The sequence below is a fragment of the Oreochromis niloticus genome, linkage group LG12, assembly GCF_001858045.2.
Source record: "Oreochromis niloticus isolate F11D_XX linkage group LG12, O_niloticus_UMD_NMBU, whole genome shotgun sequence".
NCBI classification, from domain to species: Eukaryota; Metazoa; Chordata; class Actinopteri; order Cichliformes; family Cichlidae; genus Oreochromis; species Oreochromis niloticus.
Genome location: NC_031977.2, coordinates 6,813,488 through 6,874,435, shown reverse-complemented (window position 1 = coordinate 6,874,435; position 60,948 = coordinate 6,813,488). Strand labels below are relative to the sequence as shown.

The 60,948-nt window shown below is 43.3% G+C and overlaps 1 protein-coding gene across 1 annotated transcript; it reads right to left on the bottom strand.

The window, feature by feature from the left end:
• Nucleotides 1–11,818: 11,818 nt before the first annotated feature.
• On the bottom strand, nucleotides 11,819–15,375 carry znf703 (zinc finger protein 703). The gene is made up of 2 exons (XM_003448622.4): nucleotides 14,704–15,375; nucleotides 11,819–14,163 (listed from the first exon to the last, which is right to left on the bottom strand). Exons 1-2 carry the CDS (start codon nucleotides 14,959–14,961, stop codon nucleotides 12,661–12,663), a joined length of 1,761 nt encoding a protein of 586 aa, XP_003448670.1. The 5' UTR covers nucleotides 14,962–15,375; the 3' UTR covers nucleotides 11,819–12,660.
• Nucleotides 15,376–60,948: the final 45,573 nt, after the last annotated feature.

The following is a 60,948-nucleotide window of genomic DNA, read 5'->3' as shown; positions in this document are numbered from 1 at the left end:
TTTGGCCATTTGATATGACCTTGTTTGGCCAAAATGATTCGGACATCTCAGTTAATTCAATTCAGTTGAATTAACTGAATTCAACTGAATTCAGTTGAATTCACAACGCCAAATCACAACAACTGTCGCTTCAAGGTACTGGCTAGCTAGCAAGTTAGTGCTACAGTTGGCTAGCTAGGAAGTTGCACCTCCAATTCAATGTAATTAACAAAGATTCTTAATTTGAATAGTGAAAAATAGTATAATAAGAATATGTAGGCCTATTTGTGAGAAAAACTAAATAGAAGAACAGTCTTAATACAATATTAAACATTAAATTTGCTAAAACTCTACAAGCAAGTTATACTATTATTTATCACCTGCACCAAAGGAAAAAAAATAGCCATAGAGGCCCAGATCGTTTTTATTCCAGGCTTCAAACTGTTGATTTTCAATCTGCAATTAATTACTCCGACAACATTTTGTAGCCAGCCATTTAAAGAAGTACAGTTTTTTGTATTTCGCACTGGCTTAAGGGTGTTGCATGTTCTTTACCCTGCTTGGTGCTTTTTGAAATAAGAGGCTGTGTTCTTGATTTGCACATTTTGGTTGCATGCTATTTTGTCATAGTTCAAGGTCACTTAAGATCTGTTACATACAACAGACAGATAATATCTAGACATGTTCATAAATGCCCTAAAAGTGGCAAGCTGCTTACTCATAGTTCCTGGAAATCCTGTTTCTATTTTCTCAAACTCCTAGCAAACGTTGCTGGCTCTACCTTCACATTCATGCCACAGATATAGTATATGACAGTAGTATTGATCTTCTTGTGTATTTCTCAGCTAGAAAGCAAATAACTGTATTAAAAACATGTCATGCCACTGTCCTCTTAATTCTGACTGACTCAGACTCTGTTAGGTAATATTATCAACAACACAGAGCAGAGAAACATCAGATAAAATCAGTTACAGCAGAGCAATGGGAGAAATATTTCTTATTCTGTTCAAGTCTCATCTGTGGGTAGGGATGTTGGCAAGTGACAGATTAAAGTCTAAGTACTTCTGGACAGCTGTTTGATTCGTTCTGGATGTAACATCGATCCTGCTGTTGATGTTCAATCATGAAGCCCTAATGTAGATTAAAAAAAAAACAACAACCTCAGCTCGCCTTCTCTGTTTTGTGTTGATTTGTCAGTGCACAGGGCGAAATCTGATGAGGTGAATTCGCTCACTGCTCCCCTGTGTTCTCTGATCCCTCCTCGCTCCTCTGGCCATATGGACCAAAAACACCCTTTTCTCCCTCTACAGCCACCACACATATGCATATGTGCGTGCACACAAATACCCGCACAAACTCACATACACTGCGACTTAAGCACATACACCCTCTAACCTCACTATGGTCTCACACAGCAGGCCTGCCATAAATCAATGGGCAGGATCGTGTCTGCCAGTTAGACTAAACAAGAGCATTTGTGAGGATCTGCTCTCGCCCATTAATCATCTTGACAGCTTGAAAAACACATTTCCCCTTTAATGACTGTATTTGGATAATCAGCTCCGTTTCCCTTACCGCCCTCTCTCCGGCTCTCCCTCTCCTCCCATACCCCATCCCTGTTTTCTTTCTTATTTTTTTGCCCCAAGCGCACTCATAGGCATGTGGATAGCTTGCTATTAGAAGAGGGGAAGGTAGAGGAGGGATTGTAGAGGTGAGGGAGGGGTCTCTTACATCAAAAAAGGGTCCTCTGAAAAAAGTAAAAATAATCACGCTGCCCTGTGGAAAACAGTTTGGTTTTTTTCACCCTTGCTCAACAAACCACAAGGCCTCTGCTTATATAAACTTGTGTATGTGAGCGCACACTCTCACACTGTTACAGTCCTGCTAAATCAAACACAGAGAAGTCATGGATGGCGTACAGCTGCTAACACAAACCATCGTGTGTAAAGATTTGTCACAAGTAAAAAAATAAATACAGTGACACGTGATGTGGAAGTGTGACGCACAGCGTGTGACTGGAGACGATCTGAGCACTGACAGGTTGAAACGAACAGGTCCATCTTTATACACAACACAAAGGCAAGTGGCTATTAAAAAAAACTGAATTTACTTTTAATTTTCTAAAAATAGGGTTTGAAATGGCATAATTTGCTGTGTATTGTGTAATTTTGCGTCAGTCATGTCCCAGTGAGACAAAATCATGAATGCACCTTTTACCTCCAAAGCACCAGGCACCCATCGATGTTGTTTTCTAGCTTATACCTGGTAGGCCACTCATTAGCCAACCAACCAGACAAGTCACTAACTTGTGAGTGACTTGCGATTGAGAAGTCGTTAGAAAATGAGCGTACCCTGGATAAACCTGGTTTCCGACCCCATGTCACAAGACCAAAAGGTTGGTACAAAAACCGGACTCAAGTGCAGGAACCCAGAACCCAGACTGCAGAAATTATTGCAGTGTTTATTGGTTAAACACAAAACTTCAAATGTGATAAGGGCAGAGGCAATAAAACACAGAACTTGACTTGCGAGGACTAGTTAACGTGGCTAGGTGGACGTGGATTGAGAGGGGGGGAATTGGGCCGGAGGTGTAGACTGGAATGTGACAGTTAAGCAGTCACACTGAGGAGAGAGGACTATAGAATTAGGCAGGTAGTGGAGAGGCGCACTGAAGATGGTGAGTATATTGTATGGTTTTCTTACTTGCAGGTGGAGAAAGTAAGCGGTGAGAGGAGGAGTGACGTGAATCCGGAGTGAGCAGGATGGTGTAGGGATGGCTGAGTTCCCGGAGGTTCCTGATGGTATGCGGTGGCAGGAGGGCAGACAAGGCACTGAGTGATTTCCACTGATGATGTCGGTAAGGTATCCTGAATCCGAAAGAGGAGCTTAAGCTTGAGATTTGAGTCGTAGTGAGTCCAGGAACTGCGGCACAAGAAAACAAGGCAAGCGGAGTATTCACAAAGAGCGCTTGAAGCATGTGCGCCGCTACCAACATGAGTTGATGACGAACTGGTGGTGAATGAATGTCAGCGTGAGGCTTAAATCACTGGCCCGATTGGCTGCGATCAGCTCCAGGTGTGTGGAACTGCAGAGGAGGAGATGGCCCTGCCCAGGGGCGGATAACGCGTAGACTCAGGAGCCTGATGGAAAATTCCAGCCGCACACCCGGACCATGACGCCCCAATAACGATCAACATTTCACAAAACAAACTTCATGTTTTATTCAATTTGACGCGACGCTAGTGACAGAGGCCATAAAGTCGTCAGGAAAGTGTTTACTGAGGTGAAAGAGCAAAGGAGCTGAGGGCTGATTTCCCCACAGAATACTTCACAACTGAACGTATTTTTGCAACTGCATGAGTCACTGCCTGCCGGCCTTTAAAAATAATACAGGGTTAAAACCCTTCTGCTTTGGTTTCACTTTTCAGACCCAGAAGCTGTATCCACTTTTTAATACTGTCTGCTGTCACAATTTGGTTCAAAGGTGAGTGGAGAAGAGTTGTCTTTTCAGGCTATTACAGTGACCTGAATTCAACCTCATTTTGACCATTCACCACTTGATGTTTAACCACTGAGCAGTTTTATTAGAGGTCTAAAAACATGCCTTAAATGTACACATAAGTCTCAAAGTTGAAATCGGGCTAACTTTTAGCCTGATTTCAGCTAAACTGCTAAATGTGACAGTTTAGTGTACATCTAAATCACAGCTAGCTGCAGCTTCAAAAGTCCTACTACCTAACAGCAACTTTTTTAATCCATGAAAAAAGGTGTTTATTCCATACCTGGCTGTAAGTGATGGCTCTTATAGAGTTTATTGCTCCCACATGCTTAAACAGCATGATGGTGCTGTGGTTAGCGTTGCTCCTCAGAATAAGATGGTTTCAACGAATCTGAGGAAGTGTTCGACAGAAATATTTCTGTTTAAAAAAATCTCCACTAAATTTAGTTGTCTATTTTTAGACTTCTTTTCGATGACTTCAGGACAAAGGTTTTCAGTTTTCACTATTTTAACCAAATCTCAGTGTTCAAATGTCTGGGCACATCCTCTCCAACATCTTTGTTCCAGTTTTTGCTGGGTGGGTATCTGGTTTCTGTCCATCTGCAGGACAACGTCGCTTATTAATGTAAAGAAATCAGGGCACCCGTTTCACACTGGGCCAGGCCTGTCCAGGGTCTCAGAGCTTCAAGTGCAGCAGCTTAGGGAGACATGGGAAGTGAAGCAGAAAGTGAATGTGACTGCCATATCCACACATACGTAACTTTGTCATGAATTAATATTCATTCAAGTTTTTCCACTTAGTTTATGTAACCTGCCTGCTGCTCCTGTCCTTGGTTTGATTAAAGCCTCACTCACACAGGCCCGGAGACTGGTCGGCGACCCCCTTGCAGTGTGCGGTTGCTAGGTGAAATGTTTATCTCCTGAACTGTTGGCAAGTGATTGCCAGGTGAAATGGGTCTCAAACAAAGGACAGTACCAAAAACTGGTTTGCAATTACTTTGGTCTTGAGAAGATTGCTGATGTTTCTTGTAGTTTGTCTGGAAGAATCCAACTTATCTGCAAAAACGTGCCATTTATTCTGAGCAGTTATGTCTTACTGCTGAAGTCAACATGTTTTAAATGGTGCAACTTCCAGTTTCTATCGTGCTCTTTACAGATTCACTACCACTTGGTGAGCAGTGTTTGCAGACAAGTTTACAACCTCCATGCAAACTGTTGGGAACCTGCTAGCAATCAAAAAAGGGTTTTGGTGTTGTCCCATATATCACTTTGCAATGAATTTCACTCCAGTGACAGCATGCAAACCTCCAGCAAACACTTGCTAACCAGATGTAGAAAAAATATTTTACTTTAGCAACTGGTGATTACCATGGGGTCACAGATTGCTAAAGCCCCCTGCATGAATGGGGCTCAATTTAGCAGTGACTGCCAGCAACCTTTACAGCCACTCACAACTTGTTGGAGAATATACATTTTCCCTTCAAGTCAAACAGGCCTAAAGGTCAGTCACTGGCAACGTGGTAAAAATGGTTGCAAAGAGGTAAACGGTGCTGTTCTTTATTCTACAATTACCTGTAGTTTGTATGGAAATCGCTGACTTGACGGCAAATACTACTCCTTCTGGTTCACCTTCAAAGTAAAAGTTGAGCCTTTTGAAGCGTGTCAGTTAGGCACAACTTCTTCTTTGACACCGAGCGATTTGAGTTACTCTATTTCAAATTCCATTACTGCTTTGGGGGTTGTTTAGCAAGTATTTTCTGGCAAGTCAGGGGAATCTAATAGCGACCAAAATGATCACGAGGAGGTTTTGGTGCGGCCTCTTCTTGTAGTGTAGTGGTTCACACGTTTGCCTAACAAACACTCTGAGGTAGGGCATGTTGTAAAAACCTGTGCCAAATCAAACATCTGCTGTGGTGACCAATTATGAATAAAGGAGCCGCTAAAACAAGTTTAGTTTGTTGAGCTAGATCTTGATTTGTTGGGTAGTATTCTGTTTAGCTGGTCTGATTTATGCACCAGCTTATTTCGTAATTATGTCTTCTTGGTTTTTGAGTAGATTACAAGCTGTTTTTTGAATAATATACTATGTCTGTGCCTCTGTGTCTTTTGACTGCTTTGTCCCTTACAGAAAATGAAACTTGAATGGCGTCCTCTCTCTTAGCAAAAGGGAAGATAGCGTTCTCACAATGATAGATATCAACTCTGGCACAGAGGACATGAGCAGTACCCAAACAAAAGGATTTCATTAGCAGTTGTCATTTCCATTTTAAATAACCATTATTTATGCATCCAATATGCCTAATGATTCATAGCTTTAATGCATTGTTACACAGGCTGAGAATAGCTCACATGTATTAAATTATATGTATCATATACAGATGTGTAATGTATACAGCAAACGCGTGTGTGTGTGTGTGTGTGTGTGTGTGTGTGTGTGTGTGTGTGCAGCTGCATACTACAGTGTGTTGACAGGTGGAATAATGCATATTTCTGCTGTGGTGTCTGAACAACACACAGCTGAGTGATGCACACAGACACAGTGTTTGGAGCTGGCAGCTGAAGTCCAACTCAACTGACAGTCAGCTAACAAACATCTCGTGTGTGTTAAGTGACCGAAGAGAGACCTTGGCACACCCAGCCATTGCAAACACATTTAGACATACACTCACACAGACAATTTGTGATGAATTAATTCCAGTTCACCTAACCTCTTATTAAAGATTCTAATCCTGCAAAGAAAGAAAGAAAAAAGTAAGCAGCAGAAAGGGCCATGAAATATGAAATGGAGACATAAAACAGAAATTAGACCCACAATGCTGACACCGAGCGCATTATAACCACAGGCCGTCCCAAAGTGGAAGGAATACCCAAGTTGTCAGTCCGAGCATGAATCCTGATCGTCAGCAGCTGCTCGCTCTCTGCCAAGGCACGCTCGTTTCCGAACGGCCGTGACATCTTTGCAGCGATCTCCCAGCGTGGCGGCAAATGGAATCCAGCTGGACGCACGGTTCAAGCACTATTAGCAGAGCACCGTACTGTAATTGAAACGTTCATTTCTCCACTGGTGGTTAGGGAGGGTATGTCTATTAACGGTGCTCGCTCTCACCACGAGAACTTTGTAGACCGCAGCAGCTCCGGGCAGCCTTCCACGTCGAGGCCAAGTGAGGCTCTCCAAGGTCAGGGCTGGATGGAAATCAAACCCAGAGCACTATTTCTCTATCTGCAGCTATACAGCTGAGCTGACAGCCGCTCTTTGTCACTAATCAATAAATAACTCAACCCCAAAATGAATTGTACAAACGATCAAGTTTGTACAATTCGTTCAGGTTCAGCACTTTTTTAGTTATGTATTACATTTCATTTGTGTTAGACTGTTAATACTTTGCATCCAATAACTCACAAGTTTTATATAAACTTTTAGCTGTGTAAATGTGAAAATTACTTTTAAAAATGGAAGAATTTTTGGGTAGGTACCACTGAACTGAGAACCGCTGTTAGAAACAAGCATTTAGACATATAAACATATAAGAAAGATGATCTAAGTGACTCTGAATGTGGCTACTCCGAGTATTTAAAAACTGCTGATTTACTGGGATTTTCCCATAGATCCATCTACAGGCTTCTTATGTCCAGAAAGAGAAAATATACACTGAGTGGCTCTTATCTGTTCAAAAATGCTTTGCTGCTGTCAGAGAATGGCCAGACTCCTTTGAGCTGATAGGAAGGCAACAGTAACTCAAATAAACACTGGTTACAACCAACGTATGCTGAAAAGCATCTCTGAAGACACGACATATCGAAGCTTGAAGCTGATGGGCCAAGGACGCAGAAAACCATGCCAGGTATGAACAGTTCAGGTTGTTGTTGGTGGTGCAGTATTATGGGGGATGCTTTCTTTGCACACTTTCAGCCCCTTCACCCCAACCGAGCATCATTTAAACTCCACAGTCCTCCACTGTACTCAATCCAGTATTGTGCATTTGAGATGTGGGGGAAGAGGAGTTTCACATCATGGATGAATGAAACCGACAAATCAGATGCTGTCATGTCGGTGTGAAGCAAAATCTCTGAGCTGCATTTCTAACACCGTCTTGAATCTATTCAATGAACAATTAAGGTCCTTCTAGAAACATGTCCCACGTTGAGCTGACATCTTGAAATGCTTCCAGGCATTTATTAAGGCAGTTATTTGGAAATACTATCGCATTTAAATTTAATCTTGGTGGTGACCAGGACATCACAACTGCATGAATAGAATCCAACTCAAAGCTGACAAAACGTGTTTATAAAGTTGCCTGACTTTGTCCTAAATAGGGGTTTTAAAACGCTTGTATCCCTGGATATTAGACTTCTGCTGTTACTTCTTTTGTTGCTTAATTCTTCAACAGGTTTCACAGATTTCTCTTCTGGATAAAGCCTCTTCTGAAAAATTTGAGTCTTAGTCTTTTAGTCCTACAATTGGAGTCCCAAGTCTACAATTGGGAAATTTGCCATTTATTTGAATGGGAATTACATTTTTATGAGACAGGACTCTGTATTGTAGCCCAGTGTTTTTGTGCTATTGTGCACAAAAACACATGACATTTCCAAGAGAGATGGCCACAACGCACCCAACTAAATCTATGTATTGTCCACAGTCATTTTATTTGTCAAAAGGTTTATTTCCTCTGATTAAGTGCACATGATTGCACTTGGAGGTGTGGGAGGAACTTGTTCCAACCACCTTTCGCCCTGCAAACCAACCTGGAAGTCTTTAATATGGCTTTTATTTTTTCCACGTAGAGCATTTCAGCATGGCTGGCTGCAGACGTGAATGAGAGTGGAATCGAAACAGGCATGTAGAGGAGTCAGTCACAGGGCTTATGTGGAGAAATAAAACAGAGATTGTGTGACAGGCCCTGATGAGGGATGTGTTCACGCCATCTGGGTTGCTTTAACACTGCGGTCACTGTTGGATGCCGAAGGCTCTGTATTGTGTCCTGATGTTAAACACAGAGGTGGTAGTCATGGAGTTGAGGTTAATGTTTTGTTCTGAAGACACAGTGAGAACGAGAGAGAGAGACTGAAAAACCCTTCTCTCTCTCTCCCTCTCTCTCTGTCCTGGCTGTCAGCAGAGACGGTGAGCCGGGGTAGAGCTGGCGTCTAATTGAAGAGCAGCTCCACACCCTGTCGTCATTAATCACCGAGCCTGTCAGCCGCTGCTCAGGACCTCACAGTGGCACTCTGCACTGACGCACAGAGAGGAAAATATTAGTGCCCTCCATCACCAGCACCACCTCCGCTGATACTACCTACTACTACTACTCTGATTACTTTCATTCCACCACATTACTGTGCTGAACACAGCTGTCCTTATGACTAGGAGCACTTTCAGGCCTACACTGAATGAAAACATCAGTATTTGTTTTCCATTTTTTTATATCGTATGAGTTTAAAGAACAACGTGTAACAAGGTTCACTCCTGTCTCTGATCATATGTTAAGATAATAAAAGAGTGCGACATCAGTGTTGTCAGTCGGCTTTACAGCAAGAAATCATTTTCTGAGAAATCATTATAAAATCAAAGCATTGATTTTTCAAGTGAAAAACAGAGATTTTGGAAGGTACAGAATAACTTTATAATTGTTTTATTTTATAAGTTACTGAATTATTTGGGGAAGTGTTGTAGTTCTTCCTTTGGGGTAACAGTTAAGATATACCCAGACCACATATACTGTATATAAAAGATGGACATGGGCCCCCTGATCACTCTTTTTTCAGACCACATTTTGAAACTTGCCATTGTAATGAAATTTTTTATTTATTAATTTAGAACCATAGGTGACCGCCTTTCATTCATTTGGATTAAGGGTTGGAGTGCTAAGATTGCAGCTCATACTGGCTAGCTTGTTTAGCAAATGGCATCCATAAACTGTACATACTTGCTAATTAGTGCTAAGTAGCAAACTAATAAAACACTATAATTTCACTTCTTGAAAAGTCCGTACCACACAGCAAGTGCTAATATGTTATATGGATAGACCCAATTAAAATACTCCTACAGGCACAAATGTGACAAACATGGACAAGAGCTCCAGTTCCAACTGGAATATTTTTTTTTCTTAACCAGGCTGCAGTCTGCTTTTTAATTCTGTAAAGACAGACGTTTCTACATGGGAGTCTATGGAGGACTGAGTCACCCTCTTTAGAAAACAAGAAAAGTATTATTTTCATTCAAGCGCAACAAAGATGAAGCAGAGCAGAAATTCAGCAGAATAAATTTATATTTGTCATATTTACTTTAAAAACAGATTAAATTACTGGGAAAATTGCTATATTTTTACTGTGGAGTACCACAGTAAAAATACACTCAACCCACCAGAGTCAGATAGTGTTTCAGAAGAAATAAATTAACTCAGTTCTTTTTAACAAATTGAAATCTTAAAAACGTCCCCAAAGTCACTTCATTTCAGTATTTTTAGTTTGACAAAATTTAAATGTTGATTTTTTGTTATTTTTACAGTCATTTACATATGTGCATGTGCTGACAGTCATTCATACATGATCATTTTGAGCTTACGTGTACATGTCTGCACATATCTCGGAGTATAAAAGCATGCACCGTTTTCTTTTAGAATAGAGAAATTTGGTTATGCTGAAAAAGATCGTCAACTGTACCCTTATTAAAAAAAATCACCATTTTTGGTGAAAGGGACATTTGTGCAAGCATGTATCACTCTGTGAACAAAAGATCAGAGCTGGATACACACACACACACACACACACACACACACACACACACAGTCTTGCGGAGGCGACATAAATGGAGTGTGTGGGTGTTGACTCAGCTGTGAGAGTCTGTGTGGGGGGAGAGAAGATAGATGTAGGAGATTGATGAGCGCCGGGATAGGGAGAATAGTGAGGCATTTGATGAACGAGTGTAAACTGGCAACAGTGGAATTAATTCCACCACCCTCCCGACAAGATTGAAAGTTCTCCCCTCTGCGTGACCTCCAAGTGTGAATCATCTTCAGATTCAGGCCAGTGTAACCAGGTCGCTGTGCATAGTTTGTAAAACAGCATCCCAGCAGCTGCATAGATGTGTATCAAAAGCGAGAAAACAGTGACGATCGCTTCATTTTTCACCTGTGTTTCACCTGCACAACTTTAGGGGGCAACATAATCCACTACATCTCTAGCACCACAACTCTGCAAGTTCCAAAAGAAATACACTGCATCCTTGACCTATTTTGTCTAGACTACTTCATAAATGACATAAGAAAAGCAAGAGCCTGAAAGTAAGTCTGTCCTCTCTCAGACAAGTGCTTGGCTCCGGTTTCTAAAGGAGAAAAATAAGCGTATTGTCCCAAAGAGCTATCCAGAGTGGTGATCAGGGCGCCGTGACCTTGCTGGTGTGGCAGGGGCTGGATGTGGTTTGGGAGGGTCATCCATTTTGTTAATGGTCCTGTCAAGTGACACCTGTGCTTGCCTCTCCCCTGTCTGGAGTGCTAATGAAGCGCGAGAGTGGAGGAGTCTGGGAGTCGGGGTCAATAGCCACCTTGGAGACCGCAGCCTCGGCGCTTTGCGCCACCTACGCCCTGTCAGCCAAATAGAGTGGAGCCACAGATACATTATCAGGGCTGAAGCACTAATGGCAGTGGTGTGGCTTTAAGATAGACCGAGTCCTTCCCTTTAAATTAGCATCCAGCAGCTCTGAGTGGAGAATGCTGACTTCAGTAAACCACGGGGCAGCAGCCAAACAGCACAGAAAATGGCTCTTCGCATCAGGACAGTGGCCTCCATGTTTGCGGTTCCTGCAAGAGAGCCGGCTCTCCTCAGGGGAGGTGTCAGCGCGTTGATGAATATTTCTCTATTAACCGCCTCCCATTGTCAGCTCTAGCCTTTGTGTTTCAGGCCAATCCGTCAGAGCGCGAGGAGCTCCCAGGTCGACGTCTCCCTCAGGTCATTATTGAAGTCCCAGTGACCCGGCACAGCCGTCCTCTTTGCTGAGGTGGCCGCTTCCAGGCCTCACAAACAAGAATCAGCAATTAAGCACAGCACCCGCAACAACAAAAGCAATGCGGGCGATGGGAAGAGTAGGTGGGATGAAAGTCTTCAGAGACTCGCTAACAGGGCTAATGTGACCCGGCGTGGCCTCTTTAGGACGGCCCTGTCAACTGATATGAGCCATGAAATATTACACACAGCCACATATAGCGCGGCTGTGAGAGCCAGTATGATAGATGGGCTTAGATAAGTGCAGTGCTGCAGTCTGGCGAGATTTACTGTGTCCTCTGATGCTCGAGACAAAAAGATACTTCATGGTGCTATATATAGAATAGAAAAGAGGAAAAAAACAAGTTGAAATGCAATCATGTATCATTTATTTAACAAAATAAGACTTTCTCCTATTGGTCGGATAGCACAGCCATCATTGATTTTTTTTTTTTTTTGTATATTGTTTGTTTGTTTTTTTTAATCTCTGCACCATTTGCTTGGGAGACCGTAGCTTGCTGACCCCATGTAAGCTTGAAAAAATATTACATCTTTGCATATGTACAAATAAAAATAATGGCATTGTTCAAGATAATTCTCAAAGACATGCAATTCTCCAGAGTCTGAATAACGCAGTGAAGGATGAGGAAAAAACAAAACAAAACAGCAGTAAGGAAAGAAATTAAAAACGAGGTTCTCAGAATAAAACCTCACAATCCATCTTCATTATGGTGCAACTTTTTTTTTAGTGTATGATAGGCATAATGGTACTATACTTAAATCATTCCTTTTCAGTTAGAATACTTAAGAACAATTCATTTGGACAGCAAAACTTTTTCCCCCCCAGAGTTGAATACCAAGCGCTTGAGTGAAAAATAAATACAGACTTTTTAAGATCTAGGAGAGAGATATTGAGAAAAACAAAATAATCAAGACAAGTTTATCATTTTCAAGCTCTGCTTCCCACCCGTCTTGGATCACTAAAGTCTGTTCTTTCTCTGCTGCTGCAGTTGATCCATCAGTCTTTTGCCTTTGGAGCACCAGTCGCAATCCTGAGGCTAACAGGTGGTGTTCCTGGCAGGCAGGCCAGCAGGCATGATGCCCTGTACTGGTGATGACCCCAATCTTCGAGTATCCATCTTCAGGGCTGCTCTGGAGAATCCCGAGCTGGTGCCTGCAGTCTGTGGGCGTCAACGCAGTTTTAGATGTCACTGGTATCCAAGGGCTGAGGCCGAGCCCAGTCTCTGACTGTAGAGGGCATAGGGGGAGTAGTAGGCTGAGGAGGAGGGCAGGGATGGCATGGGAAGTCCTGGGGCTCCAGGCAAGTGGGATTTGCTGTAGGGGTGGTAGCGTGCCAGACCCAAGCCAGGGGAGCCTCGGAGGGAGAAGGAACTGGGCAGAGTACCCGGGCTGCTGGGTGGGGGCAAGTGGAGATGGCAGGAAGCTGTCGATGAAACTGATGACGGATAGGCTGACAACAACTTAGTGTCCACCATACCAGGCAGGGCTGTGTGGGTACGCAAGTGGGCCAGCAGCTCCTCTGATGTTGCAAAACGCTTGTCACAGGGACCCCCAACAGACACCCAGTTACAGGCATGAGGCAGCGGTTCGTTAGGGAGCATGAAACCATACGTGTAGAGGGGGTGGGAAAGAGAGGGGGTCGTGCTGGAGGACAAGGAGCTAGAGTGCAGAGAGTGAAGGTGATGTGAGGGGTAAACCAGGGGAAAACCAGACTTGAGGCTCGAAGGGTCATGGACGCAAGTGGAGCAGTTACTGCCACCTAGGTGGGGTGCATTGGGGTAACTCAGACAGTAAGGGTCCCGGCATAAACTCTGCATCAGAGATGGGGGTGAGGCTCCAGTGAGCGGGCTGGAGCTGGGGTGCTTCCCTGACAGTCCTAAACCCAAACTAGATTTGGTAGGGTCCAAGCCAGGGACAAACTGGGACGGGTAACCGGCATAAGCCCCCACAATGGAGCCATGGTAGCCCATAGAAGCCGGGGGTAAGGGGAAGACAGAGTGTCCTGGTTTAAATGGGGAGACTGGGGCAATGTGCCCTGAGCCCAGACTGGACTGTGAGGAGGCCTGCGGGTCAGCCTTGCTCTCTGGCCGTGGGCTGCTTGCAGAGCTGGCGTTGCTGGAGTTGGCGCTGGCCCGTACGTGGCTGGAGTTGGCTAACTGTGCACCATCCATGCCTGACTTAGCTGCATCTGAGTCTTTTTTACCAGCGCTGTTGCTATTACTGTCCGAGCTGGCTGGCTCTGAGCTCCCAGGTTTGCTGTCCATGTGTGGAGCCTGCGAGTGTGGTGGGGGCTGTGTGGAAGGGGAATGACTTTGTCTGTGGGGCTGGCTCTGACTGTGCAGGGGAGGAGAACTAGAGCCGGGTGACCGTGAATGGGGAGGAAAAGATGGACATGAAGCACCACCGGAGCTTCCATTTGGCACCCTGAAAGACGCTTTATCTGAAGGCCCCTTCGTCACCAGAACATCCTTACGGCAGTCACCTGATGACTTGGAGTAAGGCTTGAAGCTGGATTTGTCCTCCAGGGACTGGTGCTGTTCTCCGGGCTTGGATGACCGGCTGGAAGGCTCCTTGTCTCCCAGACTACCGGAGGAGAGGGAGGCCAACTTGGAGGAAGAGGGGGGGTCTGGTTTACCAATTTGAGAGCAGGTCTGTGCCAGCAGGGCCAAAGGACTCTTCTTGGCATCCAGCTGAGGAAAAATAAAAACAAAAGCAATAGATGAAAGATCTTTTTTTTTTTTTTTTAAATTTAAGCAAATCAAACATTACACCATAAAACCCATACAGAAAAAAACCCCTTAAATTCCGAGGTATTATATTCAAATTTTTCAGTAGTAAAATGAATAAAGGACGTCAGAGGGTGAAAAGTTGAAGCAAAGTTTAGGAAAAAACGAAGAAAAGAAAATGAAAAACATCGTAAACATTCCATAAATACAAACGGAACGATTAACAAAGTGGTGTTAAAGTGGCGATTTTTAAAAAAGTCTATAAGTTGCAGTCATTTTGTATTTATAAACTCTGGTGTCTTGTATTTTGCCCCCAAAAACTGCCGTGCGTAAAATGGCGCAGACGGCATTTTCGTCGGATAACATTCCTGCCCTCCTACACCCGTGGATTTAAGAAGAAATCATTCAAATTAAGAAGAATAAGAAAAAGAAAAAAAGACAAAAACGACATCTGGCGCCGCAGACATATCTTAAATTTCTTTCTTTTTTTTCTTATCCACTTACTTCAATACTGGCAGGCGCGGATGTGAGAGGCTGGAGGTACTCCGGGTGCAGCAAGTGGCCGCTGTGCGCCGTCAACATCTTTACGATCCGGATAGGAAGCCTTTTAGCCTGGCGCGAAGGATCCGAGGGAGAAAGACAAGGAGTGGGTGTGGGAACGGACGGTCTCTCCGCTCCTGTCCGGTGTGGATCGTCGGCGGCGCTGCGTTCCGGGGACTGGCTGCGTAAAAGCGGTTCAGGTCCACCGGGGAGATCTCTCATCTGGATCGGGGCGCAAAGAGGGACGGAGTCATGTAACGGGTGGACGTGGGGTTCACTTTCATTTAGAAGCACATTTCATGGTGATGAACATTAAAAAAAAAAAGAGTGCAGTAATCCACAGGGCAGTGCGCTGTGCGCGTCCTTCGTGTCGGACCAAAGCTGGCTCTACAGAGGAACAAATCGCCCAAATGTCATCCTTTATGGGGCTCTTTAATATTACCCGTCAGTTATTCCTAAATATTCCTTATCCAGTGTTGGAGATGATGGAAACAAAAACACCACAAGTAGTCACTGCTCTTCAAAATAACGGGTAAGTTGAAGGAATATCCCCGCAACGGACAGAGTGTGCGACAGTCCTCCCGTGTGCGTGTTTCTCTCCCACTGCAGCAGCCTCACAATACCTCACTTCTTCCACATACTAAAGACGGGAAGGGAGGGATTTCAAAGCAAGGAGCCGCCGTCCAATCACAAGTGCCCGCATTTACAAGCAGGGGCGGGGCGAGGATAGGGTGGAGTGGGGTGAGGGGGACGAGGGGTGTTTGTCTCCCGGCCTCACCCTCTTACCCAGCGCTGTAATGTAGGTGGAAATCTGTGTCAGTGACCTCCATAAGCCCAGTGCAAACTACACATAAAGTAGCAGTAAAATATTTGCACCACAGATCTGAGAGCAGTTTAAGCAGCAGGAACTTTATCCACAGTGCTTCCACACGCAAACGTCTCCCGACTGCTGGGAACTAACTGCGCATGTAGTTTTCTGTTGAATGTACCCAACGCCATTCATGGAAATAAGGTGCATGTAATTCCAAATAATAATAACCTACTGTCCATGGGCATTTCTGGCATGTTAATAGCTTTATTGCATTATCACAGCCCCGCCGCCATCTCTGCTGGACATAACTCAATTTTTCCAGCTTAGAGCAAATTCACATGATTCAAGTTTTATGTATTTTGCTGTGACAGTGCATGATATCTTTCCATCTCGTTTTGTGGATTCACGGTCCCCGCCCTCTCAAAACACTGGCATGTTAAGAGTTGAATGACAGTTGCTATTGTAATTATGAGAAATGCATGCTACTTTGAGAACTCTTCTCCAACTCAGACATGATTATAAAATAAAACAGCAAAAGAGTCCCTCCTTGGCTGCCAAATTAGTAAGCCAGTAATTGAATTTCATTTTCCATAAAGAACAACGAGCTGTGCTTTATGGGGATTTCCATCCCGGTTTAAACGCCACCTCCTACCAATCAGCTGGCTTGGCTCTAACTCCCCCATCCATAATCCAACATATTACAACACTGTAACAGTCAGCATGTTTAAAGTAGTTTCATGGGTCACTGATTACTGGCTAAAGAGAAATCAGAACAGCCCTTTCTTCAGAGGTTAAATAGGTAAAACTGTTTGACATTTCACAGCACAAGCCGGCCTTATCAAGAGGCACTGCCATCAGCCCAGCGCCTTGATTATAATGGCCGCTGCCATTTATCTGCAGCTGAGTGGAAAGTCAGTGTGAGGAGGATGAAGTCACTTCAGCCTCATTCAACAGCATCACTGTTTGACCTGTCATCATTAGGCTTAGTCATCACTCATCACCCACACGCTGCCACTCACGCTTCAATGACCTGAAGAGATCCAAGAATATGTGAACGTGCACGCCGCCAGGCTAAGTGCGGTGGTACAGTCTCCTGTCTGTTTGTTTAAACCTGTCTGTCGCCACCTCGGGTCGAGACACATAAACAGGTGACGCACTACAACCGCTCTCTCGCTGCGAGATGCAAAGGTAACGCTGAGAGCTTAAGATTTTTTCTTTCTTTCTTTTTTTTTTACAACACAGACTGCCGGTTAAGTCGTGTGTCTTACTGTTTACCACACAGTCATCCACTTGTTAAAAGGGTGAGTGGGTAAAGTCGTAGGTGGGGTTGGATAAGGAAGGGGCGTCCAAAAGGAGACCGAGGAGGAGGGCACTGGGAAAAGCCAGACAAAGGCAGCAAGAGAATGAAACAAGGGAGGGCTCAAACAACAGGGAGCAACTCCTTTCATGTGTCCCCTTGATGTAGGCTGGTAACAGCTGTTTTGGCGTGTCGATGACTGATGGCTGTTTCCTGTTGTGGATATTTTAAGGCGACAGCTTTTCTGTTAAAGAGTTTTCTCAGCATGCCCAGGTCCTGCTGGCCCTTGGGGCATTTCCATGCCTTTTCCATGGTTGTATCAAAGCAGTGGGTTTGGCTGGAACAGCAGCCAAACAAACCACCCCCTGCTCCCCAGGATGGGGGCCGATAGGGGCTGAGGAGGAGCGGACCCCACATGCCCCTGTGATCCTGTGATTTATAAAGCCGCTGAGGCCTGTAATGGACGCTATAGCTCTGTGGTGGGGTCTAATTCATTCCTGTGTTGAAAAGCTGCCTTTGCTTGACTCCAGAGTAAATATATAATGCTGACATTAGGCAGCTGAATTCTTCAAACCTGGCTCAAGCAAATCCTCATCTGCTCGTTTGTCTTTGCTCCATGTTTGGAAGTGCTGAGGAGTTTTGTGGCGCACGCGGGGATTAGCCTCGTGTAGACGCTGTGTGATTGTTTAATGAGGAGATGACATTGATGTGCACACATTTGAGTCTTTTTTGTTTCCCCAACACTTCTACATGTTGTCACTGGTGTCAGCCAGACTTTGACAAGATCTGGCTGGGTCCCTCAGCAAACATTTTCTACCCTTACAAAGATCTTGACATTAAATTTCCAGTGTTTGAACATTTATTTCAAAGTCAAAATTGTGAAGGTTTTAGAGTCCAAGATGTTACCTTATTATGTCCATCAAGCACATTCAAGTATTTTCTGTGCTTTCTCGCAACAAAGAGTTTTTGTATATTAGTCTGTTTTATTTTTTTTATTTATTTTATTAGACTGGAACAAAACAAACCTAGGTGGGAAAAAAAAGATAATCTAGAAAATATGACCAATAACATGCAAAATTTACATCTTAGCCATATAACCAATATGGACTATATATATATATAGTCTATATGGAAAAGGCAACTTCTGCATCTGCAAAGTGAAGCCAGTTCAGATTTGCTTTAAACCTGCGTTCTTGCTAATGGGCAGCAGGGTAGTAAAAAAAAAGTCTGACTGCATGGACACAACTGTTGTGTATTTATGACTCGCTAAACATGCCATGTCCAGAGGACTGACCAGGCTCGATCCGTGAAATCAGTCGATTCGATTCCTATCAGTTCTTGTCGATTGTCTTTGGGTTCTCATTGGCTCCGTTTTGAGAATCACCACCATCACAAAGCAGCAACAAAAAACGCAATTTGTTGTACTACTCGTTACATTATTTTCATGTTACTCCTTAAAAAGCTGAAACACACTGTCTCATAATCACTATTTTACAATATAAACATCCCCACACACCAACACAAATCCCTAACGAGGACACACATCTTTCTCTTACATCTTTCTCTTAACAGTGATCGCTGCAGTGGATCTTCTTTAGAAGCATAAACAGGTAGAAAGGGAGGCTGCAGCCTGACTGCTCATCTGCTTGTTACCTGTTGAAGTTCAGGGTCTGACTGCATTCACTCAGCTTTCACCTTGGGTTCTTGGCTAGCTTAGCTGTAGCATGCATAAATGTGCATATCCGCGCTCTAGACTGCATCTCTGTTTTCCTCCTCTAAAATCAGCTGATTGTAGCGCGATTGCACGAACCGATAACCGGGATCGACAGGCAGGCGGACTCACAGTTTCAAGGAATCGGACTACTGGGAGCCAGTTTTCTACGAGAACCAGTTCTTGGTTCCCATTCCTAATTGCTAGTGGTACATGAATGACTCTACCTTGATAAGAAGCAAAACAAACAAACACGCTTTTGCAATTTTCCCACTGGAACGTTTTAACTCGGAAATGTCGTCACTCCCCAGTTCTGAGATCTGACTTGTGAGTCATGTGGAACGTGGTATTACCACACACATTGCTAACGTGCTTAGATTGTAATTAAAGTTCACAGTCACATACGAAGAGGATCACCATTTATAGATACATATAAACAAATTGACCATGTTTAAAAAATGGTGTCCCATAATAAACGTCTAATTACTGAGCATGGAGCTGGCAACGTGCGGCTGCTGATAACAACAGATTAACAGTCAGATACACCACCAATTTAATGGTTAAACGGAAAAATATGGACACGTGCATTTGCTCTTTTCATAGCATAATATGATCCATATTTCCTGGTTTGTAAGACTAGAACACCGTAGGATGTGGAAACAACGTCCCCTCTGGCTGCCCGCCTCACAACCGTTGCAGTTTTTGGCGTCGGACCGCGACCGTTTTTGGCCTCGGCCATAACGTCGGCGTCTGAAAGATATGTGCCGAGACTGTACAAAGAGGAGAGAGAAATGATAAAAGCGCCAAAGAGGCAGAGGAGGGAAAACGAGTGTAAATAACTCCTATTTAATTATCTGTGACTGACTTATGGGGTGTGTGGAATGGGAATAGAGGCCTGAGGCTGGAGCTCTGCTCAACCCCAAGTGTTTTCTCCAGCAGTAATAAAACCAAGGGGGAAAAAAAAAGTGGATTAAGACAGTTTCATGGGGTGTAGCAGACATGGCATTTAGACCGAAACACTTAAAAAGAGCCTCGCAGGCAACATTCCAGCCAGGACAGAATGTTGAAACAAGGATTTCCTTGAGCTGAAAGGTCCACAAACAATATCTACACAGTGTACTTAATGTGTTCACACTTCCTCGTTTATCTTTCTGTGGGTGCCTCTCCCTCTGTCTTTGACATACACACACTAATCCTTTCACAGTTGAATGTGCGTGCGCTCGAACGTGCAAATGTAACCCTGTGCGCGCAAACATAAACAGACAGTCCACACACACTGTACACGATAACATCTTAACAGTGTGTGTTTTTGTAGTGCCCGTACAGTGCCATCTATCTGACTGCCTACATAGAGAAGCAGTGTGTGTGTCAGAGAAAAAGCTGTGGTTGACAACCTTATCTTTCCGGTTTAGGAGGGAGATTGTCTCTCTTGTCAGCTCATCACGTCTCGCGAGCTAACGCTCTTATCCACTCTGCCTACCTGTCGTCTATCTGTCTGCATTATAATCACGCTGGGATAATAGGCTTCCCCCCTGCGTGTGCAGATTGGCGCTTTTATTTCCGAGTCCCGTTCCGTGCGGGGTTCCACCTCGTCGTGCTTGCTCCACCTGAAACACATTCACAGGAAGGCCGCGCGGGGCCGCGCGACGCCCACGACCTCAAGTCGTCACTGCACGCTCGGAAAACAAAAGCAGCTATTGTCCTCCACACGCAGAAGTTATCAAGAGCACGAGGAGGAGGAGGGAAGGAAGGGCCTGCACTGCCAGACAGGGTCTGCCTCAAATCAGATCATCCTGCATTGTTGTGTGAAATTTCAGATGACATCAAAAGATGTTTTTCTTTTCTGCTGGTCTGATGAAGGAGGGTGATGGGGGGGTCATTTTGATGGAAGCACAATCAAGGTATTCACAAGCTGGAGCCGTGACAGGTCTGGTAAAAGGAACAACAACAGGCCGGGCAAAGAAAATCTCCCTAACACATTCCTCACGCTTGTTAAAGTCACTGGTGCTTCCTCTGCTCATGGTCAGAGTCACCGCCTCTGCGTCTTCATCATCCAGTCTTTGCTGAGAGGGAGCACGCACTCTGGATTCTGTCTTTCTTGAAGAAAAGCTCTGGCGTTTCATGACAGAATCGAAACCAGAGCAGAGTTTCACATAAAGAATCTCAAGCTGAGTTCCCCCCCCCCCCCCCCCCAAAAAAATGCTGCTCAATCTAGCAGCTCGGTTATTTGAGAAAGTGACTCATTGGCATTTGTGACCTGATGAACAACAAAAGTTACAGCGGTACATATCAGTCATCGCAACCTCCTCCGGGGCCAAGTCATGTCAGCTGCCAACAGCTTTGATGTGACAAGTGATGGTATCGCTCAATTAAAAGCCTATCAGTGTGAACAGTAAGTAAATCAACACCTTTCAAGCTTGGCACATCAAACAAGTCATTAAAGCAGCCCGCCCATGCCATTAATCTTTCTGCGAGATCTCGCCAAACCAGGGTCACTGCGGGAGCAGGAAAACTTGCAGCGTAAAGAGTGTTAAGTGCAGTCATTATGACAAAGTCAATTCTCAAGACTGTTTTTAGGCTCACTAAACCAAAAACTATCCTGCTTCAACCCAATCTGACAGCAAAATGTGTCAGAGATAGGTTAGCCTACAGTGCTCAAACAAGTGTTCGTTGCCAGTGTTTCCTAAAACTGCAGTAATGGTGCCTTAAAAGCTGACTGAAAACTAAGATATCATAAAACGTTACCCCAGATCTAGTGGCAATAACATTACCTGAAAATTGATGCTAAGCAAGTCTAGAAATAAAAAATAAATTAACACAAATATACAATAGAAGTGAGTCCTGAATTCTAATATGGACACCACCACCTCCTAAATTATGACATTTTGTGAAATATAAAAGTACAAAGGCGAGAAAAACAAACAACCAAACCAGCAAAGGCATGTTCTAATTATAGAGCGTCTACTGAAAACAATATTTTGCACTGTGGAGCAATATAGCCTTCTGCACATTTTGCTGCGAGACCTGGTTGCCTGCTTTATTGAGTTTAACTACATGTGGTCGGGCACAAGTTGGGATTTACTTTTATTAATTCTCCATAAAGCATAAAACTGTAGTTTGAGAACAGGCAGTAATGGAAAACACATTCCAGACATAGACCTGGTGTGGTCAAAAATATTTTTCTCGGTTGGGTCCTTGTGGTGACAAAGCACTGCGCTTGTCCCCGGCAGTATTTCACCGGCTAGGATGAATACATGAAAGTGAAGCACTGCCATATATCAACCTCCACCGCCCCCTCCTCCTTCCCCAAAGTGCTCTATGTGAGCTGTGCAAAGTCACACGCAGCCGTTTGTTATGCGACTGTGCATTCTCATTTTCGAGCTCTGCGTTGAGGGCTACGGGCCAAGCTGACACTTATGAAATATTTCCCTTGCTGACCTTAGCTACTGCCTCAGCTGGGGAGATTAATCCTCTGTCGGCAGACACTGGGAACACACTGCAACTGCAGCACACACACACACACACACTGACGGCATCTCGGTGACTAGGAAACACAGCAGTTGCAACAGCAGAGGCACACAACTCTGTTCTTGGTAGTAATAATTACAGCTTCTGTTGATTTATTTCAGCTACACCTGATAGCGTGCCAGTTGCAAGGGAGGTGTAAAGAGAGTTAGCTGGAATGCAATACAGGTTCTGAACCACAGTTATACAGCAAATATTGCACACGCCTCTAAATAAGCAAGATGCAGGCAGTGCAAGGATATAGAATCAACAAAGAGTTTTTACTCTAGAAGCACTCCTATGCGATTTAATTTTCAGGGTATTTCCAATATGGTGGCCACAAAGCAAAACTCAGAGTGAAGGCAAGTAAGGGAAAACTGCTGGCTTCTAGTCAAGAGGCCAAAATGGTGAAGAGCAGGAATGACAGGGTTTTTAAGGAGAAGGAAAATTAGGATAAATATAGAAGGGAAGCAAAGAAAGGCTTGATTAGAGACTGTACATAAAAGCTGGCTGTAGCTGCCATATGATTCAGTTCAATTCAGTTTTATTTTATTTATATAGCACCAAACCACAACAACACTTAACTCAAGGTACTTTATATTGTGAGGTTAAGTTACTAAAAGAATACAAGAAAACTTCAATATTCATACATGCCCCCCAATACACACACACATCGTGAGCTAGCACTTGGTGACAGTGGGAAAGAAAAACTCCCTTTTAACAGGAAGAAACCTCCAGCAGAACCAGGCTCAGGGAGGGGCGGGCATCTGCCATGACCAATTGGAGGTGAGGGAAGAAGCTGTGGAAAAGCAATAGAGATTAATAATTTATAATGAGTTCTTTCCAAGTGAGCATCGGAAAGTTGGTCTTTCTAAGTTGAAGAGGCGTTCCACAAAAAATTTAGACTTACTTAGGAATGCACCACAAGAGAGGGTTCAGAGTCACCTCTACTAAATGATGCTAAGAGGTCTTTATGAGTAGATGGGGCCATCACTGCCATCAACATCACTTAAGCGAAGTGATGTTGTGGTTGCCATCTTGGTGTGTTAAAACCAGATTATGTTAAATTGTGTTAAAACCGTATGTGTGTGACGCCTTAACGCCCACTCACATCCTGGGTCATCTGACCTCAGGAAATCACATGAAAGGGTGGGGCCAGGTTTCACAATGAGCTCACCTGAGACCTTGGCTGATTGTGACCCACACCCATTTTCACACCTCGGCTCATGTGATTAGGTAGAGGATCATCAGGGGGTCCTTTTGTCCCTCCTTGGGGGTTACTCCCACGGGGTTTAAATCTGGGACTCTCCACCATGTGACCCTAGAACTGAAGAAGCTTCTCGGATGAGAAGTCTTCAAGCAGCGTAAAGAAGTCCAGACGCTTTTCTTTCCAAGCTCCTTAGACTGCCAACAGGGTAGTTTTTTCAACATATGCTAATACCCACAGATTGGCAAATAGCTAATATTGGTCCACACTGATCAAACTCTAGTAATGAAAACGTAAAATACAAGCAATTATTTATGATGTTTAAATTATGATGACCTTTCTTTGCTTCCATATTTCAACACTCTCACCCTGAGGCATAACAGCATTGTGGACTCCATCCACAGAACCTTTTTCTTCCCCCTGACCCTTTTTCTTCCCCCTGAAGGTTGATCAAGTCTCTGTCCAGCCCTGTCTTCTCCTAATGTGTAGCAGCAGATGACTTGGCTGAGTTTGGTCTTTTGTAAAAGGTTGTTTAGTTGACAGGAGAGAGAGCAAGCTGCTCTTGCAGTTCCTGCCAGAAGGTTGCACTACCGGTGTATCGTAAATTACTCAAGACAGTGAACAAGAACAGTGGGGGTGGAGAGCAGAGGGGGCAAATGGCAGAGGAAGGAAAGGGGGTGAAAGAGTAAGTGCAATTTTCTTTTTGGACCACGGTGATGAATGAGTCTCTGAACAAGGCAGAAAATACATCATATCACCTTTAATTGGTACACATTTCTGCAGCCGTAACTCAGTGTTTAAAAATAGACAGTGGAGAGTGAAATACAACATCATATATTCCGCCCAGTGACACTTTTACAAGCCCTCCCTGCAGTATAAAGGCATTGATTGCTATTTCAAAGCTCCACGTTAGAGTCAGTGAGTGCTGAGTATCTCCAGCTGCCAGTGACTTTAACGCATGAAGACTAAAATGTTTTGTGGTTTTCACATAGGCTTTTTTAATATGGAAAAACTGCCACAAGTCTTTACAAAACATTTCAATCACGAAAGATAAGTGTTTCAGAAGGATTAGGTGTTTTTCTATCCTCTATGGGTGGTCATAATGTAGGAAAACAGTGACAAGTTGGGGGGAAAGGAAAAAAGGAAAATTCACAGCTCTCAAAGTGGCTGCTAAAATGATGTATTTAAAATCTATTTAGCAGTCGGATGACATTTTATTGGAGTTGTTAGTTAGCTTGATAGTAAAGATGTTTTTCCTGTCATGACTCCAGTGGGTGGTGGTGGGCTGACAGTGCTGGAAGGCTCATGTTTTATTAAAAAAAAGGTAACATAGGCTGTTACAGAGAAGTTACAAGATTGTGTATAAGAAAGCTTGTAAGAGATGGATGTAGCCACTGTGACGTGTCCTAAAATTAGCATTCTGTCTGCTAGCATGTTGAGTTTTTTTGGAGCCAGTGACCGTATTTGGACAAGAAGGTGCTACTTCGTTTAACCCTAGCAAGTTTGACTAGCTAGCTTCATCAATAAACTCTGTAAATGTGACATACAGACACAGCTGCTCGCTAACTAAAGCTGCATAAGACTCATAAAACTACAACTTCTCTGAACAGAACTGTCTCATAAACATCTTCATCACACAGAAGGTCATATTAGTAGTAAGATAAATCCATTACATTGTTTCAAAAGGCGTCAACACCACAAATACAAACAGGAAACCGACTTTAGTTTTTGGATGATAGATGGTATAAAACACGGATGTTACATGTAGGTCAGAGAAATTAAGCCAATGCAGAGATGCTTTAAACTTGCTTTCTATCTGAAGGACACCAGATGGTAACGGGTGTGGTTGCCAAAGGACTTCCGGTCCTGCAGAAGTCTCTCAAAAACAACTTTCTGACTTGGCCATTGTAAACACATTCTCCTAAGTTTATTGGCGCCGTCACTTTTTTGAATCATTTTGTATAAAAATTAAGTCCGTTTTGTAAATCTCAGTCATATGGTTTTTCAAAATGACGATTATCTGTAGTATAAAATGACAACCTTATTGGCTAATGTCATTAACCAATAAGCTTAAAGTTTTGTAATCAGATCTGTAATCTCATCTCCAGGATTCAAACCAGGACTTCATAAATCAATGGGTAGAGTCAGAGGAGAATGGTACATCTGTCAGTCACAGCAGTCACACCCATATCTTTAGGCCATAATGGTATCAGATGGGTGAGTCATTAGAAATTCCACTCACTGTAATTGTTGTCTTGCAATTCTTGTAACCAAAACTGTTCTTGTACCGAGCATGTTTTTGAATGCTGTAAGGTGCAGCATTTTAAAAGTGATGATTTCCTTAATTCTCAAGCCAGACTCTGGTGTCCCTTAGAGGAAGTGCAGTTTTTGGGACTTCTGCACTGGCATCATCTATTTAGACCATCACATAAAACATGACTGTAGCTTCTGTTTTGGAAAAATGAGGCCAGCATGAAAACAACTTAAAACTGCAGTCAATCTGAAGACCACTAGATGGTTTCCTATAGAGATCTAATGCTTTCTGACAAATGACCAAGGCCATAAACCTCAGTAGACAGTTTGTTGATGAATTTATGGCCTTGGTCATTTGTTTTGGGTCGTATCTTATAGAAACTTAAGTTTGCTTTGTAAAGATTAGTCATATTATATTTGAATGAAGTGTTTTCAATGGTGTGCTCGTAATTGACAAGCCATTAGCCAATGAGCAATGGGTTCACAGCCAATCTGATGGCAGAAATGCTCATCTAAAGCCTTTAAAAGAGGACGTCAGCAACTGATGGATGACGTCATCGTCCCTAAGTCCACATTTTGTGCTGTCTGTCGTTTAGCCCTGGAGGTTGCTGCTTGATGCAAGTAATGTCACTAGCTTTCATTTGTATAAATTCATTATTATAAATTGTTAGTCTGCAATCATGCTCAAAAAGACAATGCCAGCATGCTTAAAAATTTAGCTGTTAGCATGCTAACAATTTATAATTAAGTCCAATAATTTTGATTTGTTGTTCAAATTCATCCTAAAGGGAGCATGAATGGACCAAAGGTAAGGACAGTCCATTCAGCATATGTTGAGACATATGCAAAAGGGCAAATTAGAGAAACAACCAAGTCAGTCATCCTCTGGAGACCATGCACGTCAATAAAATTCAGTTTAACAAGTTTAGACCTTTCACTCTAGGTTATCTTTCACTCTGATATGTTGTGTAGACAAGTTCAATAATATACAGACCAGCGTGGTGTGGATTGTTATCTGCTGCGTCAATGCTATTGGAAGCAAGAGCAAAAGAAATAAAGAAAGAGAGCCACTTATCTACTTCAGGAGTGCAAGAGAACAGGGTAGAGACATGGTTAGAGGGAGAGACTGCTGACTGGACTTATGGCTTTGGCAAATTTCAAGTTCTTCTCAGTGAGCAGTTCCCAGCTGTAAATTTACTGTGTTTGTTCGAGCTGCTATTAAAACCAAATCCATGGCCAAATCCAAGGTCATTTATTTCAGCAGGCCAGCAGGGAGGAATTTCCCCCCCTGACAAACCGCCTATCCATCAATAATGGAGAAAATGGCAGGCAGGAGAAAATTAAAGTGCGTACATGTATATTTTATCACCCTGTCCTTGCCTGTGATTTATGGTTATGCTTCCATGAAAGTAATGTAGTGTAATTTTACATGATAACATACAAACTGAGTGAAACAGGAGGCAGAGGCAAACACTACGGGAAGCTTAAAGGTTTTGATGAAAGTTACAGTCACGTGAATCCGACCTATCTTACATTCCAAGGTGATTTTGTTACCTCACACCACCATGTTGTGCATGTATATATTTTTGTATACAGTATATAAACGGTATAGATGTTTGCATATGAGCAGAACATTTCATGAAAAGTAATATGACTTTGAGTGACTCATTTTCATCAGTAATCATGACCTTATAAGGTACTTTATGAGAGTCTGTACTCATTTTCAGTTGACCTCATCCTATAACACAGATGTGAAAGTGTGAGCGCGTGCTCATGCACACACCTGGAGAGCCGGCAGCGGCAATTTCATCACTGCTTATTACACAAAACATAATGAGAAACACAGACCTCTCCCCTCCACTCTCTCTCTTACACACACACACACACACACACACACACACACACACACACACAAAGATTTCTCTGGAAATAATTTAAGGTACTTTTTAAAAACATTCTTTTATCCACCAGAGATAATGCTTTATAAACACATTATGTTTCTTATTTTGTTGCTGTGAGTTGGTGTGTTGTATCAGTTTATCTGTAGTGAGTACCAAGAATCTGCCCTTGAACAGGAGCAGCCAAGGTTAAAGCCTTGGAGTCAGCAAACACACTTTCTCAGTGTCCCTGAGCAAAGACACAGAAGCCCTCACGGCTCTGGGAAATGTCGTTATGGCAGATGACCTCTAACCACCTTCTTGGCTCAGAGGTGAAACAAAGAGAAAGGTTGACTGACGAGGTTTAAAGTTTTCTTTTAATACTTTAGTTTTTAAAAATATATTTTAAAAAATGATACTTTATATAAAAAATAATTTTATAATCATGCAAAAACAAATTCAATAACTTGAACCACCTTTAGCACTAATAACTTTAAATAATTGTTCCCTGCATGACTTCATCAGTCTCCTACAACGTTGTGGAGGCCCAGTCGTCTTTACAGTGTTGCTTAAATTCAATAAAGTTTGTGGGCATTTTTTAAGGCCCTGCTGCAGATTGAGGTCGACATTTTGACTGGGCCATTGAGACGCCTTGATTCTTTGCTAGTATGCCTGTGACCTCTATCCTCTTGTATGACCCCAGTTATGGTTAAGCTTTAGATGTTGGATTTATCACCTCATGTTTGACTCTAGAATACTTTGGTATAGGGGTTCATGATCGACACAATGATGCAAGGTGCCTGTATCCTGTAGTTGCAAAACAAGCCCAAATGATCACCCCTCCACCACCGTGCTTGACAGTTGCTATGAGCTGTTTGTGCTGGTATACTGTACATGGTTTTAACACGGCACTACGCGTTATGGCCAAACATCACCACTTTGGTCTTGTCTGTCCAAAGGACATTGTGGTTTGGTTTATATGCAACTTTGCAAAATTAAGTCATGCTCTTGTGCTCTGGCAACCCTTCCAAACAAGCTGTACTTGTTCAGTCTTTTTCTAATTGTACGTTTAGGAATTTTAACAGTGAACATGCTAACTGAGGTATGCAGAATCTAAGATCTAGCTCTTCGGTTTGCTGCAGTTTCTCAGAGCGTTACATAGTGTGACCTTGGAATGAATTTCCTGGGATGTTGACTTCTCTGAATATTGTGTCATAGTGTTAACACACACCTGAATCCTGTGAAAACTTTCCTCATTACATGAAAATATTTTACATGATTAGATCTAATTTTGACTTCCTCAGCATTTGTTTGACATACTGTGAATTTTTTCCCTATAATAAGATGCATGGGCAGAGCCAAGGTGCCGTTCTTACTCCTTGGCCGCCTCACACTGAGCCGACCTTTTTAATGGTAATTATCTGATGAGCTTTATCAATAATAGCACAGGATTAAGTTTAAATAATGGCGAGCTGAATTTTTAAAGAAGCTTATTCTATGTGCATCCTCATGGTGTACATTCACATGGCAGTCATACCTGAATCAGTAAATGCTGAGATTGAATGATAAAAAAGACAGTTTGGCCACAGAGAAGATAAACAGGTAGGTAACAGTGTCTGCCTAGCCACCCCTGTAAAATTTTCTTGCACCGCCACTGATAAGATATATTCCTGTATCAATGCAACCTCAGACAGTCTTCTCAGATTCACAAGCGCAACAATGATCTTGTTTCTGCGAAGTGGGAGGAGCCACAGTGTTGACAAATACTTTTAAATCTTTTTCCCCATTTGGAATTGAACTTTTATAACCACAGTATTGCAGAACACCAACTCACAGGACAAACCGCCTCTTGTGCAAGACTGGAAAATTTTCAGGACCCAAACCGGAACTGCCAGGTTCTGTTCCAGAAGGAAGAAAAGCTCGTTCAAAACGCACCTGACTTTGGTAACTATGCTAATAACCAGGACACAGCTTTGTAGCACTGACAACAAGAAAGTGGAGGAAACAAAACCCAACATCAGACAATATCTTTTCTCAGAAAGGCTATATGAGAGACTTCTCTAGAGTTACTCAAGCTAGAGGAACAGGCTAGCCCGGACATATCTGTGTTGCATAGGAAGAGCAACAGAAGGGGTTGGACCTCAGTAAGCCATTGTTCTTTTAGACCAATTTAACCCTATTACTTGATCCTACTGCTACAATTAACTCACCGCCACGATTTCACTACCATCATAGGACTAGATAACATAAAAGAAAGGCATAGACCACATTTAATCTACATTTAACCCTATGTGGGCTACGTTTAGATTTTATCCCAGATGACACAAGTTTGGGCCGAATATGGGCAGTTTTTGGCAGTTATAGCTCAGTCGTGGATGTGGCAAACACTGTATGGGCCAAATGGGGCAGAGATGTGGTGAGGTGGGTATAAAAATGACTGGATGTGGCTCAAAAGTCCCAAGGTAAATTGGCACAGGTAACAGAAAGTGTTCTTTGGGTCAGAATTCAAGCAAAAATTTCAGAACACATCTGGCCCAGATATTTACCTATGGCTGAGTTGAGGTACCTCACACAAAGTCTTTGCTGTCAATCAAGGTCAAACGTGATAAACAGCACACTGAAACTGTTGACTACATTTGGGCCAAACGGTTAATGCTATCTGAAGTACATATATAGAATCAGCCCGTGTAGGCAGCTGGATATGCAGACAGATGAAAGACTGTGATGGTGGTGCTGTCACAAGTGGAAAGTATAAATTTTAAAAGCATCATCACCATTGTATCAACTCATGTTAGACAATAGCACAAGTGATATGTATTTATTTAAAATTGCATTATTATTTGCCATAAATGGAGCTTCAGAAGAGCTACAGACTCCATTTATAGGCCTTGTTTTGACATAAAGTGACATGATCCCATAACATCCCATCTTTGGAATTATGTCTTCGTCCTGTAGCCTCAGCCTTTCTATCCCCCACCTCTGTCTCCGAGTCCAACACCCATCAGTCTATTAAAACCTATTCTGGACTCTCGCCACAGGCGAACCATTTAAGCTGAGGCTAAGGAGAATTATTGTTGTGTAAAATCCCGAAGCCTTTTTAGAAGATCAAAGTTCCTCAACATAAATCATGCTTCCCTGTAAATCCAACAGCGCACTCACTCTTTTTCTCTCTGCAGCACACACCCTCACGAACACACACGAGGTGCACGCACATACTGTACTTACACAATGCCAGACAGATCAAACAAGGGTGTACACAAATATCCCTCTAGCTGTGCTTGGGGAAAAAACAGACCTTAAGCTTATTATTTAATATGTCTATGATGTCGAGAATTTAGTGTATCAGAAAAGCACAAAAAATGCCACGAGGTGATCTCTTTTCATCATTTGTGCTTTACATATTATGCAACCTTTCGCTTTGCTCCTTGTAATACCAATCCCATCAACTTTGCTTCCAACCTTTTGTGCTTTTTCATTTCTCTGCCCGCGCCTCCACTTTTCCTCTCTTTCTCTTCCTTTATTGTTTTGTGGTTTCTTGACATGCCCTCCATCTCCGAGGACATCATCTGTATCTGTGTAAGAAGGATGGAAGTGGATTGGCTGAAAGGAAGTGATTTTGAAAAGAGATTTAGTGCCTGTTTGACCCTAAGGGGAAAGGATGGAAGCATTACACCCTGTGCAGGTGTATGAATGACTTCTCAGGCTCACCCTCCTTTATACTGACTGCTGGATAAAAGACTGGCAGGATTTACCTCTTCATCAGATGAGGATTTTAACATTGCAGGGTAAATGTTCTAAACAATGAGGAGCCATCGAGGCTCTCCACCGTCTTTATTCTCGGCCTTTCTTTCTGCTGGATCAGAGTCATCCCTCAGGCCAACCCATTATTGGAGGCAGAGCTTTCCGGAGTAAATCATCTGGTTAATTCCTCGCTTTACTTTCTCACCGCACGTATTTGTTATCATCGTCACTTTGAAGGCGTTGCTCTCTTCGATGAAGCAGCCAGGCTGACTTGTCGTGCCACTTGCAGTAAATCTGACAACAATAAATTACAGTTGCTTATGATCAGTTATTATGTAGGTATGCTACAAAACATCTTCCCCATTTTTAATAGAAATAATTGACTTGTAACAGGTAAATTATAGGGGCAGTTCACATGCTGTCACAGCTGTCATTGCCTGTTTGCGGTTGTTTGGCAGTTTTCACAGTAGCTTCTTTTGTGCTTTTGTCATGAATCACTTGAGCACCATCTTTTAGCAAGTCACTAAATCTTTTATTTAGACATATATTAATCTTACTTTTGTTAACATGAAAGAAAACTGCCAGTGGGCTGGAAAAAAAGACTGAAAGGCGGTTTAATCAGCTGAGGCCAAACTGAAACGAGACGTTGTTATTGCTCGTGCATGTAAAGTTTGTGTTTGAGTCGTCAAAAGGAGAAAATTCTGACATAATTTAAATGTCTAGCAACCCTCATTTCTTTATATTTTGCTTCCAAGGAGCCAAACTTTGTTGTAATTTTCAAATGGCCTTGAGCAGGAGTTCCCTTTACGAAGCGCTTTCACTATTTTTCTTTGGACATTTGCTGCTTTTTCACTAATTTTCATCCAGTTGTTGCGCCTGACAGTTTTCAGAGGAATGTATGTTTTGTTTGTTAACCCATTTAACACAGACCTGTGAATCATTCATGCATAAAAAAGACACCAAACTCAAGGGATGAAGCAGTGTTGTGTTTACAAATTACAAACTTAGACGAGAATCATTGTTAAAATGTATCTTTAGTTACTTTGTTACTAACAGCCTGTCACAAAAATAGTTTCATTGAATTTATGAAAATTCCAAAGATAACACAGTTTGATGGTAATAAAATTGGATTTTTACAACAACAAGGTAGATTCTGCGTAAAATATCTCAACATGTTGAGTTTGTCCTTGAAAAATCTGAGGAAGGTGGACAAAAGAAGAAGTAGCAGGCCTACAAACAGTGTCTGTAAGTCCTGTCCTTAACAAATAGGGGGGGGGGGGGGGGGATCCAAAAAAGACCTGACATAGGACTTGACAGATACTGGCACTTCAGTCAGTCTATCTGGGGCTGGATTTCAGTCGGTGCTGTTGAGGAGCTTGTCAAAATTGATGGAATAATGGACTCAGAGAAGTACCATCTGATTTGAATCAACCATGCAATACCATCTGGAAAGTGTCTGACTGGCTTCATTTTTCAGCATGACAATGATCACAAACACACTGCCAATGCAGTAAAAGCATACCTGGATAGAAAAACACACAGAGGAACAAAATCAGTCATGGACTGGCCTCCCCAGAGCCCAGGCCTCAACATTACTGAAGCAGCATGGGATCATCTTGACAGAGAAAAGAACAAAACACAGAAACATCCAAAGAAGAGCTTCAAATGTCTTGGAAGAACTGCTCCTGAAAATACAAGAACTCTTGCCTAAGAGAGTTCAGGCTGTGCTGATGAATAAAGGTGGTCATACCAAATGTTGACTTTCAAGCACATTAGAACTCCTATTTATCATTTTCCTAACAATTGTTAAGACTTTTCCATCAGACTGTGTATTTGCAGGGGTCAAGACAATGAAGCAGGAATAAATGTAGAAGACTAGAAGACCAAACATCAGATAAACACATGCAAGTGTTTCTCCTTCTTTCTATATAAAAAAAACACATAAGAAATATTATTCAGATTTATCTGGATCTGTGAAGGCGAGCATCTTCCATCCTTCTGTGTGATCTGCCACGGCTGTGTTGGCTGGCAGATTGTATCAGCAAACACGGCAGCTGTACGTACACTACATGCTGCGAGACAAAATAAGAAGAAGAGGGTTTAGTGATAAAACTGTGAAGGATTATCTGTCATTTGGCAGGCCCGTGGTGATTTGCTATCAAAACGGATTTCGCGGGGTTAAAAAAAAATGCAATGACAGGAATGGAAAGATGATGGAAAAAGGATGGAGAGAAAAAGAAGGAGTGGAGGGCGTGGGTGCTGAAGATAGAAGAAAGGGGTGGGGGGATGGGGGGGACTTGTCATGCAGGGAGGATTTTGTTTTCTGTTTAATTTCTTGCCCCATTCCCTCCCTTGCAGACACCCCTTCCATCCAATGAGCTGAGTGTCAGTCACAGTTTGAACTTGCCAAGCAAACACAGCAGAATGATTGGAGCTGTCAGTCAAAGCAATGTGCCGTTTGTCACTGGAGCAACTGGGAGGAAGACAGAGGTAGGAGCAAAGAAGAGGAAGTCGTAACCATGGGGAATACTTTTGATATTCAACTTTCGCATCTAAAATTGCCAACAATAACTTTGAAGGTGGCAAAATAGATGCGCGGCTGCACAAGCCTTCCCGATACCGAAGCATCACACGTATGATCTAAAGAGCTGCAGCTCGGCTTTAGCCTGTGTTTCTCTGCCTCTGAGAAATATGGGCAGAAGAAAAAATGCCCTTGATGTTGACTTTCTGTAAGCAGTAAGCATGCACAGTTTGTTTTCTGTCAATGTTTTGATGCATGCAAGCGAATCGGGAACCTTTTGGAACAACTGAACCCCCACTATAAACAACCAAAAGAGTGTGTTGACAGTGGTACAATTTCATTTCGGATGGCAAGGTTGAAATAGAAATGTGGACACTGATATACTTTAAAAATAAAAAAAATACAAGAAAACCAAATGAAACAGATTTATACACCACTTTATATTTAATCATGAGTTATTATTAATCTGCGGGTCTCTTCCACAGCATCTTTTGTCTTGTCTCGCTCCCCTCACCCCCAACCGTTGCGCAGATAGCTGCTCCTCCATGAGTCTGGTTGTGTAGGAGGTTTCTTCCTATTAAAAGGGAGTTTTTCCTTCCCACTGTCGCCAAGTGCTTGGCCATGTGGGGGTCGTCTGATTTTTGGGATTTGTCTGTATTCTTGGAAGGGCTTTACCTTACAACACAAAGCACCTTGAGGCAACTGTTGTTGTGATTTGGTGCTGTATAAATAAAATTGAACTGAACTGAAATTTTCCTAGTAGCATGTGACCAGCTCTCTCCAACCCTTTCCCAGCACACCCACTCCAGCCAGACGCTCCTATTGTAAACTTGTCACCCTCCTGACAAGCTAATATCCTTTTTTTCCTTTGAGGAGAGTGGCTGTCCCTCTATGTTTCAGAAGGAGGTGTGAGATGAGGCACCTTTGTTCGTCAAGCATCTCTTAAGCCAAGCTCAGCACCAAAGGTTACTGAGTGCTGAGCTTGATTTTATGGAACTCAGCATGCTGCCTATTCAACAAGACTGTCAGAGAGGGCCAAGACTGTGAGTCAGGAGTCCTCCCCTCATAAACCATGGGAAGGAGGGGGCTAATGTCGATTAGCAATGTATCCACACTGAAGTGGCTCAATGTGCAGATGACATTTATGCATAGAAACTGCCCCATATATCCACTATTCTAATCAACACCAAAACTAAAGTAGACATAATCACAACTTGAAAACGAGAGAATTGTGACCAAACAGTTTCAGGCATGACACTGTACAAAATTAAAGCCCATGGGTTAGATGCACTAAACGGGACAATGTGAAGTTTTTTTCTAGGTGAATGCTAAGCTAGTGCTGTTCATTAAAAGACGCGAGAAAGGTCTCACCTGTCACACGTTATTTTGATTGTGGATCGTGTCTAAACAGGGTAAAGTATGAGTGCAATACCCGTATATCGGTCATAAGTGTGGTTAGTTTTACGGATGATTTACAAAACTTGCATTAAATGTTGGCGCGATTAGCAGTAAATTGTGTGTCAGTTTGCATGCTTGATTTAAATATGCTCCTCCCTATATTTTGTACCTTGAGAAAGGATTTCTAAAAATACATATGCAACAGGATCAGTTACCTCCTACAAACAAACATGTTACTGCACTCTCTTTGCAAATACCAACAGCACTAATTTTCTTTGCCAAAACCCAGTTTGTCCAGGCGCAACGCCTTAACCACTGATGCACGCTCTGTTCTGTGAACTGGCGATGTTGCTCGCCTTATCTTTTGGCCTGTCATGAGGGATGTTCCAGGTGGCAAATATTTTAGTTGACTCGGAGAGGGAGAAAAATGTCTAATCTAATTAAATATTAGAAATCATAGCCAACGATAACATTGGAAATACTAATAAATTGCAACTGAAACGAGTGCCACATTGTGCGGTGCATTATGAATCATGCACATTGTTTTAAAATTTATGATAACTAGTTCAATAACAGTTTAAATCTAAAATAACAAAACAATAAATCCATCCATGTTCTTCCGCTTATCTGAAGTCAGGTCAAAGGGGGCAGCAGCTGAAGCAGGAAAGCCAAAACCTACCTCTCGTCACCTCCTCCATCTTATCCAGAGAAACATAAAGGCATTCCCAGGTCAGCCAAGAGACGTAATCTCTCCAGCATGTCCTGGGTCTCCTCCGGGACCTTCTCCCGATAGGACATGGCTGGCCGAAGCGCCTTACCCACAAGGCGACCGCCTCAGCTGGCTCCTTTCGATTTGGAGGAGTTCTACTCTGAGCTCCTCCCAATTGGCTAGACTCATCACCCTATCGCTACGAGAGAACCCATCCATCTGTTGGAGGAAGTTCATGTCCACCGCTTCTGTCCGTGATCTTATTGAAATAGTTTCAACAAAAAGATCAGGCCTAGATTCAGAGATTTATGGAGTTTCTCAACAATGATGCTCCACCCAGTGACATGTGGAGCATCACTGTGAGCTTGGTAATTGTCACCTTGCCATGACATTTAGAACACCATAATTTACCAGAGCTGGGCATTAAATGTTAACAGTTAGATTAACCGACTAGTACATCTGATACCGACTAATGAGAGTTAGTCGTGTAGACAGGTTGTTGGGCACATCCCTACTTGCCACGTTTGCACATGGAAGGGTGAGGAGGTTTCAGCACAGAGTCAAATATAAATTACTGCAGATGGAATAACAATCCTATTTTGACTTAAGTGCTCCTGACAGAAAGTCTTTTTTGGGGGGTAATCCAATCCTAAACAATGCACACTAGCTTTTAAATATATATGCATGCTTCTTGCTATGACAGGAATTTCCCAGTTCATATACCAAAGTCATCTGCAGTGAAAATGGTGTGCGTACTTTTCTCTCTTACAGGATGACCAATGTGCTAATTCGCTGGTTTCAGTGACATGAGTGTGAAGCTTGCACTTTGTGACATGTGCTGTAACGTGTCTGACAGTCACCCAGTACTAACTTAAATAACTCATGATCAGAGCACATCCAGTTCATGCAAAGAAGGGCCAGACCCCCAACTACACTTCATGAATCCTTTTCCTCGTGAAGATTTTTTTTTATGTTTTAATTCAGGATTGTGTAGCAGGTGTGGTACATCTGTGATAGTGTGTTTCCATGTCAGGAAAACAGTTGTTTATATTCTCAGACAGGTTCAATTTGACTGACGTATCAGTTCAAACGTGGAGTCTTCACCTCTTAATGGGTATTATTTACAAGCTGCAGTCATATCACTCTTTGATGCTCCTTTAACTGTCCAAAAGAAAGACGTGTCACTGAGAATCATATTGAAATACAACCCAAGTCGGAGTACAGGCAAGAGAACAAAGGTTAAACCAGCTGTAAAGCATATGTTTCTGAATGAGGAATTTTAACTGGTTTTATTTATCTTGTGTGTGTGTGCCTGTAACGCCAAATTTCCTACTTTATTAAACACAATAAGACTGAGCAGGCATTGTTACAAGGCAGTCAAAGGAAAAGGTCAGAATCACAAGTGACAGCTAAACCACAGGCACTGGATTTAACCCTAGCCAAAAGGCCTCCCGGATTACAGAAGACTGTTAATAGCATTAGCAAGGGCCTAGGACGAAGAGCTAAAATGTAGCTTTTAGTAGCTTGAAATCCAAAATTTAGGATCAAGTATCAAAAGCAGGTTCACAGGCTGTCACAGTGGAGCTATAGAGTATATCTAAGTATCGGCCATGAGCATCCCCTGCCAGTATGAATGCAGTTGAAGCCTACCTGAAAGATTTTTGACTTTTGACAAAACATCAGAATAATTCCTCGGATTTCTGCCTTTACAAGAACAGATTAAGCTTTGAGCTGCCCCGACTCCACAAAAATAAAGACAGAGAAGACAGGGGAGGATGACGGGTGGGGGGTAGAAAAGGTGTAATTAATGTTTCACAAACTCAGCGCCTTCCCTCAAGGCAAACTCTCTTCTCATCAGTTCTCACTTTCACAAAATTAAATGATACTCCTGTTGTCTTTCTCTTTGCTCCTGCCCTTCTGTCACTCGGGTGTCTTTGTAGGAACTTTGAGGAATTAGGATTGTGAGGGTTGGCTGCTGGTTATGGCTGCGGGCAGGGCTCCTCAGGTTTCACTCAGGGCCGCGTGTCTGCCCGAGGCGACAGGAAGATGTCAGCGTGTGTCAACCTCTGTCTGTCATCTAAGCCCCGTCAGCAGCGACTGCCGGCGCTCCATCACGGCTCTGTCGCTCCGAGTTTCCTCACGGCTTATGATCTGAGACACCCAGACGGCGCAACTGGCTTCGCGGCACCAAGCTCGCCACCTCATTCTTCCTCGGCCTCCTTTTTCCTTCGCTGCTGATACTTAATGTGACACAACAAACACAAGGTCAAGGTGTCTGTCATGTTTCACCGTGAGGGTCTGAGTGTAAATGCATTGCAGTTGTTGCCAGTGCATGAAAGCCGGGCGTGTCACCTTGCCTGTGTGCGAGTGCGCGAGCGCAAGTCAGGTTGTTTTGAGTGACAGTGTGAGTGAGGTGCAGCCAGGCGGCGGCTCTTTGTAAGAGTGCACCTTCCTCCTCTTCCCATAAGTCCCTCCCGGCAACAAACTGTCACGGCTGACAGCCCTCACAAAAGAAGGAAAGGAAAGGGAGGCAGGGGGTACGGGGATTAAAAAAAAAAGTTTAAGAGATGAAATTAAAGCAAAGAAGGGAACCTGACAGCACCTTGAGAAGAGGCATTGTCTGTGAGGGGAAATATATCTGTGCGAGCGGGCTTTGATCAGTGGAGGATGAGAGCAGGGAGAGCTTGTAAAGCTGGATCCCGAAGCCCACTGAAAAGAGTGGCGAGAAGAAGATGAAAATCAGCCTCACGGTTACTTCAGCTGCGGCTCAGAGCAGAAGCAGTTTTCTCATTAACAAGAACATCATGGACTTGGTTCTCTCTCGGCCCGTCCTGGTTCGCTTTTCTCCACTGGGTTCCCTTCCTCCAGTTGTCTGAGACGCTGGAAAATACACCGAGTTGAAGAGACAAAATTTAGCAAACCTTTGGTAAGAAGTGTTTTCCCAAGAACAAAACAACTGTTTGAAGGGTGGCGCAGGAGGAGGAGGAGGAGATGAGGTGAAAGAGAGGAAGTTTTAAAGCTTTGAAACACATGAAGGAGAACACAGAGAATGAGGAGCCGGAGGGAGGAACGGGGAAGAGGAGGTGGTGGTGGAAGGAAATAATCACCTTTATTTTGTGATTCATTGTCGGGGGTGGCGGGGGTGTAGCGGCTCGGCTTTCTCATATGACGAGGGAGAAGGGGGGAAGTGGCAAGGAGCGCTGCTCCAGTGCCCTCTCAATGCTATGGAAGCACTTTGATAGACAAAGCAGCGTGCTGAGGGGGAACCTCCTGCTGGCATGATCTGAGGAGGCTGTTTAAAGAAGAGCTTGTCTGATCTAAAGCTCTGCTCACCCTCTTGTATGGAAAACACTTGGCCTTTGATGTCTCTCTCCCTTTCTCTCTCTATAAATTCCTTTTCAGTCTTTCCTTTTATACACCAAAATTAATGCATGTGTTGTTTTTATTTTTTTGAACATGGGCAGACCTGCTCTAATCACGACCAGTAGAGAAGAGTTTGTAGTAGTTTGTGACTATTTTTGACAGGATGGCCTCAGAGGTGGGCGGCTCCACTCGGCGGGACTGGAAACGAGCTGCTAGCTGCCGTGCACGCTTATAAGACGTGTGTCAAAGCCTCCATGTGAGACACTTTAGTCTGGCAGACTAGCAATGTTTCGCTCAGGGCAAGCTTCATTTTTACAAGAACTAGTCTGTCACTTCACTCCATGCATCGATTTATTTATTGCTGATATTGGTCCTGTTTTTTTTTTCGATTTCTGAGCTGGGAGTGACTCAAGCCTTGATTATCCTGTTACGGATATAACATGACATGCCAACCGAGTAGCCATTTCACCTTGATTGTACTTTTTCTGCATCTGCAAGTCCACTTGCAAGTCACGTAAATTTCGTCATCAGAAAGTGAGCACAGGGGTCTGTGCATACGTGGGCTCGTCCAGAAATTTACATTACAATGCATCAAGTACACATACTTCCCAGGTGGCAGACTTCAAAGTAGCTCAACAGGAATGACTACTCGTCTGTCAGGTCTCCAGCTGTCTGTGTCCACAATGAAGTATAAAGGCCCCATTACCACAGTCCAGTCACAATTTATACCAGCACTGGGGGCATGGGTACTCACTGCAGTACTCTCCTGAACATTGGTGTCGCCACTCAGACCAAACATCTGCATCATCGCTGGTTTAAGAGTAGACAAAATTGAAACCGGAAGCAATGAAATTTGCAAGTTTTCTCGAGATAGTCTCATCTTTTCAAGCCATTCCAGCAGCTCCCTGTGTGTAATCAGGGAATTGCTGAGCTTCTGTACTGATGTGTCTTTGGATTGCACACAAGCACAAGGTTAGCAGGATTAGAAAAACCGAGAGAAACAGCAGCAAAGACCAGCTCGCACCAGTGGATGTGACGTCACGTTTGGAGTTATGAAGACAATGGTGAGTATAACGGGCCCATAAAGGTGCCAGTATACCCTCCGCATTGGTCTATTTGCAAGCTGCCGCAAATTCATCACACAGGAATTTTTTTATGTGCACTGTTAGGGTACAGGAAGTCACTGTAGTACTTTAATGAGCAGTAAACTGAGACACTGAGACAATACTGCAATATCAGCTTTGATATAGGAAGGGCAAACAGTTTTTCACTGTTTAGAAATAAAAACATTAACTTTAACTCAAACCTGTAAAAATCTAAAAAACAGTAACATATCCACTGTCTCAACTTCTACTGAAAACTGACATAATCAGATTTGTTGTATTTTAATGTGTTTTTAAAATGAACTCGGAAAAATCCCCGTTATAAAAAACACGTGTGTGTGTGCGGACGTACCCTAAAGTCATTACTGGCTCATGTGACTTTTTGGGGATTTTTCAGCTCACTGCTTAGCACCATTTATGCAGGCAGGAAATTAATGAATTGATGATAAAATTCTAATTTTACATGAGAGAATTTATACAAACTGTGTCCTGCCCAAAAAAGTCGCTTTACCCTTTTACTCCTTTGGTCAGTTGGTGCATGTTTTTTAGGGTTGCAGTAATTTTTGCAGTCTCAAGTCCAGGATCCACTACCAGTAGGGTGCATGGCATCACTCTGGAAAACAGGCAAGCCACAGAGTCTGGAGATACTAAATACTTGAAACTACTGTAAAGCCATTTTATCCCAGGAATGAATGTATTGTGCCGTTTTCTACTGAAGACAAAAGCCAGTGTTAGTGGGTTTTTTGGTCAAGTGTAAAGAAAAAAAAGGCTTTATTTTCTCTGTGGTTGACACAAATCACTATCTGCTCTGCATTATTTAGTTTGAACCTTAGGAGATGTAATATATCCTATGCTGAGTTTAAGGATAAGTGCACTGCATTTCTTTAAAATTCACCCACTGAAGATCAAATGTCTGTGTGTGAGTGTGGAGGGGAAACACTGACTGAGTCAAATGGGGCTTGCTTGTCAACAGGCGGTCTAATTTAATATGACACATTGAGCCTGCCAGTGCCAATAACTCTGCACAAGCAGCACATGTGTGCATATTTATTAGAGTCCATAACTTTTGCTCCCTTATACAATATTAAAGCTCTGCTCGTGCCAGGAACTGCTGAGTGTGTTCAGAAACCAGAGAACATGTTTTTTCAGTCCTTCGTCAGATACTGGAGTTTATATACGTTTGTGAATGGCACTGTTTATGCACTTGTCTTTGTTTTCAATTATAAATCTTGTTCCATGTGTGTTGCTCATGCATGTTCATGTTTGACAGTGATGTACCGACAGAGACAGATACAGTGGGAAAGCTTTTTCCAACAACAACTTGGAAATTCTTTCAGGCTCTAATTCCCAACAACTGCAATCAGCTGGTAAATTTACTACATGTTAGCCATAACACCGGGCCATTTAATGATCTCTGCTATTTTGAAAGGAGGGTGGTAGTAGTGATCACTCATTACAAGTCATTCACACATTAAGCGTACCACTAGTAACTAACAATGTAATAACTGTATGTAATTGCAATTTTATGTTTTCACCACAGGAACCTTCCCCAGGCATCAACAACCCTTTGAGGAATTTAGTTCCCCTCCCTGCTTTTGCATGCTCACAGCATACTCTATACCTCTGCCGGTCCAGAAACTTCTTAAATGAGGCTTGAACCACTTAATGTTGTGTACTAGTGTTCCTGCTGCATTATTACTTATCCTGCCCCTCCCCGAGCCTGGTTCTGCCAGAGGTTTCTTCCTGTCCACTACCTACCTGCTCGGCTCCACTCGACCTTGCTTCAGTTGTTTTCTGTTACAGTTGAGTACCACTTCATATGCGTGGTAATTATAGCTAGTCCCTTGACATCATTTGTATGCCACTGATTGGCCAATCACTGACATGCAGTTTGTTGATGTCACATTTTCGGAGCGACTTAGCTCTCTTCGAACCCTAGCCAAGCAAGTACTAAAAAAGGTACCTACCTGCTACTACCTAATGGAAAACCATAAATCGAGCCAAGCCGAGTAGGTACTAGTGGAAAAAGGCTATGATTGTTGGCGATTTTCTGTACTATTGTAAGATCTTTATAATATAAAGTGCCTCAAGGCAACTGTTGCTGTGACCGAGGCTTTATTTTGTATATAAAATAAAACTGAATTTAAGTGAATTTCTAAGCCCCAATAAAGGCAAACATTTTGTTTTCCCTGTAGTTTATGGGCTACTTTAGCATGGAGCTTATCATAAAATGATATGTTCAGTTGCTGTTAGCTAATACCACAGAGGACAACATTCAAAATGGATTTGAAGCCACTGCAGTTATGGTACGTCTTCAGACTAACTTGACTTGCTTTGGAAATTCAAATCACAACCCAGGAAAGCTCCATCAGTTCCTAAGCACTAGCTAGCTGTAACCAGGCTCAACACACTCTGATTAAGAGTTAAGAAAAAGAGTGGAACCCCTCACTCATAAATGCTTTGCAAGACTTTAGTGTCACCAAAGAAATGATGTCAGCCACTCAACTCAACTTCTTTCCGTAGCTCATCTGAACGAAGCAGTCGCAGATTAACCATCTAAGCGTTCACTGTCTCTCGATTCAAAATGCAAACTAAAAATTGCAAACATCATAATGTAAGAGGAGGCATCCAGCTGTTTCATATGGGACAGACTCTTAAAAGCCAAAATCAGTGCATTACGCACAAATTTAACAAGCAACATGCCATCTCTCACATAAAAAAACAAAAGACAGAAAGAGACAGAAAAATAAAACGAGTACGTGTCAGAGGTCTGCTTTTCAAACTAATGGTGCACATTATTGAAACAACAGATCACTCTGTTCTAGGATTGATTTATACTGCCGGTTATTTCACTTTAATCTATGGGCATTATCTGCACAGGATTTATGGACCATTAGCTGTATGATACGCTGGAATGTAAATGAGGCATAGTAAATCAAGTCAGAAGGAACACTCAGAGCATGACAAGTTGCTTGCATTTATATGGATGCCTTGGTAACTGCATTTGGATAATCAGGTCCTTGTGCTGTATCATTTGTCCTTTGTAATTTTGGCCAGCGTCGTACTGCAAATAACCATGAATAATGCTGACGACCAATGGATGTGAAGCCCTTGAAAGGACTGCTCTTGGATTAACAACAGAGTGACAGAAGTGTTTAAAGTGCCTCACAAAAGCACAAAACCTACAGCATTGAAAAGGAAACATGTTTTTTCCCCCTATAATAGTGCAGAACCTGTTCAGAGAAAGTTTTGTAGCTATAATTTACAGATGTCCTCTAAACACATCAAACAGTTACCGCTTTGCAAAGAGGACAGCTATTAGGATACACTCACTCAGTGATTGAGCCCGTCCAGAACATGCTCGTGTAGAACGGGCAGATTTTGGCTGCAACTTTCTCGAGATCTGCTCATCCAAAGAATATGACTGACTCACAAAATTTGTCACAAGAACTGAAAAAACTGGTGATTACATAAGCAATGTTGCAGCAGCAACTAGTGTCACCACACATCTGTGCTCAAACCTGCTCAAACCTGGGGTCAGGCAGCACTCACTCCGGGACAAACCCCAGAAACAGACAATTGCTTTTAGCTAGAACTTATTCTGATACCCAACAGCACAGTTTCCAAGTTTAAAGTTGATGTGACAAATAGTTGTCAAGGTGGAAGAAGAGAATTGGACGTGGACATACAGACATTTTTCAAATTATTAGTAAATGTTTTACACTGTAAATGGAAGCTCTATCTGAACCCTACTGCACTGTCTTTACTAATGCTCAGACGTCAAGAGAGGCACTCTTTCAGACTGAAGTCTATAATAAGTAAGGAACGCAGCATTGCTTTGACACGTTCTGAAAGTGCACGTTCTTTCAAAACTGCGGAAAGCTACACCTCATCATTTGCTAGTAATTAAGGCTGTACCTGAATCCACATTTTTTCCAGGAGTATTCTTGGTCTAATTTTGGGCCAACCCTTTGATCATTTGGAGCGTCTTTACATGAAACGGGATCTTCACTCTCCAGCTGCCAGGGGTTGATGTTTTCTGTTGTCAGGAGATGCTTTTTGTTGCTCTGCATCTCATCAGTCTCCTGTTACTCTGGATTCATTTTTCTGTTCTTGCATTTAGGTTGACAAGTGTGTTATTTGGAGACATTCACTTTGTCAAATTTGCTCCGTGATTGATATGTAACAGAGTCGTACCACTACAGCTTGTTAGCTAAGCTTAACTAATTGTCTTTGCATTGTGCTGATTTGTGTAAAGGTTAAATAGACAAGGAACCTGCAGAACTGCTTGTTGTATGGCAAATTTCCTTCCATCCATTTCTTCTGCTTACCTTTTCAGGGTGAAGCAGGGCCTAGAGCCCAGCTATCATAGGGTGAGAGACTGCCTGTACCCTGGACACTAATCTGTTGTGGGGCTAACAGCGATAAACAGATAAACATTCACACTTGCAGCCAATTTAGAATCACCAGTTAACCTAATATTAAAGTACAGGTGAAACAAGCAAACCACACAGAAAGAAACCAGCCGGCCGGTGGAATCGACAGTGCTAACCGCTGCACTATCATGCTGCCAATATCACAAATTTACAGCCATAAAATGTACAAACTCTACATGTTAACATTCTACCCAATGGCAATACAGTATCTCTCAATGCTAGGACGCTGATGCAAATTTGCCACGTTGATCTCCGTATCTCTCACAAACAGCCAATGTTTCACAGCTAACAGTATTAAATTACAGAGAGAGCCAATAAACCTACAGTAACATATTAATGTAAAACCACCATTTTAAAGACTGAGATGACAAATTTTGTTACGCTTCCTCTGATAACACATCCAGGGATCTGCAGCTGATCTTATGTAAGCCCATTTACATTTTCACCCAACGACAGCATGTCAGCAGGAGCAAAAATTACAGATGTGGGGAAAAAAAGTTTCAAATCTACCTACCAGCTAGTTTAAAGATGGGATGTTTTTATGGGTTGACCAGGTGATCAGCATGCCGTAAACATTATTATGACATAATGTATAATATGTATAATATTTGTTTTCATTGCACTCTCTTGCAGCTTTAAATAAAATGTATCTGTATTAATCAGACATGGTAAACTGCAAATCACCTATTCTTCTAAGGAAACAGAGGAAACAGCAGCACAGCACCAATAGCTGTGGTAAAGGTGCGATGCGGTCTTGATGTTGTTTTGTGGCTCTGATAGCGGGCAGTGGTCAGTATGTACAGAGGAAAGTGAGATGACACTGTTACAAATGACATACCCAGCTGGTTGGCTCAGGATGCCAGTTTGAGGACCAACTTTCCCCTTCATTCACCCCTTCCCTACCCCTCTTTTTGGATATTATCTCCAGCCATTCCTGTGGAATAATTCTTGCTTGTCTTCTGCCCACTGATTTTAAGATGCATCCAAAAGTGCGGCTAGAAGCTAGAAGGGCTTTGTGACCAAGCCGATGATCTATTGGACAGAGACAGCCAAAGAGATCAAGCAAAATATGACTAAATGGAGGTAAAGAGAGACAGAGAGAAAAAGGGAGGACAGTTGTTGCTCAGAGAAAGCTGAGCCTCAACTGCTGTGAAAACAGATTGTCCAGAGTAGAAAGACAGGCGGTATTTTGACTCGATTGCTCAAATGTCCATTTGTGCGCAGAACACCCAGCTTCTATCAATTCCTCTGAGTCATTCCACTCAATTGGAGGACAACTGGGTTTGACTGAACTCACGCCCTGCTTCCCTTCATCCTATAACCCCTCCTACCCTCTCTTTCCCTCTTGTCAGTCTGTATCTCCTCAAATTACCCCGCTCACGGAGTTGAGCGACTACACAGACTTTTCCTGGCCCTCCACCCGTCCCTCCCTCTCGCGGCATTTCGACACGGTCTCCCCGTCAACCAGTGTGACAGATTGGACGATGAGGCACATGACATTAGTTCAAATGGGAGACAAGAATGAGATTAGACATGTGATTCAGTGTGAAGGGGTCAGAGGGAACGATTGCTCCAGCCTCCACAGACACACGCACACACGCGCACGCACATATTCGCTCCATCCACATCCCGACCAATGCTAATTGTAAACATATGATCGACGCTCTTCCGTGCAGTGGAACGGCATCTCCCCTGCTTGTTGTGCGCACCCAGTTCCAGCCTAGTCACTATCAAGCCCCAATCAAAACAGAAATATGAAGAAAAGCCAGGGCCCGCTGCTGCAGTGCGGTGGCTCAAATTGAAAGTGACAGCTTGACACATAATATGGCACCCGTAATGTGATTAGGCCAGCGTGGCACTCTCTTCTTAAACTCCCACATCCCGAAGAGCGAGCCTCACGTCCAACTCCGCCAAACACACTCAGGCTCTTGCCTCTAAAAGGGGGGCAGAGAGGGCCGTCTTGTCTCCCACTTTAGTTTCTCTTGCGATGGTTCATGCTTTGAGACGAATTGAGATGATGCCGCTGTTGAATCATAACCCCCCGGAGGGGAATTGCAAACACATGGGGGGGTGCGCGCAGAGAAGCTTTCTGGGTTTAAAGGCATTGATGCCAAGAACAGAGGAGCTGAGTGGGTGAAAGTACACAGCAGTATGGATTAGATCAGCCATTATCAGAAGCAAAGCTGGCCTGGGTCCTTCTGTCAATCCGTGTGATGGAAATAAACAGTGACATGACAATGATATCACCCACACATACTCTTGACAGAGTTGAGAGGTGAAGAAATATCAGTGAAAGTAATGAGAAATCCAGAGGAAGAAGTAATGATTGCGACTGATGCAGTAGGAGGGGAGCTTTGGAAAGGCTGGAAAGGCTTTTAAAGGTTGACCATGTTGCAAAAGACTGTCAGCGAGAGCAAAGTGAAACAGCAGCATGGAGCTAAGCCGGGGCAAAAACGTAAAAATGGACTTTAGAGCTGAGTCCAGCAGGAAATTCAATAAAATACTTCAAAAGGCCATAGCTGACAGTGAAAAATCACAAAATTATAAAATTGAGCTGGAGAAATGAAAAAAAGACTTATTGTATTTGGCAAAGGAGAGAGGGAACAAGAGCCCAGGGCCACATTTCCAAATGAGCCGTCACAGATTGAGAGATCTTGGCTCTGTTCATGGTTAGCATGGAGGGGCGCTGGTACTTGCTTTATGTAGCCTTTCCCAATGAAGTTTCCCTTTCTCCCTAGGAATTCCCTATCATGTTAGCGATGACAGAATGAGTGATGCAGTGAGGGGCTTAGCGGGGACACAACTTGGGAAATGAATGCATGGCAGACCTTGCAGTTGACAGGCAATTGGGAATCCAAGTGAGCTGCGTCGCTTTGCCAAGCACAGTAAAATTGAAAGGCCTTAGGTTTCCAAAAATGAGGGTCATTTCTCAACTGTGTTTAAAAATGTGTCAACAACCAGCAAGATGGACTGAACCAGCCAGATTTCTTACCCCTCCAGCCATTTATAACCGACTGCCTCCAACTGAAATGCAAAAATTATTTTTTTAGGTACGGAGAGCCGTGCCAAAACCTGCCTCGTCATAAAAGCAAATGACTGTTCCGCATGAGCCTCCAAACCCCATGCTCGACTCCTTCAAGATGCATTTTCCTCTTTCCCTCCAGACTCCCATCTCTCTGACTCTCCTCCCCAGCCTTTTAGTTTAAGAAAAGCCTGTCAGAGGAAATCAAGTCAAGCTGAAGACATAGTTGAGCGCCTGTGACAGGCTGAAAGCCACTCAAATGGGTCTATAATGAGTCTAATAATGGCGTGGGTAAGCATAATTTACCAGGGCTGGGGCCCCAGTGAGGCCGAGGCAGTGGAGGAGAATGATGACTGCAGTGCTGGTTGGCAGGCGATGATGAGCTCTCATTCCCAATGATACGACGAGGCTGGAGCAGAAGGTGGACGAGCTCCAAGCCCACCAGTCCCTCTGCAGGCTGGGCCCTGGGGGCTGAGCCACGGCCAGACCTGCTCATCACAGAGCAGTGGACTGGAAAATCACACATGACTGGTTCCTTCCACAGGGCCTCTGCTGGCTCTACGGCGACCCTGTCTCCTTTGAAATAGAGAACTAGGTGACCTCACACTGCCTGGGGAGTACATGTTAACCGTATCTCCCTTTCCCAGTGTGCACAATACGTGTGCGGTGTAACTTTGTGTGTGACGTCTGAGTGTGTGCGCTGTGATGTAGTGGGGGAATTGGTGACAGGCTATATCCACAGGCTAATCACCCACACTCCCCTGGGAGATGGCTCCCTCAGGACAGGATAATCAAAAGTCCCTCGGCAGAAACCAGCAGAATGATGTAAACAAACACACAAAGACACACACACACACACACCAGGGAAACAGCAGCAGACATGCGTGTCCTTGTTTGTGCTCCTGGCGCTGTCCCTGCTGCAGACAGGGTGGTGGTGAAAGGTGGCTCTGGCCCCTGGTCTTTCCCACGAGGCTTCCATGCAGCCCGACAGCAGTGGGTTGAACTCCATTCTCTTTCAGCTATTTACCCTTCAGGATGAAAGTCACCAACTGCTACTTGGTCTTACCTTTTCTGAAAACTTTGATGTGAAAAACATCACAAATGCAGGGAGATGTCAGTTATTTATGACTTTGTGTGAAAGTGCAAGGAGTCATGGCAGGTTCTTGTAAAAATAGAAACGCTGGGATCCTCAATCACCGACCCGAACACTCAACAGCATTGTTGTTACTCGCAGAAATTTTAAGCATTTCAGCTTTGTTTTTGAGAAGCATTTATTTTCCCTGGGTTGAGCTCAGGGTCAGAATTTTTATACTATAAGGCATTTTCCAAAGAAACACTTCGTTTAAATTTGGCTGGTTTCCTCTTCAAGGTTATCCCTTTGGACTGTGGTACAAAGGTTCCAGCATGTGCTGCTTTTTAAAAATCCTTTTTTTCACATTTCAACCTAAGAATTTGGGTGTTTGCACTGCATGCTGTATTTCCTTCTGTGTCAAAATGATACATTTCAATAGAAATTTACATTGACTGTCTAAAACTGGATGACCAAAGCATGTGCACCACCCTGTGAATATCAGTAAAAAATGACAGGCAACCTCCTGGCTGCACTCCTAACTCCAAGCCCTACAGAAGACTGTAAAAGTTTGTGAAAGGATTCCGATATGAGTCCATGAGTGAACGAAGCTCACTTTTGACTGATGACAGCGATACTGAGGTGACTTGTGGAGAATATCCTGAACTTTTCTGTTGTTAGCCTCTGTTAGCAAAATTGTCTTTGAAGTGGATCTAATATTGTTGAAATCCCACGTTTGGCACTGTGCAAGGTGTGGCCATAGTTAAGCTGGAGAATACATTTGTTGTTAATATTAGAAACAAAAAACATGCAATAGTCACCAAATCTATCGAGCAATACTGAGATTCTGACTCCAAGTTGATTTAAAAAACTGAAATCCACCATCCAAATATACAGGATGTTAGTGGTACACATGTTGAAAAGCTGCTTGATGATTGGACAAGTGTTTCATACTACTCCAGGCTATCTGTATAAGTTGCTTCCCATTTTCTAAGCAGATAATAAATGGCATCAGTTCAGGTGCCTTTGCTCGATGTAAAGCTTTAGTTTACTGTCCGTTCACACTGAGACCACAGCTAGGTTTGGAAAGAGATTCATTTTAGTGTCAGTTGAACCAGGATACATTAAGGTGCTGTTTTTAGCTGAAGTGTCTTATTGCTGAGTAAACTGTGCAGTTAGTTGTAGCTTTCTTAGTGAAGGTGAAATAAAAACAAGGTTTATATGGTCCAGTTATTCCAGTCCAGAAGCGATTATTCAAGAATAAAATGATGAAGATCAAACAAAAAATAGGCTAGGAGAAACAGTTGTGGGAAATAAATCTAAAATTGTGTTATAGCTTAGAAACCCTGCTTAGGCATAAGTAGAGCGATAGGCTGAACACTGCTATACCCGTCATCCAGGATATATGGCCTCAGCATTTGTTTAAAGTACGTGAAACAGCTCCTGTTGGTGTTTTTCCTCTTTATGCCAAGGTAATTAGTCGGGCTGCATGACAGGGGGCTGTGCTAGCCCTGAGGTGTGCGGCAGAACAGAGGTGTGTCTATTGCAGCTGGAGGAAAGCGTCCACAGCTGGGGATTGCGTGCATGTGTGTTTAGGGAAGCAGCCGTGGCTGGGCAGGGGGTTGTGGGAGAGAGCCATCAAGACCAATGCGGTGCCTCCAGCGATGCAGGTAGATGGTGCGGGCAGACTACCTCTGGCCAACCGCCATCTCATCAAAGTCACTTTCCCAAAGATGCGATGACGCACGGCACCCCGAGCCCCCCAGGTTTATGTTACAGTACCGGTAAAAGGGCTAATGGCCTGGCATTTGACATTTCAGTTTGGGGGTTGAGGGGTGAAAGCAGCAGTGGTGTGTGGAGTTGGACCTCTCTCTATGGATGTGAATCTTTTTCTTTTTTAAATCTCTGCATGCCTCTGTTTTGCTGTGTTTTCTCTTCTCCAGCTCCTCCTCAACATCTCTTTCTCAAGCCTCTCCACACACAAACGCACACGCGCCCGCACACACACCTCTCTCTGTCTGTTGACACTTCCCTCTGTCTTCCCTCCTGTCTGAGGACGAGCGTGTCCCAGTATGTTTGGCACTCTGACTGTGTCTGATGGCTAAACTGAGGAGACAGGCTGCTGACAGGCCCTGTGCCAGAGCGGAGTATGCCAACAGGGGAGATTTGTGAAAATATGCCCTGTGTCATTTCCTCTCCATTTCCCTGACAACTTCACTCTGTCAAAAAGCCTACGAATGAGTGCATGGCTAGGTAGGCGGGTGGGGATAGTGTATTTGTTTGTGTGTGTGTGTGATATAAGATGTGTCAACGTGTACGTGGGTGGGTGAGTGAATGGGCGGGAACGTGATATCTGCACGTGTGCAACAGAGCAATGAATTATGCCCATGTCATCACAACAAAGTCTGCACAAGTTGAAGCCAAATGATGAAATCTGTCTACCAGGCGTGTCTTGAATGCATCTCTACCTCAAAGTACAGCTTTTTTCTTTTTTTTTTTGAACCCCCACTTTTCCTTTTGGTGTGCTCGTTCCTCTTCAAACGGCTCCTCAAATCTACCCCGAATTTAATCTTTGATCCCTCCTCTTGGAATGCAGGCTGAAAGATAACATTTCATGCAAGGCAAAGCGGAAGAAAACAGCCTGCAGAAAGCCAGCACGCCGAACATGCTCGCTGTCAGCCGCTATCGCTTAATTTGATGCCTCTGTCTCCACCGCCGCCAGTTGAGTCTAATCTCGTTGAGCGCTAGAAATGAGTGCTGGTGACAGGGATGTCAACAGCGGTTTGTTTCGAGCTCGGCGGGAGAACAGTACCTGCCTGTGTGTCTCTGTTACACAAGTGCCCCCAGTCTTTTTCCCCCTTGTGTGCCCAAGTCAGCCAGCGTTACTGTCAATCCCACAGGCCAGCAGCGACGTATTTAATCACTCTACACCGCCGGTCCACACAAACGCACGCACACACACATTTACATGTCCCACTGGCTGACAGTGTGAATAGAATCCCACTACACTGCACATTTCGAAAACATCCCAGCCAAAACCTTATGCTTTCATTTGGATGAAATCCACAGCGAGTGGCTTTCACCGTGGCTGCCAACAGGTGAGGACGTCTGCGGCAGGCCCGGCAAAGGCCCTGGCAGTTTGCGCAGAGTGGGTTGGGGGGTCATGTCAGCTTGTGTAACTTAACAGATGCTGAACTCTTGCTTCTGCTTGCTGTTCCTTGACCTCGGAGCCTTGGCTCCCCTGTCTCTCTCTTTCTCTGCTCCTCTCCTCCTGCGGCTCGATAATTCCCCCACGGCTGTCAATCACCCAGTGGGGCCTGCTGTAAAGACATCCTGCAGGGCGACTGGGTGTACGGGGGGAGCGGCAGGAGGGCTGTTAGCGAGGGTCACAAGTTCAGAGCAAACTGATGAGGGGGAGTCGTGTTTTGACTCCCGGAAAGATCGTGTGTGTATGTGTGTTCCTTAAAAAGAGGTGGAAAACTTTCAGTGCCATTAGGGGGTACATGTGTGAGTGTGTGTGAGCAGAATTCCTCGCAGCATTGGTGCGGGGCAGATCCGGTGCGGCAGCCAGACAGTGAATCCGATTCATCCTGATCAAAGGCTGCTGTCAGTGACAAAGGACCGTTTGTTTAGCCTAAGCATGACATGTATCTGAAAGCCATAAATTACAGGGGGAATTAGAGGAGGTTTGGTGGATTTCATGCTCGTGTGCCTGTCTCTTTGGGTAGAGCTCACACACAAACACACACACACACACATAACCAGAGCCACACGGGCCACACACACGAGGGGGTGGGCACTGAAAATGGATCTGTATGTGTCTCTAGAAGTGATGATGAGAGATGGGAGCTGGCATGTGTCAGGCACTAGATGAGAGGTTTGGCAGCAGAGGAGGAGGCGGTATTAACAATGACAGGAAGTGTGCCTGTAAGATAAGCATCACTTTGTTCATGGTGTTCATAACAGCAGAACACAAGGGTTGTCACTGGCTTCGTGGTGATTATGTATTTCAGTTTTTATCTCAAAGCGGCTAAAAAATATGAGTTTTTTGGGATTTCTGGGACCACTGGGATTCTGTTCTGCCATAATGGGTCATCAAAGTCTAATCACCAAATATATCAATTAATTTCTCCATCTCGATAAATCATGTTCATTTCTTCCAAATGATCAAACAACTCACTGGTTCATTGCAAACTAGTCTGTACACCACAGGTCTAATAAATCAGGCACTCACAGCTGTTAGAGTGAAGCAAACATAAGTCCTGCAACTCAGATATGAGTTAGCATTTTTGCACTTCTGCTTCCTGCTTATCAAACTCTTTTGCCTGTTTTCCATTAAGACCTACTCGACAGGACTTTGTCGTTTTCTATTACAAACGAGTACCATGAGCCAGCGAGTGACGCCACGGACTAGCTGATCAGTGGTCATTGTTAAGCTACTACAGCAGTTAATGTTTGAGTCATACTGTGTTGAATCTAAGTAGAGCAACAGAGCCTACACAAGTGGCTGACGTCGTTGCCAGCGTTTCTACTTGTGCTTATGAGCCTGGCTGGTGGTGACGTTTTTATCTATAGAGCTGATCTATTCTCTTCCTGTTGATCTGAGAAACAGTAGCATAGGAGGATACAGAGCATCTTCAAATTGATATGTAGGTAAATTTCAAGGGAGGTACATATAAGGACCAATGGTCACGACAATGTGCACATTAATGAAGAAACTGACCTCACAGCCTATTTATTGTTCATCAGTGGGCTGGTTTCAGTCATTGTGCAAATGTACTGTTTATAAGGTTGGGGAGACCTTCATTCAGCTGAGACTGAAGAAGTCACTTGGATGAGTGACGAAACGTTTCTCCCACTGAAAACGCTACGTCCAGATGAACAGAATCAACTTTTTGTGGGATCCATGTAAGGCTGGGTTTTGCAGTTATGATGGAGCTGTGGTGTAGATATAATGTAGCTGTGTAAATCCCACTTAAAAGACACTGCAGAAGTTATCAGGGATATTCAATATCATCTCAATAAACACAGGAGCTTAGTGGTGGTGATGTTAAAGTTGCAAGACTGCGATGTGGCTTGTTTATAGCTTGACATTAAAAGTGTTGTTAATTTGTTAACATTATGTAGCTCAACATAACTTTCCCCTCTGTTTCACCTCTGAACTTATTTTCTCTGAAATCCTATGAAAGAAAATCTAATTCCTCTCTGTCAAATAGCAACCCTTCTAAGCTGGAATCCCAAGCATGCTATTTTGGACATTTTACTATATATTTTTAGTAAATTTGGCATCACAGAAGTTACACTGTGAAAATGCTGTCCTATGTTTTTGATGCTATTTGAATTTTGTCCACCTTTCTGTCACAAAATCATTACAACAGATATATGTGGACATCTTTTTCTTTGTGACATGAGGCCACAACCAAAAATCAAAAATCTTTTGTCTAAGAGAGTCAAACGTCATATAGAGTAAGTGTAGTGAAATTTCCAATAGACCACGTTCAAAAAAAGGTGTATGGCTGACATGTGTTCCTGATTTCCAAAAGAAATGTTTCCAGTTGAATTATGACTTGAAGATTGTTGTATTTATTACAAACTAAAGACGTAACAATGACCTTCTAAGCATGAACGTTCTAAAAAATAAGACATTTGTCCAGAACAACTTGTGTACATTGTCAGAAAACCATGAGACTCCTAACCTCTCCACCCATGCCCCACCTCTCCCCTAAACAATCCAGGTTTTCATGCTGCCATTGCACTTACATGCTTAAAGTGGTAGGCACCTCTTTTATATTCCAATCACAACAGTAACATATCATTACCTTACGTACATACGTACACATAACTTAAATGTTCAAATGTATTAATCCTGAAAAGATCATTTATGTAACCCATAAGCATCTATGAATTATAAACTTCATCGTAAATCCAAATATAAAGTAGACATCTGGCACCTACAGGAAGGCTTTTCAAATGTTTTGCCCAGAATAACACGGCAGCTCTATCAGTTCGGTAAATGTATGATTTCACCAGTGATCAATCCATCCTGTCAATGTATCACAATACATTGATCTTCTATCAGACTAACTGATGAACAGCCTGCACACAAACCCATGCATGTCATTCTGCCCTGCTGTATGAGTGTGCCACTTTCTGCCTTCAAAGAAGTTAAAAAAGAAAAGTGTCCTCTGCACATGCACTTCTTCTATAACCTCACAATGCTACATTTTATTAGATTTGCAAGACTACACCTGTCAGTGCTAACAACTAATGATAAAGTATTCAATATCGGCATTTACTACACACTTCAGAATGAAATATTGATTTCATTTCTAGGTCGTACAGATGCCAGAACTCGAATTTTTAACAGTCTAGATTTTGTTTAACGTCTCTGCTGGATTGCTGTTTAGCAAATACTCACAGAAACTTTATGACCACTGCTGCCATTAACCTGGATGTTTTAACACTTCCATCACTGCAGAGCAACAGCGCTTCAGTGTTTGAGCTTCACAGTTAAACTGCTGTTGTCTGACAATGAAAACAGTAAATATGGAAATGAGAATAGATTTAGCTAAATCAAGTTGAAAGAAGAGAAAATTTGAGAAAATAGAGTTTTTGTAATGTCAGACTGTGTCTTTGTTTACATATTTTAAACGCTGATATTTAATGACAGAGCACAGCTGGGAATAATAATTTACTTAGCTCACTCCTCACCAGATGTTGGCGCGGACGAAGTTTTGTTGTTTATCAACTGAAAAGGATGATGGAGAAGAAAAGACGTGGCCGTTTCCAGTGTGGACAGAGATCGCTACAGAAACGGTCCAGGGATGAAAACGTGGATACAAAAAGCATTTTAGGTTTACGCTGCCTTAATGTAGACCCACAGATGAAGACAGAGGTAATAGCACACCTCTGAAAATTTCATTTTTATTCCCAAGTGCTGTTCCAAACATCCTAGTTTAATTTAGATGATCATTTTCCCTGTGGCTCAATAAAAAGGTCAGTTTTTCAGCTGGTAATTTTGACCTTTGGCCTTTGAAATTGTTCTATTATTGTGTGCAAACAGAAATAATGTCTGCTTTCTAGAGAAAGCTAGCATGTTTAGAAAAGCCATGTTGAAAACAACCTTTTTCATTATACTGATGAGGTTATTAAATGCTGTGATGATAAGAATCCTAAAAATCTGGTTGGTTGCATCTGGTTTTGTGTTTTTACTCTCCTGTAAATCACCAAAACACCAAACACACTCTGTACTTGCTCGGCTCTGTTTGGGAGCCACTAGACAATAAGGAAAGTAGCTCTTGTTTACGCTGCATTTCCTGTCAAAGGTAATCAGCAGCAGGTAAAGTTACAGTGCGTTATGGCAGCGAAGACATCGTTTGGCAGCATTTCTCCGTCTGCCTCGCATGACATTTGTTTGTGTGACACTCTGAGCCAAAGGCATCATCTGTGTTTACTCGGCGCTGGCATGTTTGGCGAAAACTTGTCAATAGCAATTATCCCACTTTAGCAGAACATGACTGCTGAATTAACAAAAACACAAGTTGTTGAGCTGATGAGCTATGAATGTTGATCTGATGCCTGGAGGTTCCTTAGAACCCAGTCCCTTGACAGCAACCCGTGGAGATAAATTGTACTTGGGTGGGAATTAATTCAAGCGTATTTCTGTGCAGAGAAAAGTTGATAGTTTTTTGAGTTTTTGGGGGGGGGGTTGAGCACACGTGATGCACAGTTGAAGGCTTTTAGTATCCAAAATTATCTTATAAAAGTACTGCAGTGTAGTGGGAAACACATTTTCTGGAAGCGTCATGGAAAGAAAGAAAAACTGCTATAATGAATTTAAACAGCGCAGACGGGAAAAAAAGCCAGCAAGATCTGACAAATTAGTTTGAACACTTTTGACTGTCATTCCCTTAATTTATGACTGAGCAAACTTCCAAGTGTTTAGCTTGGACGCCTAACACAGAGGCCCACAGCTCTTGGAGGTGACTGTTAGATGAAATATGGAGGCAGCTGTGCTATTTATTTATGTCTTTCCCTGCCTGGCGCTTTCATGGCCCTATTTGTTTTAATCCTCACGAGTGTTGTAGGAGAAAACGATTCCTGTTCACATTAATAAAAATAATATTTTGTGGAGCAAGGTCTAATGGTCAAAATGTCAAATCTATGACTCTCTTTTCCCCACCCGCAGCCATAACTCAACAAGCTGCTCTTTTATTTGCTTCGTCCAGAGCCGTCAAGGACGATTCTCCCCGTGGCTGCATGCTGGTTGCCCTGTCTGCTCTCACGTGCTGGTCCAAATTAGGGTTTATGGAGCTTATCTGACAATGCCAGTGTTTTTTTGGTTTTTTTATTTTATTTTTTGAGGGAGACCAGTTAATGTCCTCAAAAGTGACAGGTTCAGGGCAAAACAGGCTTCTGAAACAGCTTTAGACTATCATGTGATGTTAAAACTTTGTCCTAATTGAATCTTTTGAGTTGGTTAGCAGCTCCTTAACAGAAAGTTCACCCTGTGTTTTTCAGGCTGTCACCCCTGACAGCCATAAAGCATATCCCTCAGTGACATTGCCTGTGGAAACTGACTGAAATCTGTTTTCCTTTTTTATAAAAAAAGCCACTATTAGCACAGCATATCAATCCCAACTACTTCACCAAAGTGTCACTTTTTGGCGAAGTTGGACTCACCGAAATGCTTTTATTCTTTCAGCTGTGAAAATGCTAGAAGCTCCTTATCTCTCTCCCCCGCTCCCCTCTCTTCTCGCTCTTTTGAATCGCTCCCCTCAGAGGCGCTTGACTGAAAACATGCGCTCTTTAATCACCGGGGTGACAGCCCCTGCCCTGTGTTTGCGCCTCTGCCCTGCTGCAACAATAAAAAGCCGGGTCACGCTCAGTGTCAGCTCCAGGCGTGACATTTGAAGGAGGGAGCGAGGGCAAAGAAAGTGAGATGGACGGAAAGAAAGACAGAGGGAGGGCCAGAGGAAGGAGGGGTCGTGAAAGCAGGAACTGAAGGGGAGAGGAAAAAGTCCGGGAAGCAGTGCAAACGTGTCCACTGCAGGAAGAACCTCCGCATCAGCAACCAGGATGGAGGAACTCAAACTGAGACAAGAGGGTTTAGGGTGCTGCAGAGAAAGTTAGTGACAGAGCTTGACTGGAGGGTCTGGACCGTGTGTGTGTGTGTGTGTGTGTGTGTGTGTGTGTGTGTGTGGATGTGTGTGTGCTGAGGTCTAGGGCAGGAGGGGAATCGTAGGATCCCATGACCCCGTGACCTGGGGGACCCTGTGCTTCTGTTTGTCTGGCTGATTGACAAATGAAGGGGCAGACAGCAGGGGGCTGGGCCTCTGTGTGTGTGTGTGACTCTATGAGCAGTCAAGTGTGTGTTACTCTTACTTATATATGAGTAAGAATGTGCACAGGTACTTCTGAATCTAGCATGTAAGTAAGTAGGCATGCCCTCCGGGGCGTTATTGCTTATGTACTCACGTGCACATGTTAAAGAGTACACTATAAAATCCCATAAACAGGTGTTAAGCAGTATCTCAAAGGCAGCAAGCATTCCAAATGTGCACGTGCGTGCTTCACTGCTGTGTGTACAGCTCTGAGTGTGTGTTTGTCTCTGAATTCCTGTGGAGTTCACGGTGAGGCCAGGCCCCATGGCGCAGCGCTCGGAGAGCCCATTAATTACAGAGCAGTGACACGGGGACGGCCAGGGCCTGTAATTGATGCCTCCTGTGCGACAGGAGAGGCACTCAGTCACGTAGCGAAAGGAAAGGGTCACCCTGCAGACAGGCCGGGGTGGGTGGTGGCGGGTGAGAAGGGCTGAGGGATGATAGGGGTAAAAAGGAGCATCAGCTCCTGCACTGGCTTTCACTAATTATTAAGCCACCATGCTCATTTTTTCACCGCTGTTGTTTCAACACGTCGTGGAAACGTTTCACACAATAATCACTTTTGATATTACCACCAACTTTAATTATACAACTGAACCAAAGCACTTCAATAAACTAGATTACACCTCTGAAAGCAAGTAAACTGTATTTCATACGAGTCATTTCGAAGTTTAACATGGAGCAGATTTCAGTTGTTTGTAGTCTGGTTTTTGTAAGCTCCTTTATCAGATTACTCAAGTTTTATTTTCTACTATTTCTTTAAATGTTTTGTCCGTATCATTGTCTCATGTCAATGCTGTTTAGTATCATAAGGTCCACAATATAATTGTAATCTCAGATTGACAACTATAGTGTACCCACAAGGATCACAATAGGCTTATAAAGTGAGAAATGAGCAACACATGCCCGTAGGGTGTATCTGCTATCCCTGTGTTGGTGTTGTTCCTGTTCCAATCATGCTGTTATGATGTCTTAGCTTTGGAATATGGGGGGAAAAGAAAAACATGCCTTTGTTTCTAGGAAACTAGTTTCTTGGAACAATCAGTAAGTGGTTCAAGTGTTTTCTTTATTAACTTATGCAATATGAGAGTTACGTTATCAACTGTTTGCTGATCACTGAGTGTTTCTTCTTCAATCACCCTTTTTCACTCACTATGTGTTTATACACCTCTCTGCATTTAATTATTAGCTATTATTAATCTCTGGCTCTTTCCCACAGCCTGTCTTCCTCTCTGCACCCCACCAGTCGCGGCAGATGGTCATCCCTCCCTGAGCCTGGTTCTGTCGGAGGTTTCTTCCTGTTAAAAGGGAGTTCTTCATTCCCACTGTCACCACTTGCTCATAGAGGGTCATTTTATTGTTGGAGTTTTCACTGTTTTCTTTGCACTATTGTATGATCTTGACCTTACGATATAAAGCACCTTGAGGCAACTATTGTTGGGATTTGGCGCTATATAAATGAATTGTAATACTGAATTAAATAGTCTGAAAGCTAGCTAATGCTACTTGAATGACAGTGGGATTGGTTAGTTGATTGAGGGGGGGTTAGCATCTGTAACTCCGAGTTGCCCCCAGTGTCTATGAGTGTGTGTTTCAGTGTTAAAATGGTTTATCCAGAGATTTAAAAAAAAAACAAAAAAACCCACTGTATGTGAGATGTGAGACACATGAGACTTGCAGTAGGAGCACAACACAAGCTCTTAGAACTGGATTGGCTATAATGATATATAATTTTGCATTATGCTACAACCACATAAGGTGGTGGTTGGAGGCTGCGTTTGACCGTGCTGACAACATTTGCAATGGACTTGTTTCGAAGAAGGGACCAGGTCTGTGACCACTCACAAGAAGGTGAGAACATAGCAAAAAGATGGAGTGTTCAGTTAGTATGGGATTGAATGGAGTCATCACACGCAATCTGTTTGTGATAATATGATGACTAGCTATGAGCTCTGCAAATCTGTTGCCAGTAAAAAAATTCAAAAATACACCAAACCTTTCTTTGAATGCCCGCAAATGACATTACACACATACAGTCTTTGTCTTCTTGTTTTATCTGTTTGCGATTGGATCAGATGGCGAAAAACAACCAAGGAGAAATTCATGTACGTACACAGCTACAGTTGCTACATTAAAGTGTACGAACAGAAGTATCCCACTTTATCTTTTTACATTCAGTCATAATACAGTATTTCACATTTGGTTGATGGTTTTTAATGAGTTGTTCTTCAGATCTACAGCTTTTGTCTTGTAGGCACCTCAAACCTGTAGCAGGCACAGGCCTGCGCCGGAAACAGCAGTAGGATGAAGAGCATGCCTGCATGTCAGCAAAGGATGAGCGATTGCCTGCCAGCCAGATGGACTTCTCCTTGTCAGGGTCCTTTCACTTCCTGCAGTCGTCCTTTGATCTGCCTGATAACTAATGACTGCCCTGCAAAGACCCAGGGAGGCAGACACAGGATCCCCATGTATGAGTGTGGATGTAGAAAGGGTTTTTACATGCTGCACAGGGGGTCCCTTTGAGTGAGAGGGAGCCCCCACCTCCCATACTCACACCCATACACGCACTCCCCTTTCCCCCATGACTGGTTTGAAGAGGAGGTGAAGGGGAGAGGAAAGGTGTCTGAGGAGACATGGGTGGCTGAAAGAGGACAGAGAGGGAGGTCAAACACGGGGCACTGACAGACACACACTGTGACAGGACCTCTTCAGGAGACATAGACACCCGATCTGACCTCTGTGAGTGGACCATCTTCATCAGGAAAATCAAACACAGTTGCCTCAGAATGACAGAACAGGGCCTT

What these genes read in the sequence shown, in the direction of transcription:
- znf703 (XM_003448622.4), bottom strand. Translation starts at nt 14,961, where the DNA reads ATGAGAGATCTCCCCGGTGGACCTGAACCGCTTTTACGCAGCCAGTCC. An exon ending in CCGCGCCTGCCAGTATTGAA is followed by an intron (nt 14,164 to 14,703) that starts GTAAGTGGATAA and finishes ATTTTTCCTCAG; the next exon opens with CTGGATGCCAAGAAGAGTCC.